The sequence below is a fragment of the Vulpes vulpes genome, chromosome 5 (assembly GCF_048418805.1).
Source record: "Vulpes vulpes isolate BD-2025 chromosome 5, VulVul3, whole genome shotgun sequence".
Classification (NCBI taxonomy): domain Eukaryota; kingdom Metazoa; phylum Chordata; class Mammalia; order Carnivora; family Canidae; genus Vulpes; species Vulpes vulpes.
Window position 1 is genome coordinate 45,717,412 of NC_132784.1, and position 72,089 is coordinate 45,789,500.

Sequence of the window (72,089 nt, forward strand, 5' to 3'; positions counted from 1 at the left end):
ATTTTTGACACATTCTAATGTTTAAAGCAAGTCAGAGAGGGAGAGACTACAGAAGGTATGGATATTGATAATTTCATTGAGGACAACTAATGTAAGAGATCACCACATTGGAGAAGTCATTCATACACATGAACTGTTAGAGAACCACCAGAGCCTTCTTCCGTTCATGCCCTAACTTTTATGGTATTAGTGAGGTCCTACAAGTCAATTTCTAGTGGAGGCAGAGGGAGGCTTTGTGGGATGAGACCCAAAAAGACTAGTGCCAGTGCTGAAAACATCTCCATGAAGAACTAGGATTTGCAGTGTATTTCCCAGGTGCTTTTTGATGTGTCAGGGCCACTAGGGTTTGGTGACTTTCTCCCGGTAAATTATGTCTGGAAGAGTATTATTTTAAAAATTAATTCTAAGCCTAACACCCTTTGGGGATATTTTAAACTAATCATTTTGAAGAGGAAAAATAAATAGGAGACCAGTATACTCTATTGCAAGATGTATTATATAGATAATCAAGATTGTGTGGTCTTGGCAGAGAAATCAGTCGCAAAGATCAGTGGAATAAGGACTGAGAACCCAGAAATAGACCCATACAAAGAGTGGCTCAGTAGATTCTTGACAAAGGTTCAAAAACAATTTAATGGAAAAAGGATAGCCTTTTCAACAAATGGTGATGGACAAATTGGACATCCATTGATTCCCCCCCACCTCCAAAAAATAAGGGAAAAAGGAAAGAATCTGAAATTCCACATATGAGTGAAATCACATGGTATTTGTCTTTCTCTGACTGACATTTTGCTTAGCATGATACCCTCTAGCTGCATCCACATTGTTGCAAATTTAAGAAACAGAGCAAAGGAACATAAGGGGGAGAAATAGGCAAACTGAGAAATAGACTCAACTATAGAGAACAAACTGAGGGTCACAGGGTGTGGGGGTAGGGGAATGGGTTAAACAGGTGATGAGAATTCAGGAGGGCACTTGTGATGAGCACCGTATGGTGTGAAATGGAGATGTTGAATCACTAAGTTCTTTACCTGAATATTACATTGTATGTTAACTAACTGGAATTTACATAAAAACTTGGAAGAAGAAAAAAGAAAAAAGCTTGACCTGAATCTCACACAAAAATTAACTCAAAATTAACTTTTAAATGTAAACGTAAAAATTATAAAACTGTTAAGAAAAAAATTGAACATATTTGGGATCTAGGGCTAGATAAAGAATTCAGACTTGACAACAAAAGCGTGTTCAATTAAAAAAAATCAATAAATTGGATTCATGAAACTAAAAACTTTCACTCTGTGAAAGAAGATGAAAAATCAAGGTATCTAACAAAGTGCTAGTTTCTAGAATATATGAAGGCCTCTCAAAGCTCAGTTTTAAAAACCAATCCCGTTAGAAAATGGGCAAAGACATGAAGAGACATTTCAAGGAAGAGCATAGTTAGATAGCAAATAAGCACATGAAAAGAAGTTCCATATCATTAACTGTTAGGGAAATGCAAATTGAAGCTACAGTTAGGTACCACTACACATTTGTTGGAACACCTAAAATAAGAAATAGCACTGGCGAGGATGTGGAGAGCTAGCTCACTTATACAGGCCGGTGGAATGCTAAATGGTATGGCCACTCTTGAAAAACAGTTTGGCAGTTTCTAACACACACATACACATGAAACCCCCTAAACTAACCATGAAATTGTGACCCTCAAATTAGGCACTAACCCAGGGAGATTAAAGACTTACATTCACATGAAAACTTGTCTGTAAATATTTACGGCAGCTGTTATTTGTAATATCTACAGACTGTAAACAGCCCAGATGTCCTCCTACCAGCGAATGGCTAAACATACTGTGGTATATCTATGCCATGGGAATTACTCAGAACTGGAAAGGAACAAACTATTGAGAAAGGCAACAATATGGCTTGGGCTCCAGAGTATTACTCTGATTGAAAAAAAAGGCAATCCCCAAAGCCTACATACTGCAGAATTCCATTTCTATGACATTATTGAAATGATAAAACAGATAATGGAGAACAGACTAGTGCTTACCAGGGCCTAAGGATGAGGCTAAGGTAGAAGGAGTATAGTTTTAAAAGGGCAACATGAGGAATTCCTGGGGTGGAAATGTTCTGTATCTTGACTTTATTAATGTCAGTATGCTGCTGTGACATACTAAGTAGTACCAAGGTGCTATCATTGAGAGAAACTGGGTGCAGTATACAGGGGAACTCTCTATATTATTTCTTAGCAACCACTGTGTGAGCGAGCCTACAATTTTTTCAAAATGCAAAGTTTAATTTAAAACAGGGCACTATTATTAGTGTATAATTTACACATAGTGCAGTGTTCAAAGCAGTCAGTTTTAATCAGTTCTGACTACTGAGTGCACTCAGGTGCATGCCCCTTTCCAGTTAACCCTGCCCCAAGAGGAATAATCACTGTTGTGGTTTTGATTTTTCTTACTCTCTGTGTTTACCATATGCACTTACCGTACGCCTGTGTTGTTTTTTTTTGTTCCCTTGGTCTGGTTTCTTTCACTTGGCATAATGCTTTTCAGATTGACCCAGCGTTACTGTATGTCTTGATAAATTGTTTCTTTTTAATGCTTTGTCGTGTTTTAGTGTACAGATTTGTTGACCTTCTAGTGTTTAGCCCTTATATTTAAAGGTACTGTCAACATTCTTGTAAAAGGTTTGTGGCGGAAACATGTTTTCATGTCCCTTGAATTAATACTCGGAGGAGAAGTTGTTAGATCATAGGGTAGATGCAAGTTTCACTTTTCAAGAATCTGGCCCCTTTCCCCAAGTGACCATACCATTTCATACCCAACCAGCCCTATAGGAGAGTTCTGATTGCTCCACGTCTTTTTCAACATTCGGCATAGGCAGTCTTTCTTATGCACTCATTCTAGTGGGTATGAAATGATACGTCTTTGTGCTTTAATTTGCATTTCTCTGATGACTAATGATATTGAACACTTTGTTCTGTGGTTCTTGGCCACTCATACACATTCTTCAGCGAAATGTTCAAAAAGCACTCTTCTTTTAAAAGAGTTGCTTTATGTCAGGGAATATTGGCCATTTATTTCTCTTTAGCTTTTTTTGTTTGTAGGTGTTTGTGTGTTTTATATACATACACTTTTTCAGGTGTATGCATTCTGAATATTTTCCCCCAATCTAGGACTTGCTGAGTTTCTCACTAGGGTCTTGTGATGAGACTTACAAGAGTTTTTAGACCAATTTTTTCTTAGTTTATGTTTCAAGTAGTGAATTCTTCTTGACTTACCTGAGGAAATATTGCAAGCATATAGATGAAAGTATCCAGAGATGAAGGATCCATCTTTCTAGTACTTAAAGTTGTCTTTTATAGTTGAAAGGCTCTTTCTGTGTCTACTGGAAAATAAAACAATAGGATTGTTGATTATTTTTCTTGGGTCTAGGCCTCATGCTCTTTCCATTTTGTTGCAACTAGGTCTTTGTCAAGAGCTAGGAAAGTGCCCTAGGTGTTGTTTTCACAACTCTTGATTTTCACATGACATGCCTTCTTTTGAAAGAGCTGCTTTATGTCCTGGAAAGTAAGAGTTCTAGTTTCATTGAAAAAGTCATGGTTTTTTGAAATGTCCTGTCAGAAACTGAAACTTTTGGAAAAAAAAAAAAAAAAAAAAAAGGAGATTGGTTGGATGATTACATTTCAAGGATTCAGGAAGCTTTAGAGTGGGAACTTACAAACCACAGCAAAATAGAATATCTGTTAGATATTACCTGTTAGAATATCAGTCTCATTTTATATTGCAAATCATGTGTGGTTCAAGCCTCACTGGGAGTCAGTGAGGAAGTCTTTTATGTCTTCTTGATCCACTTTTCCGGACCTTCATGTCTTGCCCCGTCTCAGTCTGAAACATACCCCTTTCCTCTCCACGCAATAAAAAGATGAGAGGTTTAGTTTAACAAATGGTTATTGAATACTTATCAAATTTCAGGCATTTAGCAAAAAAACATGGTCTCTGTCCATAAGGAACTAACATTCTAGACAAAACTTTTACATGCAAATTTATTTAAATATGTATTCATCCTTTTTTGCTGTACTCTTATGTTTGGGAAGGAGCATCCCTCATTTTGTGTAAAGTTGGTTCTTCTACCTGCATTGCATCTTGCCACCTTATATCTCCTTGGGTAGCTTTTTTTTAAATCAACTTTGCTTATCAACTTTTCTGTCTTTTCTTTAACAATAACCACTTGTCTATTTTTTTCCTTTATTCAGTACATACATTTAGTATCCAAATCTGCATCAGGCTGCCTTGTGGACCTTAATTCTGTGTCTAGTTCAAGTAAATGTCAATATATATATATAAATATATATAGTCAATATATATATATGTCATATATATATGCCATATATATGTCAAATGTATATATATATATATATACACACACACACACACACACACACACACACACACACATTTGAGCACTTTACATGCTCAATTCCACAGCAAGTAAAGTGGCTCACAACAGGTGTCCAACCCATCTAACCCATGACTTGCCCGTGGGCGGGTTTCAGAGAAGCTGCCAGGCTCCTCATGTGAGGAGGAGTATATATATATATACACACATATATATATACACACACACACACACACACAGGTAAATACAAAATACAGAAACCCAGTTAAATTTGAATTTCAGACAATGCTTTCTTTACTGGAAATATATGCTATACATAGTATAAATTTGTTCCATATACTTGAGATATACTGTAAAATTATTCATATAACTAGGAACCCTGTATTTTTACTTGCTAAATTTGGTTACCTTACAAAGTGGTATGAAAAAATGCAAATGAAAATTCCAGAAGTCAACATTCTCTATCCCTTTCTATCTCCCACATAGAGCAGGTGCTTCCAAAGTCCTCCACACCCTCTCTTCTATGCTAAGCTCCCAAGAACAATGAACTCAGTCTAAACAGGATCTACTTTGTCCAGTTCCTTTCTTTTTTTTTCCATCCCAGCAGAGCCTCTCAATTCCACCATAAATCTCTTGCTTCTTTGTTGTATACTCATATTCACCCTTCACTTGTTATCTCTGCTGAAACCAAAGAGCTGGTCCTGGCTCCACTGCTCTTGTGACTGCTCTTGTGACCTCCTTCCTCTGGGAAGGTTGTACTTATCATTCATTATTTTTTCCCTGGTTACAGTAGGCTAAAGTTGCAGGTAAAAAGTTCTGCAGCTTTGCTTCCTCTAGCATTCTTATGTCACAACTTCTCTTCAAGTGTGTGTTCTTTTCTAATAGGTTCTGCAATGTATTGCAGCCTAGATTCTTCCCTGGGAACACCATTAAAGCAACTTCTGTTAAGATTCTTATGCCCTCTTGGTTGCCTCTAGGTTAGTTCTTGAAATTTTCCTATAACTTCTGATAGAGGCCATCATCAGGATGGCCTGCCCATGGTGAGGGAAATCCAGCATGTACTCTGTTCTCCAGCCCATGCTAATGTCCTAGGCTATGAGATCCAATAAAGAGCACTCTTACCTCACCTCAGTCCTGAAAAATAGTGAGAGAAAGTTGAAGAACTCAGGCAGATGGAGGACACAATATTTATTACAGGTCAGGATATGTTGAATGACAGTATTAGGTATGAGCCAGCAGTAGTTTTTAATTCTAGTCTGCAGAATTAGACAGATGTACAACCTAGTCATAGAAATTACTGGACCCTCAATGTGGGGCACTGCACCAGGAAGAACCTTGGGAAGAGGAAAGGACCAGAGTGTGCTCTTCTCTTGGATAGCTAGCACTCACGTGAGGAGCCTGGCAGCTTCTCTCCGAAACCTGCCCACGGGCAATGTCATGGGTTAGATGTGTTGGACACTTGTTTAAGTGCTGTCCCACTTTTTTTTTTTTCCACTTTCTAATCTAGGGGCTAGTAAGGCTGTCAGTTCTGCACAGGCTTGAATGCCTTTGTACGTTGCAGCCTGATACCTCTGCTTACCTCTTGCTTCTATCTCCAGGGCTTTTCTGATGCTTTGGTGTGGAATATGCTTGCTTGACATGTGTACAAGTTCAACCTGCATTAATAGCCATGAGGTCACCTTTGATCAATGGGGATGAAAGCTGGTAGATAAATGATTCCCTCCTTTATCCTCTACGTGGACAGTTCTGAGATACATTTTAGAAGGTCCACAAGATCAGGTACCAGTGGTCAACTTACAACAACCCTTATATAAGCTTTCCCTCTTTTCCTGTACCACTGCTTTCTGTTCTATTCCCTGAGATCATTGCCTACATTAATTCCAGACACGCAAGACTTTGTCTAAGGCTCTGTTTTCCGAGAATCCAGGCTGGGACACTAGGGAAGGAGGAGTGGGTGAGAGAGTAAAGGGAGGCAAAGAGTATTATGTGAATGGATGGCCTTCTACGGGGGAGGAAAAATCAAATGGAGTACAATAACTTCTTCTTTAGTGGGGAAAATAACAGGCCTTCCATCTAAACTAAGGATGAAAAAGATCTTCTTTGATCACTTCAATTCTTAGATAGCAAGAAAGCTAAGAAAATAAGTCTTTTTCTTACTAGATCTGAAAGGAGATAAAAATGAGCCAAAGAGGTGGAGTATGGGCCCTAACCATGGATATGAGGCTTTCAAGAGATGGAAACCCCCAGTCAGAATGGGCTCACATAAAAAAAACCCTTGGCTCTGAGAAAAAAAAAAGCTGGAAAGATTTAGGATTCTTTTTAGCTCTGTGTGATTAGTTGTATATAATTATTTTTATGAGAATCTTATAGGCATAGTGGATATTAAGGCTGTAATTTTTTAATTTTTTATTTAAATATCATTTGCCAATGTATAATATAACACCTGGTGCTCACCTAATCATGAACCCTCCTTAATGCCTCTCACTCAGTTACCCTATCCCATCACCCACATCCCCTTCTGTAGCTCTGTTGGTTTCCCAAAGTTAGGTGTCTCTCATAGTTTGTCTTTCTTTCTAATTTTTCATAGGGATGTAATTTTAAACCTACTTCCTCTGGTTCTGTGTCTTTTATAATGGTTGAGGTTTTTTTTTTTTTATTAAAGATTTTAGTTTTTAAATGATCTCTACACCCAACGTGGGACTTGAACTCACAGCCTTGAGATCAAGAGTCTTGTGCTCTTCCAACTGCACCAGCCCAGGCATCCCTAGAATGGTTGAGTTGGACTAAAGGAGAACATATTGCATACATAGGATGTGCAAAAAAAATCACTGGCCATAAAGGATTTTCTGTTGTCATAAATATAGTGCAATCTGGCATCATAGTAAGTTTGGGCAATGGTGTCCTCCTGAGGAGGCTGGGCTGTGTATTACATGGGTAAGAATAGCCTCTGGGAAGCTAGGCTTGTCTCATAGTGCTGATTCTGGCTACTGCACAGCCCAAACAATTTTTGTCTTCAGCTTTGATCTCTACCCCTAATCTATAATCTTTCTTGCATGGGGCTGAATCATACCTCTGAACTCACTTTAGGTAAGGATGGCTTGTTGCTCTTACCAAGCTTTTAAACTGAAACCACAGAATAAATTCTGCTTGAGCTCATTGTTAAGTCCTTTTTATGGGATAGGAATTACCTGCCAGGAGAAGCTCCACACAAAAACATATACTCCGTGCAGGAGAGCTCGGGAAATCTTGGGATGATTGGGCTTCAGGCAAGGAAGCATCCATCATGGCTAGAATCTTTCTGTCACTGCTGGGATATTTCTTTTTGGATAACTGTGTACCATGCATACTGAAACAGAAATCTTTGGAATTTTGAATGTGGCACTGCCAACTTGAACGTGCCCCAGTTACTCTTTTTAGAAAGAGAGCTTATTTTCTTAAATAGAGATTAGACTGGCAGATGTTTCCTCATTAGCAGGGCATAAGGAGGTTAAGAACTAGGCACTTCTCCAGAAAGCACTGGCCATTCTGGGAGTCTCCTGGATGCACAGTGGCAGGCTCTGGGTAGCCTTTAGAGGGACTTCCTTCTCAGGGCTGTCCTTTCTGCCAGGCGGATGTAAAGCTGAATCACTAAGGACACAATGGAAAGGGAGGGGCAAAAAGTGAAGGCTTTAAATTTCCTCTCCAGGGACACAGCTCCCATCTCACCTGCCAGATTGTCCACTTCACCCTGGAAGGCAACAAAGGTAAAGAGAAGTATTTCTGTACTTCGTTATTTCAGCTGTGCTTATTGTCCGAGAGGAGCAAGATAAGAGCAGTAGAATATGGCAGTTGGACAGGTGTGTAATGAGCTAAATGAGGGTGAAGATTATTCTTTGATTGAGTGTGACTTTTGCTGATCTCTCGATGAATACATACTTGTTAATACATTCACAGTGAGGATATACATTTTTAAAATCCTTGAGGCAGGCTGACTTAATTTCAAACCTCTGATTGGTTTAGCAAAATAGATCTCTGTTGATATTTTCTCCTTACTAATAAACTTATTCAGATCAGAGTTACACATGATTCTGGTCTCTGCAGGATGAGCCGTTTCTTAGTTCCCTAGAAGATCTGAACTGCACTGGAGTGGCCTATGAATGACCTGACGTGTTGGGAAGAATGCCTACTGTGTTCTGTCCTCTCGCAAAACTTTAGTGACGGTATCCCCTTTAAGACATGTTTCTTCCTCACATTTCCTGACTGCTTTCTTTTTTCCAGAAATCCTTCTTAAACTAGAAGGGCTGCAGCTTTGGACATCTTTTTCCTATTTTTCTCCCATGACAGCTTCCAGATGGCATATTCCTTTTGCTTAGGAGGGATTTTTCTCCATCTAAAAACAGACAGGAAGGTGCACTAAAATTTTTTCTGCAATTCCTTCCTTCTCTGGGAGCTCACTTCAAAGTCCTTCTACTCCTGGGGGCACTTCAGCTTCCTCTCACTTCCTAGGTGGGGCTTTCTCTGGGGCCTGTGCACCTGCAGTAGGATTCTGAGTGTCTTGGGACTTCTGTCTTCATGGGATCCTCTTTTCTGAAACTGACTGCATAATATTAATTAGAATGGAAATTGTAAAATATTTATACTGCTGATTTATCTAATACACATCCATTGTTGGGTGATTGCGCAAGACATGGATGATTTCACGGTTAGGTTTTCCCTGCCCTCAAGGAGCGCTAAGTCTAGGGAGGAAGATTAACATATTCAGTGAATAAGAATCTGTAAATTCATCCACATATTTGTGTCTCAGTGTCTCACAGAGACAACTACTCAGATGTAGAGGAAATGGTCAATTAAGGTTGCTGCATAAAATCCGTTGAACACCAGAATAACATGGACACAGCCAGAGGGGTGGAATTTTGGAAAGTGAATGATGAAAGTAGGGCTCTGAAGAGCTAAGTTAATGATAGTGAAAACTCTGTCTTGCAAATAACCGTGCCAAATACCAAAGTTCATGCATTAATTCTAAGTATATATTCCCAATGATTTTTGAGAAAAATCTAAACTGAAAGCTTTTCTTCTTGGTTCTGTGAATTAAATGCATGAAGAGCTAGATCTTACTGTGAAGTGAGAAATAATACTATATTTAATAACCATTAATTATTAGCATAAGCCTATTAATGCCTTGTATATTGAACAAAATTTCTTAATTTTTCTAGTAAGATGCTATTCTTATAGGGATAATAATGGTAATGCCATAAAAATAAAGCCATTTTACCTCAAATAAAAGCTTATCTGAGTAGAATCCAGTGGCAAGTGGGAAGATCATGGGTTTCAGAACAGATGGACCTGTGTTCGAATCATGGCTCCACCACTTACAATATGTGAATTCCCAAACCCTCACTGCTATCTCTGGAAAACTTGGGTAATATGACCCATCCTGTAAGACTTAAACTCTGAATAATGTATGCAGTGCTTGGCACATACACGAACCCTGTGATTCAGTCATTTCCTTTACAGAGAAATCTCACACAGGTGTGTAAGGGGGTGTGTGTGTGTGTGTGTGTGTGCGTGTGAGGATGCTCATCATAGCTCTGTTGCTGATGGTGTGTAGAGGAGGCCATATGGGTGTCTGTCACTGGGGAATGGATAGGAAAAATGTGAAGGCATGAAAACACAGTTCTTACAAGTAACATAATGTTTCCCAAGTAACATGGATGAGTCTTAAAAATGTAGTACTCAGTGAAAAAAAAATTCAGCGTAAGCTCATTTATGAAAATGAAAAATGCATAAAATAAGGAAACAAATATTTTTAAGGACTCATGTAAATAAAAGAATACACTTTAAACAAATTGTAAGTGTTGTGTATGGGAGTGGAAGAGAAAGGAAATGAATTGGGTTGAAGTCAATAAGCAAAGAAGAGAATTGTGGCCCAGTGATCACTGTGCCAAGAACTGAGGGTGTGGTGACTCAGTCCTCTATGCTTATGGTTAAAAAACAGAAAAGAAACAAACATTAATATAAAAGTGCAGTGCTCACATAGGTGGCCAGTATATTTCACATTCTTTTCCTAGGTGCCCCCAAAACTGTAGGGCTACTGGAACTCTGACATGCAGGCAGGCTTTTTATAATGACAATGTGACATAGTTTTAAGAAGAATAAATTTACATGTACTTATAAGTCTGAAGTCTGAAATTGCATTCTAGAACCTGACTCCATTAGCTAACTCCATTAGAATCAGCATGAAGAGCGTATGGCTTGGACATGCTTTATTATTGAACCAAAATTGAAACCATTATTAAAGTAACTAAAGAGCTTTCAAGGATGTTGTTATTATTAGAGCTGTTACAGAGAGCTGTATTAAAATTGAAGAACAGTGTCCTCTTAAAGGCACATGTTAGTATTCTCATTAAATAAGATTAGCAAAACCTTTGTATTATACCTTTAAAAAAACTGTCAGAGAGAAAAGAAAAATACAGTCCAGGCTTGTTATAATATAACTCTTAGGCTCTATTATATTATGCTGGGTGGTCTGATGAATAGAATAGGTAGCATCTAGTCCTTAATGATTATTTTAGGACAACCAGTTTCAATTACAGGGATGTGTCATCACCATTTTTGCCATATAAATTTGGTAGGTCATTATTTTGAAAGTTCAGAAGTAACACGTTTCCTTTCAGTCTCTTGTTGCCTGAGAAATGCTGAGCTGTGCACTCTCCTCACCACCCCAGATCTGAGGCCTTCCTTCACCCTAGGCTTGGCTTTGTTTGGCTCTGCAGGCACAAAGCACTCTATTTTAGTGAGAGGTGTGACACTAATGCCTAAATCAGTAACCAACAGAGTCACACCCCAGAGAACACACTTCTAGCAAGCTCAGATCAGATATGTCCTGGCTGAAAACAAGGCAAGTTAGTAACTGAAATAAATATTCCCCAGGCAGGGATAATAGACTGGCTGTCTGTCATAATAGCCTGGAGAATATAGGTCTAGACTTGGATTTTACAAGAGTGCATAGCTGTAATCTAGAAGACGAGAGGAAGAAGAATGAAGTACTTCAGATTGCTGGGGGACTAAATGAGGGAAAAGATGTAGCTGTGCTAGAAATGTGTGAATGTGAGGTAGGTGGATAATCATTTCCTGGCAAACAAGGGTGTATAAAGAAATCCCTAAAGTAAGTTAGGATGCCTTTAGGTGCAAGTAACAAAAGACTCAACTAAAGTGAGTTAAAATATAAGGAAACCTCCTCTTACATGACAAGAAATCCCAAGGTAGGACAGATTTGGGGTAGGTTAATCTGTCTACTAAGTTGTGTGTCAACAAAGACTCTGGTTCTGTCCACCTTTCCTCTCCGACATCTGACTTAGCCTCTTGGGCTGGCACATCACACATGGTCACACAATAGCTGTTGTGATAGTAGTAACATGAAGACACAACAACCCTGAGAGGAAGAAGAGGGCTGGCCTGAGAGTCTTTTATCAAAGGAAGGCCTCTTCTAGAAGTCCTGCAGACTTTTTGTACTTACTGGCAAAAATCATGGCACCTTCCAATCCTTAAAATTCTACTTATTTCCCCAAAACTTGATTGAGGAATAATCGACAAATATATATTCAAAGGGTACAATGTGATGATATCATACACATAAACAGTGTGGAATGTTTCCCAAGATCATATCCATCACCCCATATAGTTAACTTTGTGTGTGTGTGTGTGTCTGTGTGTGTGTGTGTGAGAGAGAGAGAGAGAGACAATGCTTAAGAGCTACTCTCAGCAACTTTGAACTGTACATCATTTCCATATTTTTAACTTTAGTCAGCGTGCTGTACATTAGATCCTCAGAACTTATAACTTAAAATCTGTACCTAATTAGTCACTCATAAGGGATAGACAATTACCTCAATTGACTTAAGCCAATCAAGGCTTGCTCCTGGGGCCGGGGGAGCATGAAACCTTCTCTGAAGTACATGCCTAAGTGAAAGCTGCTTCATGAGATCTGTGTCGTCTTAGCACAGAAGGGAAGGGAAGGGAAAGGGCTGAACAGCAGGCAATCAGTTTTTTACTGTGCCATCTGGGGAGAATTTGAAGGTATCCGCAAAGAGAAAAGTGTTCTTCTCCTGTGAGGCCATGAAGATGGGCAGCCTAGTGGGGCAGCATCTCATTTGGCTGAACTTGTGTAGCTCAAGAATTTTTCTATACAAATTCCAGGACGAGGGAGGTCTAACAGCATAGTCAATGAGTGCACAAAGACCCGATTCCTTCTCATTGTTCACTGCAGAACAATGTTAAATGTACACAAATGGCACTGAGACAGCTTTGAATTACGGGTCGAAAGGAATAAGATCTTCCATTCATTAGAATTTGCAACTACTGTGAATTCCCGCCTCCAGCATTTACAGATCTCTCAAAAACTATGAATATGTAATTTTTCATGAAACAGTGTGCCCAGACTCTTATATTCATGAAATGTAGTAACTGAACTCTGTAGATTATCTGTACTTCCAAGTGATATTCTGAGATCTTTCCCCCAATCTGTTCTCAGGTAGTGTTGGGCATAAAATGGATACTCTCAGCACAGCAAACACTGAATTTTGCCTTGATGTGTTCAAAGAACTGAACAGTAACAACGTAGGAGATAACATCTTCTTTTCACCACTGAGCCTGCTCTATGCTCTAAGTATGGTCCTCCTTGGTGCCAGAGGAAACAGTGCAGAGCAGATGGAAAAGGTATGGAACACAGTGAAGATTTCCTCATGGCCTAGAGGTCATCCGTGCACCCCTCTGGGTCAGCCAAATAGTCACATCTCTAGAAATTCTTCCATCTTGTGAAAGAAGAAACATCTGGGAAAATCATATTTCTTTAAAATGAATAATGGCATAAATAATGTAATAATTATAATACAAATATCCTAATACATGCAACACAGTCTCTTCCTTGCCATCAGTGCTCTCACACCTACATTTCTGCAGTGTATGTTAGAGTTTATTTTTCCAGTGATTTAAATATTACAGAGAACACATGTGTGGTACTATTCTTGTCCTCTGGAATTGTAAACTGCACTAAAACTTAATGGGGACGCCTGAGTGGCTCAGCGGTTGAGCGCCTGCCTTTGGCTCAGGGGGTGGTCCCGGATTCCCGGGTTTGAGTCCCGCATAGGGCTCTTTGCATGGAGCCTGCTTCTCCCTCTGCCTGTGTCTCTGCCTCTCTCTCTCTGTGTCTGTCATGAATAAATAAATAAATAAAATCTTTAACCCCCCCCCAAAAAAAAACCCAAAACAACAAAAAACTTAATGATACTTTAAAAGCCCTCAAGTTTTAAAAATTATTCATCAGTACATTTGAAGTTCCTAAGAGTCCTGTGTGGCAGGTAGGGGTTGTTATCCTTATTTTACAGATGGGGAAACAGAGAGACTAGGAGAAAAGGGGTAAGTTTTCAGGTCACACAGGCAGATGTATAGTGATTGTTCCATTATATGTATTTTTTTATAATAAATTTATTTTTTATTGGTGTTCAATTTGCCAACATACAGAATAACACCCAGTGCTCATCCCGTCAAGTGCCCCCCTCAGTGCCCGTCACCCATTCACCCCCACCCCCCGCCCTCCTCCCCTTCCACCACCCCTAGTTCGTTTCCCAGAGCTAGGAGTTGTATTTTTAATTGCTGTGGAAAGTTAGATGAATTATCGCTTCACAGCCCTAGGATACTTACATATCGTACTGTCATTTGCCCTTTATTTCTTTACTCCATATTTTAATGCACTTTCATGATTTTCTTTCTCTCAAAATAGGTATTGTATAGGGACACCATGTAACGTTTTACTTGACCCTGGATGGGCACTGTCCTAGTGAGCGGCCTGAGGATGGTAGGAGGGAGCAGAAGAGCCTGTGATAAGAGCTCTGTCCCTGGAGATTGACAGAGGGTGGTGGAGGAATATCTCTCTTGTGCTCAGTTTCTCTAGCATGAAACAAGGATAATAGTATCCACTTGTAAAGCTGTTGAGAGTTCAGTAAGATACATGAAGGCTTAGTTCAGTACTTAGAATATGACATCACTTAATGTTAGCTGTTTTTGGTCTTTATCTGAAATGGAAAAAGAGATGCTTGTAAATACTCACTTTTATAGACTCTGTTGCTTTTGATGCCAGTCAATCCCTCTTTTTCTTTCCTAGGTACTTCACTTTAACCATATAACACAGTCACTAAAACCAGAGTTCAAGGACTCAGCTAAGGTATGATAATATTATTGCTGAGCTGTCAAATGTTCTAACAGAAGAGCACCAAGAAATTATAGTGCAGGGGTTAAGGAGCAGAGCCTCTCTTTAGTCCTTAAGGGAGCTAGCAGTGTCTCGCTTGGTCTGCTCCTTTGGTCTTCCTGATAATCACTATGGCCTATAGAGTTAACAGTGATAATAATGATGGTAACAATGATCAAGTCCCCCAGATTTTATCATATGATTTATTATCATCCTTGCTCAAACTTTATGTTCTTTTATGGACTGTGCCATAAATCTCAATATGGGATTGAGTCTGCCAGCCTCATCAAAAAGTGGTAGATTTTTGTTAGTGGGTGCACTAAGAAAGGACCCTGATGTCTGCCTATAATTAGACCCCCAGGAAAACAGGGCCTGAGGCTGTCCAGCCCATGTTGCCTGGGACCATGGTCCCTGCACTTTTCTAGAAGGAGAATTCCTTCTGACATGAAAATTACATAGAATTCGCACATGAAGACGGTTGTGTGTTTGATCATGATTGATTGAGAAAACACATAAATGCATATAGGTTCACAGAATAGTTGCTTCACAGAACCCTGCTTGTTGTGAGGAAATGAAAGCTCGTAATTTGGGAAACTTTGCTTTAGGAAATGTAGGCCTACCCCTATAATGTCCTTGAGTTCAGTTGCATCAAAACTGTAGGTCTAACAAAATTGCTCCCATGAGGGTCAGATGGGTGAGTGAGGTCAGGTCACTGAAATGCTGAAGTGTCTGGTTACATGGTTTCATAGAAAACTGAGACATTGAAAGTAGTGTGATAGAGAAGAGATGATTCGATAGGTACAGGGACAGCAATATAACTTGGATCATCATCCTGAAGACCCCACTGCGATCTCTTTATGAAAACTTGTGCTTCTGGACTAACCTATTTGGGCCAGCAAGCACTTGTGTGTTTTGCAATAGCTTACAGTTCTGCACACAATCTGTGGGCGTAAGGTCACAGAGTGTTGAGATTAGTGTGCTAGAGGAAATCTAGAGAAGGAACATGCTTTAAACTCTCCTACTCCTTGTTTGTTAGTATTCTCTACTCTTTTATTCAGAGGCAATCACCTTGCTCTCTCCTTATGTTTTCACACTATTTATAACCCTCTGATGGCAAGAAATCAAGCAACTTAATACTCCATTCTTTGTTTACTGATGCTTCAGTGCAGCCAAGCTGGAAGGATTCACTCAGAGTTTGGAGTCTTATTCTCTCAAATCAACCAGCCAGACTCTAACTATACCCTCAGCATGGCCAACAGACTCTACGGGACAAAGGCAATGGTGTTCCATCAGGTATGTTCATATGGAATGCTGGCCCACAGCTCTCTTGGCATCCTCTAAATTCCAGACCAAAAAATAAGTGAAGAATGAGAAGAGCTACATGAAATTCATCTCTAAGAGATTAAATTTGAGCTGACTTAGAGTTTCAGTGAAATGGTTTTGCCAAACTCCCATTTAAAGCTGTGAAATATCACATAAAAATTTTATTTCTGCAAAAACCACCGAAGTTGTCCAAGAAGCAAGGTCATGGATGAAGCACAAAACAAAGTAGTTAAGAATTCTCTTGTGGATCAGAAAAAAAATGAGTTACATCTCCTGTCCCTTTTTCAAAGGTCCTTGATGGCAGGGTACCAAGAATCAGTGGAGAGTGCACTGGACTGGGAGCCAAGAGATCTGAATTCTATTCCCTGTTAGACATATGACTTTGCACAGGTCACTTTTATGTTTAAAATGAGAGCATTAGACTTAAGTTCTTTCTAGCTTCCAAGATTCTAACACTATAACATTTCCCAACAGTATTGTAATATACAGTTTTATTGAGTGCTTACTGTATGGTGTTCACTGTACTTAATGCATTACAGGTATTATCACATTAACTGTCACATATATATATAAGTACAAAATTACCATTCTAGAGTTGTGAGGCAGATTCTGAAAAGTCCAGTTGACAAAGGTTACAGAGATAATTAAATGGCAAAGCATGAATCTGACCCTTGACCAAATCCATCATCCTGTTTTAATTGCTGTGTCATCCTGCTACGATTGAGGTGGAATGCTAGCTGGAGTGACATAATTTTTATTTGACCTGTTTTATTTACATCTGAGCTGAGGGGGAGCAGGATGGAGTCCTGAATGTCTCATGTTCTTCTCTGGTCTGGTAGCACATTCTGTGTCTTATAGTTGATTGTCAGAATTTTTGCAGCTTGGGGTAGCCCATCCTAAACTATAGGTATTTTGGAGTTATTTCCTTCTACTGTCCTAAAAGCATAGAGGGAATATTTTATGGGGTACCTGCTGCTGAAGTGGTAGGGATGGATAGTGATGGTGCCTGAAATTAGAACACTCCTCTCACCCCTCTGCCTCCCCAAAACAGTGATCTGGGTATAAATAACAGAGAAGTGTGGATTTGGAATAATGATGATCATATCTATTCCTGAAGCATGAAGCTCCTCATTAGTATCATGAGGATTGTCATGATCTGTTGCATGCATGAAATATTATTATTCCAGGATTCTCTCTGGAAAAACTTTCATCTCATGGGCTAAGGGCAGTCACTTCAGCATGTTCCACCCACAGTTGGACCAGCTGAGGACAACAGGCTCCGAGTTTGCTGTTATCAAGCTTTCTTTTTATTCTATACTGGATTTAGGGCCAAGAGAACCCAGTTAAACAAATGGCAAGCCAAACTCCAGGCAGCCACTTTCATACCTGCCATAGTTCTAAGTCTTATATCATCCTAATCAGTTCATGGTGGAGCTCTGGGTCCTGCTGGACTATAGGAGGTATGTCCCCAAGGTCTCAAGAATGGAATGGCAGGTAGTTTCATTTGTGTCCGTGTAAATTTGGCTGCTGCCTTGGCAGTGAGGCAGTGGAAAGTTGCCATATCTAGGAATTAAGGACCATGGGTGAATATCAGTGATAAGTCCAGAATATCATATGGGGGGGAGGGGGATTTGGGAACTTGGTTAAAAGGAGGGCTAGGCTTTAAAAAATTTTTTAAAAAGGAGGGCTAGGTTCTTTATACTAGATTTGCACACTATTTTTCTTTGGATGGTATAGGTGAATAAAATAGTTCTTTAAGATATTTTTGTTCACATTTTATATAAAGTTGAAAAAATGTCAATTACGTACAACAAAGAATATTATTATCATTTTATCTCTAGTGGCTTTTGGGGAGGTTGATACACCCCCCCCACACACACACACACCCCCACACCCACACACTGTGGGAAGACCTAACTCTCCGTTAGACCTTAAACAAGCAAAATGTAATCACTCTGATCCTTACTCAGGTAATCACTCTAGATCTCAGTTTTCCAATCTAGAACATAGGGCAGTAACTCCCATTGGTCTGCTTCGAGAGGACAGAGTAGTGAGAGTGAACTGCCACTTGCCATTTTGCTTTGAGCATTTTAGAATGAAGAATGCCAGTGATAAGATGGAAGAAGCAACCAGAATTTCTGAACATTCCTTTTGGAAAGCTTTATTTAAATCCATTTGTTTTATTATGAATAAGTACATATGGTTTCTGCTTCCTTCCAGACATATATACATGAGCTGCTTTTATCTCTGTTGTAGATTTTAGAACACAGAGAGCTGTAAGCTTTTGCTTCCCTTACACTATTTTTGTGTGATTATTCTTTCTTTTACAGCAATATTTAACTTGTTCTGAGAAACTGTATCAAGCTATGCCGCAAACTGTTGATTTTGAACAGTCTCCAGAAGAAACCCGGAAAACTATTAATGCTTGGGTTGAAAGTAAAACTAATGGTAAGAGTAAGTCCCACATGTGTCTCCCAACCTCATTCACACTGTTTTGATAAGCTCCCTGAGTCAGTGCTGACAAGGAAGCTGGGTGAAGTTCAGGACCCAACATAGGCAGGTCCAGGATGGAGGAAATGGGGGAGTATTTTGGAATATTTGTAAATGTCCTTTACAGTCATTTGTCCTGATTGGGAGCTAAGCCAAGTGACTCTGAGAATGAGAAGAATGCTCTTTCTATTTTATAGAAGTGTTGTACATTCTGCATTAAATTTAATGAAATTTATTTTATTTTATTTTATTTTTTTAAATTTTTTTATTTATTTATGATAGTCACAGAGAGAGAGAGAGAGAGGCAGACACACAGGCAGAGGGAGAAGCAGGCTCCATGCACCGGGAGCCTGATGTGGGATTCGATCCCGGGTCTCCAGGATCGCGCCCTGGGCCAAAGGCAGGCGCCAAACTGCTGCACCACCCAGGGATCCCCAAATTTAATGAAATTTAAATCTACCTTTCACGATTTTAAAATAAACCTTCTAATTGTCAAATATTTCTTTAAAGCAGGTTAAATATTTAATTTTAAAGATGTATTCATTTTATTATTTTAAAACATCTAGTTAAGATTTAAAGAAAAACAAATAGAATAATATAATGAATCTTTTCTGACCCCTCACTCAGCTGCAGGATTTATTACTCAAAGCCAATCTTATAGCTATACCTCGCCCTTCGCCCACTACCTCTTCCAGAACAAATCCCAGGTACCATCTTTTTTTGTCAGGTTGTTTCCTCTCAAAAATATTAGTTATTTAAAAGAAAATGCCACCACACGATTATTACATAGAGAAAATTAAAAATAATAATTTAATATTAACAAATAGTGAGTTTTTCTATTTCCCCAATTGTCTCTTCTATTTGAATCAGGACCCAAATAATATTTATACTTTGCAGTTGGTCAGTATGTCTCTTACATCTTGATTTTTATTTTGTATTTTTTTAATTTTTTAAAAGATTTTATTATTTATTTGAGAGAGAGCACATGCAAATGAGAGAGAGAGAGAGAGCGAGCACAAGGGGAAAGGAGGGACGGAGAGAGAATGAGAATAGACTCAATGAAAAAAAAAAAAAAAAGAATAGACTCAATGATGAGCAGGAAGCCCGATGTGGGGCTCGATCCCAGGACCCTGAGATCATGGCCTGAGCCCAAGGCAGATGCTTAACCAGTGGAACCACCCAGGACCCACATCTTGATTTTTAAAGTAAACTTTTTTTATTAAAATACATGTACTTATGGAAACGTTCATAATTGCTGTTCGATGAATTATCACAAAGCAGAAATTGTTACAAGAGTGAATGCCCTCAGGTAACCTCCTTCCACCTCTACCAGGTCAGAGAAATAAAACATCAGTTACTGAGAAGGGCACACTCCAAGGCCACTTTTGTGTCTCCTCCCAGAAACTAACCCACCCTATTCCCAAACATTAAGACTTCTCTGACTTCTTTTATTATATATTAGTTCTGGCTATTTAAAAATTTCATGTAATTGGAATCATAAAGTATATATTTAGGGTTTTTTAGGTTTTTTGTTTGTGAGATTCATTCATGTGACTACAGGATGGCATGATCTGCTCATTTTCATTGATGTCAGTTTTGTTCTCTTAAAATACCTAAATATGTTAATCCAGTCTACTGAGTCTTAATGAATGCTTGGGACATTTTTAGTTTGGGTCTATTATGAATAGTGTGCTGCTATAAGCATTATGATATATATCTTTTGGTACATATATTGTATGTGATTTTGTTGGATGGATACCTTGAAATGGAATTGCTGATAATACAAGGTATATATATACCATTTTGGTAAATATGTTTTCAAAAGTGGCTTGCTAATGTACTTGCCCAAGCAATTAATGAGAGTTTTATTTATTCCTCAACTTTGCCAACACCTGTTAAGTCCTATTAACTGTAGTCATTGTAGTTAGTTTAACTTAATTTAATTTTATTTTTTAAAGATTTATTTATTTATTCATGAGAGCCATAGACCGAGAGAGAGAGGCAGAGACACAGGCAGAGGGAGAAGCAGGCTCCTTGCAGGGAGCCTGATGCGGGACTTGATCCCAGATCCCAGGATCACGACCTGAGTCAAAGGCAGGTGCCCAACCACTGAGCCACCCAGGCGTCCCGTAGCTTGTTTAATTTTAATTTGCATTTCATTTATGAATGAAGACATTGGACATTTTTCATATACTTCATATCTTCCTTTATAAAGTGCCTATTTGAATCTTTTGCTCATATGTAAGGATGGTTTGTATGTTTTTCTCTTACACATTTTTAAAAAAGGATTTTATTTATTTAAGAGAGGGAGAATGATGAGGAGGGGTAAAAGGAGAAAGAGAGAGAAGCAGACTCCCTGCTAAAGCAGGAAGCCCGATGGGGGATTGGATCCCTAGACCCAGAGCTCATGACCTGAGCCAAAGGCAGAGGCTTAATCACCTGAGCCACCCAGGCACCCTGATTTTTTCTTATACATTTTTAGGAGTTCTTTGCATATACTGAATATATGTGCTGCAAGTAATTTCTACCATTTTGTATCTCCTCCTAATGGTGCCTTTGATGAATAGAAGTTCTTAATTTGAAAGAAAGAAGTAAAATTTATCAATATTTTCCTTTATCATCAGTACCTTGGCATACTTTTAAATAAATCTTTTGTGCACTCCTAGCTCATGAAAATATTTTTATAATTATCTACTAGAAACTATGTTTCACTCTAGTCAAGATTCATTAAAAAATTCATTCCACTCCACATGGACATCTAGTTGACATAGCACTATTTATTGGGAAGATGATCCTTTCACCACTACACTACAATGTAAACTTTATCATAAATCAGATGACCACATATGTGTGAATCTGTTTCTGGGTTCAGTGTGCTTCATTTGTCTATTTATTCTCATGAAAATACCACCATTATAGTGGCTTTGCAGTATGTTTTGATAGCTGGAAGTGTTAAGTCCAATGTTGATCCTCTTCTGGGGCTGCCTTGACTTTGCCTGAGTTTTTGCATTCCATATATATTTTGTTTATTTATTTATATTTAAGTAAGTTGGCACTCATTGTTACATTAGTTGCAAGTTTACAACATAATGACTCTAGTTTATACATTATGCTATGTTCACCATAGTTATAGCTACCATCTGTTCCAATACATAGCTATGAAAATACCATTGACTATATTCCTTATGCTGTGTTTTTTATTCCCTTGACTTACATTCATTCCATAACTGGAAGCCTCTATCTCCCTTTCTTCTTCACCCATTTTGCCCAGCCCTCAGCCTGTCTCTCCCCTGGCAACCATCAGTTTGTTCTCAGCATTTGTAGGTCTGATTCTGCTCTTTGTTTATTCATTTGTTGTTGTTTTATGCAGCTATAAAAAAGGAAGAGACCATGCCATTTGTGACAACGTGGAGGACCCAGAGGGTATTAATGCTGAGTGAAAAAAGTTAGACTGAGAAAGGCAAAATATATGATATCACATATGATATCACCATAAGTGATAAATCCATACACATTTTAAAATCAACTTGTCAATTTTTGTTAAATGTACTGGTTGAAATTTTAGCTGGAATGATATATATTGATCTACAGACTTGGAGAGAACCAGCATCTTTATAATATTTAGCTTACAATCCATTTCCATGAGTTTATCTCTGTTTAGGTCCTCTTAAATTTTTTTCAATAACATTTTGTGTATCTCCATGTTAATGTTTTGCATGTCTTTTGATAAATGGTTTTCAGATATTTGAAATGTTCATGGAATTTTACCTAGTACCAATTATTTTAAATTTTATTTGTTGTTCATGTAGAAATATATAATTGGCTTTCCTATGTTAATATTGCTGAATTCTCTTAATTCTAGTTTATTATTTTAGATTTTCTATAAATACAGTCATTTCCTCTTCAACCTTTCTTGCTTCTTTTCTTTTCTTATTGGCTAGTGACTGCAGTTGAATAGAAGTATTGATACTAGGGTGTCCTTATGTTGTCTTGTTTCTGGACTTCTAGCTTGTTTCCAAATGGTTTTAATAATATATATTTAGGTATAATGTTTGTTGCAGGTATTTTTATGAATACATTTTTTTCAGATTAAGGTTTCTTTCTACTTCTTATTTGTTAAGAATTTTTGACACAAATGACTAACCATATTGTATTTCAAAGCCTTTTCTGTATCTATTGAGGTATGATTTTTCTTCTTTATTATACTAATTTAGTGAATTACATTAATTGATTTTTAATGCCAAACCAAACTTTTAGTCCTAGAATAAACCAAACTTGTCATGGTATATTATACTTTTTGCTTTATACTTTATTATCTCTAGATTTGATTTCTTAATATTTTTCTTAAAGATTTTGCACCAATGCTCATGAAAGGATTTGACCTTAGTTTTTTATTTATGGAATTATTTTTGTCAGTTCAGGTATCAAAGTTATACTCACTTTATGAAACTAGTTGGTAAATGTTTCTCCTCTTTTTCTGATTTCCAAAAGAGAGTTTATGTAAGGTTAGTGTGCATTTGTCTTCTTTAAATATTTGGAAGAACACACTTGTGAGCCCTCTGTGCATGGTGTTTTCTATGTGGGAAAATTTTAATTAGAGATTTGATTTCTTTAATAAATAGAGTCCTATTTCTATTTTCTGTTTTCTTCTGTTTTTGCAAGGAATATGCCCATTTTATCTGAATTTTCAAATGTATTAGCATAAACTTCCTCATAATAGCCTAGTATTATCTTCTTAATGTCTTATGGATATATAGTATTGTCATTTTATTTCTGGAAATCTAAATTGTACATTTTTCTTTTTTTTAATTTTTCTTTTTTCTTAATTAGACTTACGGATTTGTAGTTTTTTAGTCTTTTCAAAAAATCAACTTGTATTTTCTCTAATAAAGATTTTTTATTACATTAATATTTATGATTATCATTTATTTCCTTTTTACTATGTTGGTATTGCTATTCTTTTTTGAGTTTCTTGAGATGAACAATTGATTTTCAGATCTTTTTTTAGTGTATGCATTTAAGACAGTGGCTTTGCTTCTAGGTGTCAATTTAAATGCATCTCATAATTTTCCATTTGTTTTATTTTCATTATAATTTAGTTCAAAATATTTTCTAATTTTCACTGAGAGTTCTTCTCTGAATCATGGGTTATTTAAAAATGTTCTATTTATTTCCAAAAATTTGGCTATTTTCTAGTTGTTTTTTAGTTATTGAGTTTTAGTTCTGTTATAACCAAAGAATATAATCGTTCAATTATTTGAAATTTATTGAGACTTTTTTTACAGTAAAACAAATGTTTTGATTTTGATAAAATTTTTATGTGCACTTAAAGATGTATATTCTTTAGACATTGGGTGAGATGTTTAATTTTATCAGGCCAATTTTGTTAATTTTGATGTCTATGTTTGCATATCCTTGCTTATTTTTATCCACTTTTTTTAATCATTTACTGAGAAAGCTGCATTAAAATCTTCCACTATGATTGTGGATCTTTCTCTTCCTCCTTTTAGTCATGTCCAGTTTTGCTGTGCATATTTTGAAGCTGTGTTATTAGATGCATAGATATTAAATTGCCATATCTTCTCAGTGGATTGGTTCTTTCTTTATTATGAAACACCTATACCACCTTGTCAGATACTGAACTTTAGTTATATTTTCTTTAGCACTGAGAGACCAAGAGTAGTTTTTAAATTCCTAGTTTTCACTCTCTTCTCCTTATCTAGCTTGGGGCAACTTTTGAAACTTCGTTATACCTTGAGGGAAAAATTGTTCAGAACTCTCTCTTGAGCTCATGTGTCCATGTTTCTCCCAATCGCTGGGATCTTTAGCCTTTCAGTGTTGGTTGCTTGCTTCTTTGAACTTTGTTTTTGGTCTTTCCAACCCTTTTATGATGTTGACAGTTTTACTCAGCTTCTCTGTCTCTTTTAGTCACTTTCTGTTCAGATTTTCACCTCTCCATTGCTTATGTTTAGCAGTTGCTTCAGAAACAACCCAGTGTAGAATTAAAAAAAAAAAAATTCAGCTTTCCTTATAGTTCTTGCCAGGGATATTGGTCTGTTATAAACTGCATTATCAAAGATATCTCTTTACATTTGTTTTTATACTTTAATAATTTCTCTTTTGAGCTTTTAGTTATTTCCTTTTCTTTTTTTCTTATAGAAAATTTGTTGAAGGAAACAAATACTTTCCTGCATTTTCTCATAGTCTAGATGATGATGACTACCTCTTGAAATGTCATTTAATAATGTTCTCTGTTTTTATATTTTTCATAAATTGACAGTTAGACTTAGAAGCTTGATAAGATTCTGGTGATTTTTGCTTGTTTGTTTGTTACTTTTGACAGATATTCTTCATTGGAGGTGTTGTGTTTCCATCAGGAAAGAAAGAATGTCTGGATACCTCCCCTCCTTTTTTTTTTTATGTTAGTGGCCTTTGATGATAATTGCTTACATCCATTATTTCATTAGGGATTTTAAAGTTACAGTATTCCAATATTTGCATTCTTTCTTTATAAGCTGGAATATTTCTACATGAGAAATTTCTCATATAGTGGTTGTTCTAAGTACAATGAAATTAATATTAGAAAAACTATAAAAAAGCTAGATTCTTTCTCTTCAATATCAGTTCCAAAACAAATTTTTTTCTTTCTAGTTAGCAAGTTTTATTTTTTTAAGATTTATTTATTTGAGAATGAGCTAGTGGCAGGTGGAGGTTGTTGCAGAGGGAGAAGGAGAGAGAGTCTTAAGCAGACTCTGCACTGAGCGTAGAGTCTGATGCAGAACTTGTTCTCATGACCCTGAGATCACTATCTAAGCTGAAACCAAGAGTCAGTTGCTCAACCAACCGCACCACCCAGGGGCCCCAGCCAATGAGTTTTCTTTTAAAAGTATCATTATGAATTCATAAATTTAAATATTTTGAGATATCTCAATTTACTGTCCCCTTTTAGTTATGGGAATATAAATTGGAGTCAAAAGTCCTTTTGACACTGCCCTTGGAAGAATTTGATATCTTCCTTGCTTTCCAATTTGACCAGATGTTCCAAGCTGATGTCCTACTCCTGACCTAGAATTTCATGCTTCTTGAGGGAATCCTGGATCATTTTAATGATACATGATACTTAGAGACTGTAATCTGGGTACAGGAGTACTCACTGATACCAGCTTGATTCTTTATTGGCCTTCTCAGTGAATACTTTTTTCAGATTAAATCCAGCTTAATTTCTCACTGATATGACCAGTTAAAATTAAGACTCATACGAGTTTTACCTAACACCCCCCCATACCTATTTTTCTTTTATCTTGTGTCAAAAATCCCAGATTCCAGTGTCACCAATATTATTGCAAAATCACATCATCCAACATAAACACGACCTCAAAATAACAATACTAATAAAATATAACAGTAGCTTAAGATATTTTTTACAGTTCTTTTTTGTCCTTAGAGTACATCTGTCCCACCAGAGATATACAAATTCCCATGTTGAAATAATCTCTCTCTGGGTGCTTGTGCCATCAACTCATTGTACCAGTAGTTTCTGAGGTTCATGAATGTAGACAGTCTTATTCCTTGATTCATTGAGAAATAAAATTAGGATGAAATAATATCAAAGTATTAAATTAGGGCTAATTGCATTTATGAAGAGCATGTCAGTAATATAAAATAAATACTTCTTTGAGCCTGAAGACCACATTTCTAACATATTTGTATCTTATTATTTCATTTACCAGTTATGAACTCTCAACAGTATTTTATTGATGACAGACTGATGGATGTTATTCAAGTTTAGTAATAGGTGACTAGATTGAAATATGTATTTATTCAATTCTTTGTATTATGTTAGAAAATGCTTGGAAAGGTCTACAATTTTTTCAGATCTGTTAATTTACTTAGAACAGTAGTGAAAAGATTTAAGTTTAGAGTCTGATGTTCCAGATATCCCTATGTTTCCTATTGATACATTATGTTCCAAAAAGGTTTTATAAATTGCAGTGCACCAGAGTGCACCAAGAGGGTTTGGTGTTCAATCTAATTGGTATATTTACAAAGTAAGATACACCTTGTATATTTTTATAAATTCTGATTATCAAATGTGTATTTACTTTAAGTCTTGGTATATACTTGTGATACACTAATTGCTAGTACATTGTAAGAATGAATCTTTTGAATGCTTAAAATATTTGGATGTAGTGAGATGCTGGAAAGTATAAAGCTTGATAAATATTAAAAGGAAGCCATAAGAAACTATTAAAATTAAAAAAATAAGCAGTAATGTATAGGAAAGCATTGGATATAACTAGGTATAAGACAAGTTGGTCATTAGCTACTATACTAACTACTTAGTATATTGGATGCCATCTTCTGATTAGAAATAACAAAGCATTCAATTCTTGGACATAAACTTCATTTGACAAGGACAGCCTCAATGGCCAGGAGATAAAGCAGTTCTACTGGCATCTCAAATTTATAACTAGTCTTAAAAAAGAAATGGTTCCAAAAAAATAAAAAATAAAAATAAAAAATAAAAAAATAATAAAAAAGAAATGGTTCCAAATTTCTAGTAACTTTTCAACTCTCTGTAATCAATAAACCCAAGTTCAAATCCAAATACATTAACTGTTTTTTGTTGTTGTTGTTTGTTTGTATTTATAAGGAAAAGTCACAAACCTCTTTGGAAAGGGAACAATTGACCCTTCTTGTGTAATGGTCCTGGTGAATGCCATATATTTCAAAGGACAATGGCAAAATAAGTTTCAGGAAAGAGAGACAGTTAAAATGCCTTTTCAGCTAAATGAGGTAAGTATTTTGTTTTCAGACTGATGATAAATTCTGAAGAATGCAATAATTATTAAAGGATGATTTAGAAAGTTTTAGTGAAAATACTGGTCTAGGTTTCCATAGGTTTCTGTAATTGTGTTCTCTCTGAATTTTATTTTCATTTTTCCTCGTGAGGTGACAGTAACCTTTCTCATAGGGCACCTAACTGGAGCCTTTGAGCATTGGGGCCGCCGTGGCAGAGAAGAGAGCCTGTTCTCTCCTCACTCTTCCCCTATCCATGCATGCTTTCCACACATGCTGTAGGCTGTTTTCTCAGCACAACAAAACTATACTATTTTTCTCCTAGACAGTCTCCAATTGGATTAAAAAGGAAAATGTTCCCATGATGTCATTTTTCCACATAAATCATTTTAAATGGTAATGTTGGCTTTGTTTTGGTGAAACATTATTATTATATTTATTACTATACATATGTATTTTATGTATAGGTGATGATATGTATTATTTGAACTAGTCAGGCTTTAACAGTGACTTATTTTAAAATAAAAAAATAACCTTCACAGAGAAAATTAATATGGGGGCACTTGTTTATATTCTATCCATGCCTTTAGTGTTAATGCAGAACTGCATGTTAGGCAAAAAAATCAGTGTACATACATGTACATGCACATATAGAACTAGTCTACCTAATTATAACCTTTGTTTTTAAATAGGGTAAAAGCATAATTGTGGAAATGATGTATCAAACTGGAACATATAAATTAGCCTTCATAAAGGAGCTGCAGATGCAAGTTCTTGAGCTGCCCTATGTTAACAACAAACTAAGCATGATTATTCTGCTTCCAGCAGGCACAGCCAGTCTAGAACAGGTAAAGAATACTAACACATGAGAAAGCATTTGTGCTTGTACCCGCTCTTCCCAACTATGTGTACCCCATGATGCTGATGTGCTCAGTTCCTAATTCAGTCACACTCTAGGTTCAGTGGTATTTATTAGCCCAGGAGCTGTGAGAGGGGATTAGGGACTCTGGTCCCTGCCTTCAGGACAGTGTATTTTGGGGGAATAATCCGTTCTTAAATAAAAGAGGGCACAAGGAGGCAAAAGTACCATCCTGTACTAATACCACATCTACGGTTTACTTGACATTTGGGAAGCATGTTTCTGTGGTAATGAGCCTGTAATGCTCGTTAGAGTCTTAGTCCACAGAAATCTTCTTAAGCCATCTTCCTCCCATTGAGTTTTTCCAGCATTTTATATAAATGCTTTCATGAGCTAACCATCCTTATTACCATTCTGGTTTTGTGGGAGAAAATGAGTGCCACAGCCATTGAGGACAGGTCATGAGGGTGGCAGGAGTTTGGGTCTAACACCCTCTTTCTGGTTGCAGCCAAGGCTGCCCAGCAGAGAAGCAGGCAAGCCACTAATATGGAGCGACTGCACTTCCTCCCTGGCCTTGCTAGGACTTCCCATGCTCTGCAGGAAGGAGAAACAGTTTCTTAAGAGACCAGCTGTGCTTCTGGGATCTTGAGGAAGCTGCCCTTGCCCACGGATGAGATGGCCACAGTCAGAGGTTTCTAAGTCAGGGAGTGCCTGCTTGAGGTGGCACAGTTGGGTGGGGGATAGGGAAGGCTTCTTGGAATACCTGGGTCGGGATGTATGCATTTGGACCTCTAGGAAGAGAGGCATGGCTGTGGCCATGAGAACAGGTGGGATACTGCTGTGGCCAATTCAGAGGGCCTTGGACCCCTGGGTGCCTGTGGTGGGCTGCCATGGGAAGATATTTGGAAGCAGAGATAGCATTTTAGGAGCAGTTTTTGTGATACATTCATTTGTTCATTTATTCATTCATATACCAAACATGTTTACTCTATGCTGAGAATTCTAGTGGGTGCCTGTGGTGGGCTGCCATGGGAAGATATTTGGAAGCAGAGATAGCATTTTAGGAGCAGTTTTTGTGATACATTCATTTGTTCGTTTATTCATTCATATACCAAACATGTTTACTCTATGCTGAGAATTCTAGTGGGTTCTGAAACACAGACAAACATGTGGTTCCAGCACAGAGTTATAAATATATAGTAAATACCATAATACACAGCAAAAAGTCCTGTGGCAGTAGAGAGAGTAGAGAATGAGGGGATTAAAGAAAGTTCCTCATAATCTTGATGTCACACACTGGAGGAGTAGAAGTTGAATAGGTGGAATGAGGGTGCCCCATTGTTCTAACCAGAGCGAAGAGCTCATGCAAATGCCTGAGACATATGAGATTGTGAAACAGATTTGCATCACAAAGTCATGGTAACTTGGATTAGGGTAGAGAGAGGCAAAAGGAAAAGATAGTTATGAAGAAAAACCACCTTTACTTTATGTCTGATTGTATATTGTCAGGATGGAGTGAAGGTGACAAAAAGTTTTCAGCTTTTATAGTTGAATGATGGGATTTGGCCTGCCAGAGGGCTGGCTGGAGGGTTTCAAATGCCCAAGGGGAGAGCTTACACATAATTGTGGCACTGGGTGGAGGGCAAGAAACCGGGTTGTGAGGCTGCATGGCTAGGTGGAGGCAGGAAGAGTGTGTAGAGCTGAGCTTCAGGGGTAGTGGAGTGGAGACAGTAGGGGGCAAAGGAGAGTAAAATGAAGCAGAATGAAATGAAGAGATGCTGGGCGTCACAACAGCCACAGGAGAAGCGAGTTCATGATGGGGGGTATGATTCACAGTTTCTGGTTTGAGAACCGAGAGAAGAAATGGTGAATTCATCCAGGAGACACAAGGGCTCCAGAGGCAAGAAAGGGATGTAGGTGAAGCCTACAGGGAGTTAAGGCAGTGGACTATAGGATACACATTTGAGGCATTGACTTATGAAACATGGATAAAAGGTAGATGATAGAACAGGGAAGATGTGGCTAAGTGCAAGATTCTTTTTCCTTTTTTTTTTTTCAGAGAGGACTTCAGTGCGTTTCAAAGTAGAAAAGAAAGCAATACATTGAATCATTCACACAAGGAATTATAAAACCAACATCATTTTATGCACGTTTGGCTCCTATGGGCTCATCTGTGTTTTGCCTTGTAGATAGAGAAGGAGCTGAACACGAAGACATTTAACGAGTGGACCAGCTCTGCTAACATGGTGGAAAAGGAAGTTGAAGTCCACATTCCCAGATTCAAACTTGAAATCAAGTATGAGCTAAAGTCCCTGCTAAATTCCCTGGGCATGACAGATGTCTTCAATGAGATCACAGCTGATCTTTCTGGAATATCACCAGTTGATGGCCTGTATTTATCAAAGGTCATCCACCAGTCATATGTGGATGTCAATGAAGAGGGCACAGAGGCGGCAGCAGCCACTGGGGACAGCTTTGTTGTGAAAAGACTCCCCATCCGGGCTCGGTTCCTGGCGAATCACCCCTTCCTTTTCTTCATAAGACTCAGCCATACCAACACGATCCTCTTCTGTGGCAAGCTTGCCTCTCCCTTAAACAAGCAGGCTTGAGCAAGGCTCAGAGTCACAGAGGAGGGGCAGGGACAAACTCATGACTAACAGCAGTTCATCCCTCACACACCTCTGTACCTCACTCTGCTCATCTGCAAAATGGGGCTAGGCTCTCTCTCAAATTAGACCTTGAATTGGTGGACCTTAAGATTATGGAAATCATGGAAGAAGGTACATTTATGAAAAAGCTTCTCTGGTTCTGTTATCTTTGGGGCCTCATGTAAAGGATATCTGGGTGACAATCAAGTCATGGAGTCTAAATTTAAAGGGTTAGATTTGTTTGACTTGTACGTCTCTATGATCTCTTGACCAAGAGGAAAATACCTTCAGAAAAGCAATTTGAGGGCTTCAACTTTGGTTCGATTTTTAAATATAATTTTCCTTGCATGTACAACATCATGAATTTTAGTTCAAAATTCTGTATTCACTGTAATAAATACACAAATTGCTTTCACTTCTTTAAAGATTTTTAATGTACCACAGCAGTTAAATGACTTACGAAAAGAGACTGAATAAGGAGAGGTCTAATTAAGTGAACATTTTCATGGAATTATTGGGCAGGTGTTTTCAGCCATAAATTGAAAAACAGATTTTTCTTTTTGCATCCCTCTCTCCCTTCCTTCCTCTCTCTTTTTTTCCCCCAATAATGCAATGAATAAAAGTTCAGAAATAGCAAAAAGCAAATCAATAAGAGTTCTATTTAAAAAGATTTTTATTTAAATTCTTTTTAAAAAGCTAATTCTTAAAAAGAAATCCTCCTTATTTTCTTTTCAAGATAACATGAGGTGATAATCAGATAATAATGGTTGTCATACATTTACTGCCTTCTCAGTGCCCTCTTGGTAAATGCTTCCTTCCAGACTTTCTCAGAGATGTGAGCAAAGCAGAGGGGCCCCTCAATTATCCCTTTCCTAACTCTGTCTTAGAAGAGACAGTCCAAAATCAGCCACAGCTTCCTCCTGAGGTGCTGGGACACCCTCTTTTACTATTGACAGTGGTGTCAGCTGTGATTGTTTTCCTTTCCCATCAGGGCACTGAAAGATGGGGCTGACTTTACTTTTAATAATAGAGATGTTATAAAGAAGCTGTCTTGCTGTACCTGCTACCCTACTGATCCTTTATAAGCCCACTTGTCACATGGCAGAAAGCCACGAAGCCACCTCGGCCTGCTTCACAGAATTACCTGGTAGTCCCTGGGCACAGTGGGTTAAGTGTAGTACAGTGAAGAGACTTGAGGCAACAGTGATGGGTGGGGGAAAATAAGAGTATCTTGGCATCTACTTCTCACTTTAAACATCGTGAAGAGACAATGAATAGTACTGGTCCAGTGAATGCTGGGTCCTTTGACATGAACCTGACGTGCTGCGCAAGAGCAGAGAGGTACCACGTAGACTGAGCACTTTGGGCATGACCATCGCAGAGCCACATGGCACTCACTTGGGCTGGCCTCCATCTGTTAAAAAGACTCAGAATGAGTGCCCACTCCCAGGCTGCTGTCCTAGAACCCCAAAGTCCTCTTGGAGGGATGGGAATTGAGCTGATGGTCATCATTAGAGTCACAGCAGGGCATGCTTCTCACAGAGGGGCCTTCAGAAGCACTATGTAGGTGCTGGGCTAGGAAAGGAGGATTCAGTGACTAAATCAGCTCCTGAGAAGCAGAGCTGGATTGATGCTGGAATCAGGATCTGGAGCCTCTTGGTGGATGGAGCCAAGAGCTTTTTAGGGCACCTGGGCTGGGATGGGGAGAACACAGCTATTTTCACTCTTCAAAGAGCTAATGTTATGTGTCAGTTATATCTCAGTAAAAAAAAAAAAAAATGGACAAAGGACCTGAATAGACATTTCTGCAAAGAAGACATCCACGTGGCCAACAGGTATATGAGGAGATGCTCGACATCACTAATCATCAGGGAAATGCAAATCAAAACCACAATGAGGTATCACCTCACATTGTTAGGATGGTGATGTCCAAAAGGAAAGAGAGAACAAGTGTTGGCAAGGATATAAATAAAAAGGAACCCTTATGCACTGTTGGTGGGACGGTGAATTGGTTTAACCATTACTGGCCACAGTAGAGAGATTCCTCAGAAAGTTAAAAATAGGACTACTGTATGATTCAGCAATCCCATTTCTGGGTACATATATAGTGAAAATGAAATCAGTATATGCAAGAGATAGCTGCACTCCGATGTTCATTGCAGCATTATTCACAATAGCCAAGACAGGAAAACAACCCAAGTGTCCATCACTTAGAGCCATGAAACTATTCAATATGATAGCACAGCACAAAGAGTGAACCCCAATGTAAACTATGGATTTTAGTTAATAACAATGTATTTAAGTAATTACCAATTTAACTAATAATAATAATAATAGTATTGGCTCATCAGTTTTAACAAATGTATGACACCAATGCCATATGTTAATAATGGGGAAATTGGGAGGGGCAGCAAAGGAGGTACATGGGAAGTCTTTTTGCTCAATTTTTCTATAAACTTAAAACCACTCCCCAAAAACTTAAAGACGAATAATTTTTTTATAAAAGGAAGTGGGGAAACGCTTGGGTGGCTCAGCGGTTGAGCATCTGCCTTCGGCTCAGGGCGTGATCCCACAGTCCTGAGATGAGTCCCACATCAGGCTCCATGCATGGAACCTGCTTCTCCCCCTGCCTGTGTCTTTGCCTGCCTCTGTCTCTGTGTCTCTCATGAATAAATAAATAAAATCTTAAAAAAAAAAAAAGGAAGTGGGGAGGAAGTTCTCCTTTACCTGGATTTCAAAAACAAAACAAAACAAAACAAAAAGCCTACTTTTTTCTTAGATGTTTTCTAAGAGTATTTTGTTTTATTTCTGTCAGTTTTATTCCCTTTCATGCTTTAAAGCTTTTTGAGTTTGTCAGTGGTCTTTTTCCCCTTCTTATTTTAAGAAACTGAGCCTCCGGATGAGTGTGGATATACAGTGTGACAGTGAGTCAGACAAAACTGCTGCTTTCCTAACCAAGTTCATATCCACACCTTAATGCCCCAGGAAGCCAGGTATTACCCCACGGCCAGTAAATAGCATCAAAACAATCGGAGTCATGGTGCATCAGTGGAGCATAGAACATCAAACTTTTCTTGGGTTTCTCTGATCCGAGTGGCCTCCTCCATGTGAAATAGTTCAAAATTAAAAGACCAAGTGAAAAAAAATCACCACCTGGATAGTGGTACAGAGAGAAATTTGTGTATTTACTGGTAAGTATAGCTTTTTCCCCTTTACTTCTAAATCTGTCATTTTTTTTCTCAGAAATTTTCAGGAGCATAATGTAATGGCAGGCATGAAGATTTAGTGGAGACAGACCATCTTGGGTGGGGGAATCCCCACTCAGATTTCTGCATTGAGGATTCTTGCTCTTCCCTGTGCTGTCCTTGAAGTCTTGGATTAATGGCGTGTCTATAATCCTGGTAGGACTGGCTCACGCCTGGCTTACCTCTACTGCCCTTGTGTAATAATCAATAGTTTCCTATTTCATGCTCTGAAGTGTCCTGGTTTGGATAATTAGTATATGGCTTTCCTACCTTAAAATTACTGGATATTAAGTCATGGTCTGAGGTTATCCTATTGAGTAGCCGTTAGTTACCTACGGCAACAGAGAAAGAGCTGCTGGTAGGAGGCTCCAGTTCTTCTGGTAACAATAACACTGATGCTAGACCAGCTCTCAATCTTTGCTTTAGTGTCCCATGTTCCTTTGATTCTCTTCCTGAGGGCACCATCCTTCTTCTTGCTGTAGGATCATTCTGCAGGGGTTTACTCCTTATTTGTCTTCTTCTGAGATAAGCTTCTCCTTTTATTTCTTTCCATTGGTGGCACTTGTTTCTTCTTTGTGGCGGCAGAGAAAGCAGAGCTCAATGAGGCACTGAGCCACCCTCAACCAGACCCAAATAGTCATGTATACCTCCAGCCAACACCAGATTTGCTGTCCAAGAGTGAATGGCTTTAAAAGATTCTTGTCATTTTCATTATTCATTGATACCCTGGCTCATTTCTTGAAGAAATATTTCTTGAGCACCTACTAAGTTCTAGGCCCCATGTTAAGCCATATCTATCTATCTATCTATCTATCTATCTATCTATCTATCTATCTATCTATCTACCTATCTAATATCAAAAAAGCCACAGTACTTGTCTTCATAAACAGAGAAGACAGACTTCAGAGGAGTAATGACACCTGGGTGTTAGGTAACTGTGAGAAGACTGTTACGAGGACAAGTGATGAGGATGGAGTGATGAGTTGGGGGCTCCAAGAGCCCTATAGCCATTTCAGGCAATGAGGACTTTCTTCTGAGGAAAATGACTTGCTCAGTTTTGCATTCTGGAAGCATCACTTGGGCTTCCACAAGGCCATCTTGATAATGGGACAGACAGATTATAAGCTACGTAAAATACATCACAAAGGAAACTTTTCCATGTTAATAATCATTTTGGCAGAACTAGCAGAGTTTAGAGGTGCAGACACAATGACTGCTCATGGTTTATTTTGGTTTTATGTAGATAGCATCTTTGACAATTTAGGTATGACAGCGAAGGTGTCATTAAGATGCTTAATTGGGTGATGGAATTGTCCAGTAATGTGGACATGAGTCAGAGTCACCCACAATAGCTCTGATATGTCTATGCCAAGAATCCCCCAGCCATCAAGAATTCCCCAAGTATCAATGTGGGGAAAGACTGTGTGTTAAGAGGCAATAAGGCTGTTGGCTGACATTCACCAGCCTGGGATTTGGCAGGATTCTAGGTTCTACATGTGGTCTACAATTTTTTTTAAATATTGCTTTCTGTTAATTAAATCTTTGTAAGGTCTTGTAGAGCATACATCAGACTAACACACTCTTTCTGCACTTGATCTCACTGGTTATTGTGGATCCTCGAGTTCCACCTCTTACTTCCATAATGCTCCAAATGCTTTCTGGGATTCCCCACTATTCCCTTCCTTGTGGTTGACTCAGTATGGAATCTGCTTCCCTCTCCAGTGCCATAGAAGCCACCTGTGATGTTGCCAGTAGATCCACAGAAGTGCCGTCCTCTGTTGGTGCTGTGTCCAGAACTGCAATGGATTAAGTATACTTGGGTTCCTGGACCTCTGCTCCTGTCCAGTGTCCTCCTACAGGAAACGAAGCACGTTTTCAAAATCATCACCAAAGAAGACTGCCTGAAAGTTATCCCCAAGCTAAACTGCGTGTTCACAGTGGAAATCGATGGCTTCGTTTCCTACATTTATGGAAGCAAATTCCAGGTTCGGTCAAGTGAACGTTCGGCAAAGAAATTCAAAGCAAAGGGAACAGTGGACCTGTGAGGTCTTTGCTGCGGAGGCGACTGTGTGTGCCCTGAGGACTGAGACCGCCTGCGTGTCCTCCTTGCACGAAGAGGTGGCTGTGGTTCTCGACCACTGCGACGCGTCACCACCAGAGTTAGGAACCATTCATCAGGGGGTCCCTGGGTGGCTCAGCGGTTTGGCACTGGCCTTTGGTCCAGGCATGATCCTGGAGTCCTGGGATCGAGTCCCACATCGGGCTCCAGGCATGGAGCCTGCTTCTCCCTCTGCCTCTCTCTGTGTGTGTCTATCATGAATAAATAAAATCTTAAAAAAAAAAAAAGTGAGATAGTGAGATTTGGTGTGAGGAGGCAATGCAGTGCTCATAGTGGAAGCTGGGGCTGGAAAACTCACTATCTGCCATGTCCCATGCCACTATTCCCAAACAGAATTGTGTTGCTCCCCCAGTCTTGTTGAAGGATGATGCAGAGGCTATTTGGACTCTCCCATCAGACGTTTTTTGCCCTGGGACTCAGGCTCTAGTGTGGGAGGAACACGACCTGTGCATACAGGAGGGCTGCTTGCACAATTGCCCTTTATCTCTAAACCTGGTCCTTGAGTCAGGGATACCCCAACTGTCCTCCTGAATATGAATTCTTTCCAGGGTGCTCTTTGGGTCCTCATGCAAAGAGGCTCCAGCGGGCTCCCTCATCACTTCTTCATACATGCCTATACCACCCAGATTCCTGTGAGGGCCGCAGGTCCTTCTGGGACCCTGGGCATTCTCCTAATCTTCACTTACAGATATCAGCCTTCAGACTTGCAACCTCATTACACACTCACAATCCCTCTTCTCTCTTTTGCTTTTCTCATTAGCATTTATCACTCTTGTTTATATTTTATTTATTTGTTTATTGACATTCTTTCTCCACTAGTATATGCACTTTATAAGGGCTGTTTTTTAAAAAATCTTTTTTTTGTTGTTGTCTCAATGTCAGTAATACCTAGAGCATAATATTTGCTCAATAAATGTCAGTTGAATCAATTAAGGAATTAATTCCTTAAGTACTTCAATGTTCTTGTGTTTACTCTGTTCTTGATTTGGAAAGTGAAGAACATTCATTGATCTGAGTGATATATGCTGAATGGGGGCTAATGCAGTGAACTTGGCCCACAGCAGAGCACATCTGACAATTCTAATAGGATTGTTCTATACTTAAATTAAGGTGACTTCAAGCAACAATGTGGAAAAAATGTTTTATTTCTGCATACAAAGTCTCTTCTGATAAAGAGGGTGAAGATAAAAGAACCTGTATACTCCCACATGAGATGGTTTAAGATACACCTTGTTTTGTTTTTTTTTTAAGATTTTATTTATTTATGAGGGACATAGAGATAGACAGAGACACAGGCAGAGGGAGAAGCAGGCTGCCTGAAGGAGCCTAATGTGGGATTTGATCCCAGGATCCTGGGATCATGCCCTGAGCTGAAGGCAGATGCTCAACCACTGAGCCACCCAGGCACCCCAAGATACACCTTGTGTTGAGCTGGGTTCACCAGAACATCTAAGCCACAGTTTAGGAGACTTGTGACCACTGAAGTCAGCTGACCCATTGCAAAGTGGGAGGGAAAGAAGGAGGGAAAGTCCAACCTGTCTAATTGAGTACAAGGTGTTGATAATAGAGCTGAACAGTTTACTGGCTGCCAGTTTGTTAGGACACTATTCAAATTAAGTAAAATTGTTAAAAATGGTAAAGAGTCTTCTGGGATCTCTAAAACAAAGTTTCATAGTGTTATTTAATGTAACTAGATTTTCCAATTACAGCTAAATTTTATTCAGCTTTTACACTAAGGTACCTCTCTTACACTAAGGTACAATATTAGTGTGTCTTGGGCTCCTCCTGGTGGGTGACACAATAACATGAGATGCATATAAAACATAATGTGTGCTTGTGGGAGACCATGATGACAACAATGATGAGAACTAATATTTATTGAGATATTACTATATGCCAGGCACCATTTAAAATATTTTACCAATTTGATCCCCACAACTATATGTGATGACACTTGGTCACTTGGACTGAGACTTAGAGAATGTCAGGAACTTGCCTAAGGGTCCCATGGTTGGTGACAGAGCCAAGAATCGAGGCCAAGCCGATTGACTTCAGAGTCTATGTCTTGTCCTCTGTGCCACTATTATAATGCTACTTGGTACATTTGTGAAAGTTGGGGGGAGGGTTACATTGGCAATTTAGAGGCCTGGGTTCTAACTCTGCTTCTGCCCTAGCTCCTCTGTAGACTGAGCCAACTGACACTTGCTTAAGGACCTTAGATGTGTTGCTGCAGTTCCCTTCGTATCACTAGGTGGCAGACTTGGCGGTGGGAGGGAGCTGGATGTACAGTATTTAATTTGTAAATCTCATCTTGTATCCTACCGGTAAAATAGTTTATGGGCTATTTCATTTAGGCATCATAAATATTTATTAAGTTTCTATTCCTTAAATTTCTTTCAATTTGTATTTATTTACTTATTTATTTAAAGGTATTTATTTGGCACACGGAGAGAGAGCACAAGCAGGGGGAGCTTCAGGCAGAGGGAAAGGGAGAAACAGACTCCCCGCTGAGCAGGGAGCCCAACCTGGGGCTTGATTCTAGGGCCCTGGGATCATGACCTGAACTGAGGCAGGTGTTTAAGTGACTGAGCCGCTCAGGCACTCCTCAATTTGTATATAATAGTTCCATTTGTTCTATTTGTTCAATGTCTACAGTATCTACAAAAAGTATATAAATCAGCCGGGCATTTGGCTGCCTCATTCATGACAATGACTAGGACAGTATCTGGCTAATAGCTAGGACTCAAAAATATTTGAGTTTTTTTTCTTTTTTTTTTAAATTAATTTTTATTGGTGTTCAATTTACCAACATACAGAAAAACACCCAGTGCTCATCCCGTCAGGTGTCCGCCTCAGTGCCCGTCACCCATTCCCCTCCACCCCCCGCCCTCCTCCCCTTCCACCACCCTTAGTTCGTTTCCCAGAGTTACGAGTCTTTATGTTCTGTCTCCCTTCCTGATATTTCCCAACATTTCTTTTCCCTTCCTTTATATTCCCTTTCACTATTATTTATATTCCCCAAATGAATGAGAACATGCACTGTTTGTCCTTCTCCGATTGACTTATTTCACTCAGCATAATACCCTCCAGTTCCATCCACGTTGAAGCAAATGGTGGGTATTTGTCGTTTCTAATGGCTGAGTAATATTCCATTGTATACATAGACCACATCTTCTTTATCCATTCATCTTTCGATGGACACCGAGGCTCCTTCCACAGTTTGGCTATTGTGGCCATTGCTGCTAGAAACATCGGGGTGCAGGTGTCCCGGCATTTCATTGCATCTGAATCTTGGGGTAAATCCCCAGCAGGGCAATTGCTGGGTCGTAGGGCAGGTCTATTTTTAACTCTTTGAGGAACCTCCAGACAGTTTTCCAGAGTGGCTGCACCAGTTCACATTCCCACCAACAGTGTAAGAGGGTTCCCTTTTCTTCGCATCCTCTCCAACATTTGTGGTTTCCTGCCTTGTTAATTTTCCCTATTCTCACTGGTGTGAGGTGGTATCTCATTGTGGTTTTGATTTCTATTTCCCTGATGGCAAGTGATGCAGAGCATTTTCTCATGTGCATGTTGGCCATGTCCATGTCTTGCTCTGTGAGATTTCTCTTCATGTCTTTTGCCCATTTCATGATTGGATTGTTTGTTTCTTTGGTGTTGAGTTTAATAAGTTCTTTATAGATCTTGGGAACTAGCCCTTTATCTGATATGTCATTTGCAAATATCTTCTCCCATTCTGTAGGTTGTCTTTGAGTTTTGTTGACTGTATCCTTTGCTGTGCAAAAGCTTTTTATCTTAATGAAGTCCCAATAGTTCATTTTTGCTTTTGTTTGTTTCTTTTGCCTTTGTGGATGTATCTTGCAAGAAGTTACTGTGGCCAAGTTCAAAAAGGGTTTGCCTGTGTTCTCTTCTATGATTTTGATGGACTCTTGTCTCACATTTAGATCTCTCATCCATTTTGAGTTTATCTTTGTGTATGGTGAAAGAGAGTGGTCCAGTTTCATTCTTCTGCATGTGGATGTCTAATTTTCCCAACACCATTTATTGAAGAGACTTTCTTCCAATGGATAGTCTTTCCTCCTTTATCGAATATTAGTTGACCATACATTTCAGGGTCCACTTCTGGGTTCTCTATTCTGTTCCATTGATCTATGTGTCTGTTTTTGTGCCAGTACCACACTGTCTTGGTGACCACAGCTTTGTAGTACAACCTGGCATTGTGATGCCCCCAGATATGGTTTTCTTTTTTAAAATTCCCCTGGCTATTCGGGGTCTTTTCTGATTCCACACAAATCTTAAAATAATTTGTTCTAACTCTCTGAAGAAAGTCCATGGTATTTTGATAGGGATTGCATTAAACGTGTAAATTGCCCTGGGTAACATTGACATTTTTACAATATTAATTCTGCCAATCCATTAGCATGGAATATTTTTCCATCTCTTTGTGTCATCCTCAATTTCTTTCAGAAGTGTTCTATAGTTTTTAGGGTATAGATCCCTTACCTCTTTGGTTAGGTTTATTCCTAGGTATCTTATGCTTTTGGGTGCAATCGTAAATGGGATTGACTCCTTCATTTCTCTTTCTTCAGTCTCATTGTTAGTGTATAGAAATGCCATTGATTTCTGGGCATTGATTTTGTATCCTGCCACGCTACCAAATTGCTGTATGAATTCTAGCAATCTTGGGGTGGAGGCTTTTGGGTTTTCTATGTAGAGTATCATGTCATCGGCGAAGAGGGAGAGTTTGACTTCTTCTTTGCCAATTTGAATGCCTTTAATGTCTTTTTGTTGTCTGATTGCTGAGGCGAGGACTTCCAGAACTATGTTGAACAGCAGTGGTGAGAGTGGACATCCCTGTCTTGTTCCTGATCTTAGGGGAAAGGCTCCCAGTGCTTCCCCATTGAGAATGATATTTGCTGTGGGCTTTTCGTAGATGGCTTTTAAGATGATGAGGAAAGTTCCCTCTATCCCAACACTCTGAAGAGTTTTGATCAGGAATGGATGCTGTATTTTGTCAAATGCTTTCTCTGCATCTAATGAGAGGATCATATGGTTCTTGGTTTTTCTCTTGCTGATATGATGAATCACATTGATGGTTTTATGAGTGTTGAACCAGCCTTGTGTCCCGGGGATAAATCCTACTTGGTCATGGTGAATAATTTTCTTAATGTGTTGTTGGATCCTATTGGCTAGTATCTTGTTGAGATATTTTGCATCCATGTTCATCAGGGATATTGGTCTGTAATTCTCCTTTTTGGTGGGATCTTTGGTTTCCAAATTAAGGTGATGCTGGCCTCATAGAATGAATTTGGAAGTACTCCATCTCTTTCTACCTTTCCAAACAGCTTTAGTAGAATAGGTATGATTTCTTCTTTAAACGTTTGATAGAATTCCCCTGGGAAGCCATCTGGCCCTGGACTCTTGTGTCTTGGGAGGTTTTTGATGACTGCTTCAATTTCCTCCCTGGTTATTGCCTGTTCAGGTTTTCTATTTCTTCCTGCTCCAGTTTTGGTAGTTTGTGGCTTTCCAGGAATGCATCCATTTCTTCTAGATTTCCTAATTTATTGGCGTAGAGCTGTTAGTAATATGTTTTTAAAATCGTTTGTATTTCCTTGGTGTTGGTAGTGATCTCTCCTTTCTCATTCATGATTTTATTAATTTGAGTCTTTTCTCTCTTCTTTTTAATAAGGTTGGCTAATGGTTTATCTATCTTATTAATTCTTTCAAAGAATCAACTCCTGGTTCTGTTGATCTGTTCCACAGTTCTTTTGGTCTCGATTTCATTTAGTTCTGCTCGAATTTTAATTAACTGTCTTCTTCTGCTGGGGGTGGGGTCCATTTGTTGCTTTTTCTCTAGTTCCTTTATGTGTAAGGTTAGCTTTTGTATTTGAGTTCTTTCCAGTTTTTGAATGGATGCTTGTATTGCGATGTATTTCCCCCTCAGGACTGCTTTTGCTGCATCCCAAAGATTTTGAACGGGTGTATCTTCATTCTCATTAGTTTCCATGAATCTTTTTAATTCTTCCTTAATTTCCTGGTTGACCCTTTCATCTTTTAGCAGGATGGTCCTTAACCTCCACGTGTTTGTGGTCCTTCCAAACTTCTTGTTGTGATTAAGTTCTAATTTCAAGGCATTATGGTCTGAGAATATACAGGGGACTATCCCGATCTTTTGGTATCGGTTCAGACCCGATTTGTGACCCAGTATGTGGTCTATTCTGGAGAAAGTTCCATGTGCACTTGAGAAGAATGTGTATTTAGTTGAGTTTGGATGTAAAGTTCTGTAGATATCTGTGAAATCCATCTGGTCCAGTGTATCATTTAAAGCTCTTGTTTCTTTGGAGATGTTGTGCTTAGAAGACCTATCTAGTATAGAAAGAGCTAGATTGAAGTCACCAAGTATAAGTGTATTATTATCAAAGTATTTCTTCAGTTTGGTTATTAATTGATTTAAATATTTGGCAGCTCCCACATTCGGGGCATATATATTGAGGATTGTTAAGTCCTCTTGTTGGATAGATCCTTTGAGTATGAGATAGTGTCCCTCTTCATCTCTCACTATAGTCTTCAGGGTAAATTTTAATTTATCTGATATAAGGATGGCTACCCCTGCTTTCTTTTGAGGACCATTTGAATGGTAAATGGTTCTCCAACCTTTTATTTTCAGGTTGTAGGTGTCCTTCTGTCTAAAATGAGTCTCTTGTAGACAGCAAATAGATGGGTCCTGCTTTTTTATCCAGTCTGAAACCCTGCGCCTTTTGATGGGGTCATTAAGCCCGTTCACGTTCAGAGTTACTATTGACAGATATGAGTTTAGTGTCATCATATCTATTCAGTCCTTGTTTTTGTGCATTGTTCCACTGAACTTCGTCTTAAAGGGGAATTTTAAGAGTCCCCCTTAAAATTTCTTGCAGAGCTGGTTTGGATGTCACATATTCTTTCAGTTCCGGCCTGTCTTGGAAGCTCTTTCTCTCTCCTTCCATTTTGAATGAGAGCCTTGCTGGATAAAGTATTCTTGGTTGCATGTTCTTCTCAATTAGGACCCTGAATATATCTTGCCAGCCCTTTCTGGCCTGCCAGGTCTCTGTGGAGAGGTCTGCTGTTACCCTAATATTCCTCCCCATGAAAGTCAGGGACTTTTTTTCTCTTGCTGCTTTAAGGATCTTCTCCTTATCTTTGGAATTTGCAAGCTTCACTATTAAATGTCGAGGTGTTGAATGGTTTTTGTTGATTTTAGGGGGGGATATCTCTATTTCCTGGATCTGAATGCCTGTTTCCCTTCCCAGATTAGGAAAGTTTTCAGCTCGGATTTGTTCAAATACATATTCTGGCCCTCTCTCCCTTTCGGCGCCCTCGGGAACCCCAATTGAACGTAGGTTTTTCTTCCTCAGGCTGTCATTTATTTCCCTTAATCTATCCTCATGGTCTTTTAATTGCCTGTCTCTTTTTTCCTCAGTTTCCCTCTTTGCCATCAACTTGTCTTCTATGTCACTCACTCGTTCTTCCACCTCGTTAAGCCTCGTCGTTAGGACTTCTAGCTTGGATTGCATCTCATTTAATTGATTTTTAATTTCTGCCTGATTGGATCTAAATTCTGCAGTCATGATGTCTCTTGAGTCCTTTATGGTTTTTTCTAGAGCCACCAGTAGCTCTATAATAGTGCTTCTGAATTGGCTTTCTGACATTGAATTGTAATCCAGATTTTGTAACTCTGTGGGAGAGAGGGCTGTTTCTGATTCTTTTTTTTTGAGGTGAGGTTTTCCTTCTAGTCATTTTGCTCAGTGCAGAGTGGCCAAAAACAAGTTGTATTGGGAAAAGGAGAAAAAGAGAGAGAAGGAAAGAAAAGAGAAAAAGAAAAAAGAGAAGGAAAAAAGGGGAAAAAGAGAAGAAAAAGAAAAAGAGAAAGAAAAAAAAAGGAGAAAAAAAAAGGAGGTGGGGTGGGGGAAGCAATCAGAAATCAAGAAGAAAAAAAGAAAAAAAGCACAAAACAAAACAAAAACAAAAAAACAAAAACAAAAAAACACGGGGGAGTATCTTCCGATTCTGTGTACTTTAAGTCCCTTGACTTCCCCTGGAACTGGTCCGTGTCGCTGGTCTCCTGGGGGAGGGGCCTGCTGTGCTGATTCTCAGGTGTTAGCACTTGGGGGAGCTGCTCTGCCCCTGCCTGGTGCAGGGCTCAGTGGGGGGTGTTCACCCCGTGAGGCCCCGGGAGGAAGCCACAGTGGCGGGGGCAGCTCTGGGACCCTGGAGTCAGCCCCCGCAGTAGCTCCGGGGCTCTCCGTCTGCAGGGCCTGGGGGCTCCCGGGCGGGGCCGCTGATCTGCTCAGTTCCAGGCAGGAGCGTCCTCGCTGTCCTGGGCCCTCCCGGCCTCTGCCTGTCCCGGGGGAGGCCGGATCCTGGGCTGTGTCCCCGCGCCCTGTGCTCCGGGGCCTGCGCTGTTGGATTCGCGCTCCCGCCCCGCAGCCCCCTCCGCGGAGCCGCCGCCCGAGCCCCTCCAAGCTGCTCCGGGTCCCGCCTTGCGCGCTGCAGCCCTTAGGGAGCTCGGCGCATCTCCCCGGGCGCAGGTGCCTGTTAGTGTCCCCGGGATCCCGAGGGCATCCCCGCCCTCCTGGGTCCTGCTCCAACTCCCTGCGAGCCCCTTTCCCCCGGGAAGGTTGGTGCAGCTCCTGCTCCTCCGGGACGGGGCTCTCCTGTCCTGGGGACACTCGCCCCGGCCTCAGCCCGGCTCCTCGCGGGGCCCCTCCCCCTTGGTGCCTTTTGTTCCTTTATTTCTTTTTCCCCCCGTCTTCCTACCTTGATAGAAGCGTGAACTCTTCTCACTGTAGCATTCCAGCTGGTCTCTCTTTAAATCTCAGGCTGAATTCGTAGATTTTCAGGATGATTTGAAGGTTTTCTAGGTAATTTGTTGGGGACAGGTGATTTGGAGACCCTACTCTTCAGCCATCGTGCCCCTCCCCTCTCTTTTTTTCATGTTGTAAGGATTTCATTTTTCTTTTTGTTTTGAAAAAATTATAGTGTTACAGAAAAGTTGCAAACACAGTACAAAGAGTTGCTTTATATCCCTCACTCATTTTTCCTTAATGTTAACATCTTCCATTACCTTACCAGAGATATCAGGAATAAGAAATTGACCTTGGCACAGTCTTACTAATTAGACTACAAACCTTATTTGAATTTTACCCATTTTTCCCACTGATCCCCTCTTTCTGTTCTAGAGCCGTACTCAGGGTTTTGCAATTTTTTCTTAGTCTTCTCCATTCTGTAAATGTTCCTTAATTTTCCTGCTGCTTCATGACCTTGGCAGTTTTTGTTGATCCATCATTTTACAGAATGTCCATTAGTTTGGATCTGTCCAATGTATTCTAGTTGGAGTCAGATAATGTATTTTTGGTAAGAAAATCAAAATTGATGTTGTATCCTTGTCTGTGCGCCACATCTGGGTGTTCAGGATGTTGATATGTTTTATTGCTGGTTACGTTTACCTTGGTCACTTGGAGAATGTGATGGTTACAAGGTTTCTCCACTGTAGTTACTTCTTTATACCTTTGTAGTTAATAAATACCTTTGGGGAGAGTTTTTGGAGACAATGTAAATCTTCTATATCCTCAAACTTTGCTCACCAACTTTAGCATCTCCTTCTGCTCTACATTACGCTATTACCCATTTGGCCCAATCACTATACTTTTGGCCTTATTTTTCATTATTAAGACTCCATAGCACTTACAATGGAGTGTGGTTAAGAGACAGTGGAATGTGAATATACTGTACATCCGCTACCTATTAACTGTTTCAGATAAAGATTTAACTGGTTCAGATAAAAATTTTTTTTACTGATGTATAATTAAATTCCCCAACTGGACTCTCTGGCCCTCACTTTGGATATTTTTAAAGTGAGAAACTGTGCTCTCAAAAAAATGGGAGCAAATTTTAACAGTAATTAATGGAATAGGATCTCCCCTCTTAAATCCATTGAAGATGTAGACATTACATTTACCAAAATTTACTCAGTGGTATAAACATTAGAAATTATAGGTAATCATAAAGAAAAAATTCATTAATTCTTCCCTTAACTCTAATCTTTGTTAAGATTATGCCAATATTCTTCAGGATTTTCCTATGTATATATACACATATATATACACATGTATTTTAATTTGTATTTTAAAATGGATCATATTACACATGTCATGTTAGACTTGATTTGTATACTTAATATACATTGAATAATTCTTAAGAACAGTCCAGTATTCATTTACAGGATATAGCAGGATTTGTATAAATAATTCCTTATTGTATATTTTCAGTTGGCTTACTTTATAAGTTTTAAGTGTGTCAGATGATAATTGGAGATAATATCTGAGGGTTATATGTCCCCTTGATGTCTAATATCCACTTTCTAGGCTTTCTCTGTACACTGCCTTCATGAAGAAAGAGTATGCTATCGAACAGTGCTGAGGTTCCTCAATGGATTTTCTATACAATAGCCTTAAAAGTCAAGCTTTTGTTTGCATATACTTGAATTTGAGAGACTGGACTCTTTGGATCTCCAAGATTTGGCACTAAAAATATAGGGTGCAAAGCATGAGAGAAGCAGAATATGCAGTTAATTTGACACATGTGTGTACACATTTCTGCTGAGTACGTGTACAGGGCTGAAACAGCTTGTGAATAGACTTAATCAGTTTTATTTTTATTTTTTAATATAAATTCATTTTTATTGGTGTTCAATTTGCCAACATATAGAACGACACCCAGTAGGGGATCCCTGGGTGGCTCAGCGGTTTGGCTCCGGCCTTTGGGCTCAGGGTGCGATCCTGGAGTCCCGAGATCAAGTCCCGCATATGGGCTCCTGGCATGGAATCTGCTTCTCTCTCTGCCAGGGTCTCTGCCTCTCTCTCCCTCTGTATCTATCATGAATAAATAAATAAAATCTTTAAAAAAAAAAAAAAAGAACGACACCCAGTGCTCATCCCATCAAGCGCCCCCCTCAGTGCTCGTCACCCAGTCACCCCCACCTCCCCTTTCACCCCCCCTAGTTCGTTTCCCAGAGTTACGAGTCTCTCATGTTCTGTCTCCCTTTCTGATATTTCCCACTCATTTTTCTCCTTTCCCCTTTATTCCCTTTCACTAATTTTTATATTCCCCAAACGAATGAGACCATATAATGTTTGTCCTTCTCCGATTGACTTATTTCATTCAGCACAATACCCTCCAGTTCCATCCACGGCGAAGCAAATGGTGGGTATTTGTCGTTTCTAATGGCTGAGGAATATTCCATTGTGTACATACACCACATCTTCTTTATCCATTCGTCTTTCGATGGACACTGAGGCTCCTTCCACAGTTTGGCTCCTGTGGACATTGCTGCTAGAAACATCAGATCACAGGTGTTCCGGCGTTTCACTGCATCTGTATCTTTGCAGTAAATCCCCAGCAGTGCAATTGCTGGGTCGTAGGGCAGGTCTATTTTTAGCTCTTTGAGGAACCTCCACACACTTTTCCAGAGTGGCTGCACCAGTTCACATTCCCACCAACAGTGCAGGAGGGTTCCCCTTTCTCCACATCCTCTCCAACATTTGTGGTTTCCTGCCTTGTTTTTTTTCCCCATTCTCACTGGTGTGAGGTGGATCTCATTGTGTTTTTTTTTAAATTTGTATTTGTTTATGATAGTCACATACAGGGGATCCCTGGGTGGTGCAGTGGTTTGGCGCCTGCCTTTGGCCCGGGGTGTGGTCCTGGGTACCCAGGATCGAATCCCACGTCGGACTCCTGGTGCATGGAGCCTGCTTCTCCCTCTGCCTGTGTCTCTGCCTCTCTCTCTCTCTCTCTCTGTGTGACTATCATAAAAAAAAAAAAAAACATTAAAAAAAGTTTGATAGTCACATACAGGGAGAGAAAGAGGCAGAGACATAGGCAGAGGGAGAAGCAGGCTCCATGCACCGGGAGCCTGACGTGGGATTCGATCCCGGGTCTCCAGGATCGCGCCCTGGGTCAAAGGCAGGCACTAAACCTCTGCGCCACCCAGGGATCCCCCTCATGGTTTTGATTCGTAGTTCCCTGATGGCAAGTGATGCGGAGCATTTTCTCATGGCCGCACAACAATTTGCCTAAGTCCTTATTGACGTGCATCAAGGTTGTCTCGCATATTTCTCTAACTCTAATAAAAATTCTCACCATGAACAGTCTTACAGGTATTGAGAATCATGGGTATTATTTTGTATCTTCCTCGTTGTATGACATTTTTTTCAGCAGCATTCGCCAACATCAGAATGTCAAATTGTTGGAATCTGTCATTCTGGGGACTTTCTGCCCAAGAAAGCAGAATAAAAAGATATGGCAAGAGAGCACAGACTATGGTAAGAAATTCATTGAAATTAGGAATCCTAGATTCTGAAGTAGGTGAGGAGAGAAATCAAGATAACAGGAATCAGAATCCATAAGAGGAAAGGAAGAGTCAGTGGTTGTAGGCCCCATGAGGTAGGAACAATTCAGTGATTACATTGTAAGCCCAGGAAGTAGTAGTCAGAAAATGCAATGTATGAGTACATGGTTTCAGAAGTGGGATAATTCTTGGGTACTGGAAAACACCAGGTATGGCCATAAGCAGCTGAGGTAGAATGGATGGGTGGATATTATTGATAAAGAAATCAAAGGAGAAGCCAAAGCATTGAATCTACATGGACACTGTAGATTCAACGGGATCATCTAGATGGACACTGACGTCACTCAAGATGATGGACTCAAGGGGTGCCAGGGTTGCTCAGTGCGTTGAGCATCTGCCTCTGCTCCAGATCATGACCCTGGGGTCCTGGGATCAAGTCCGATGTCAGACTCCACACTGAGTGGGAAATCTCCTTCTACTTCTCCCTCTGCCCCTCCCCAGCTTGTTCTCTCACACTCTCTCTCTCTTCCTCTTCCTCTCTCTCTCTCTCTCTCTGGCTTACTCTCTCTAATAAATAGATATTTTTTAATAAAAAAAGATGATGGTCTCAAGACTAAGACTTTTAGAGAAGCGCAAGTTTTTCATAGAAAAAAACGGGTATCTAGATCTGGAGTGCCAGGGAAATGGTGAGTAGCAAAGTTTCTATAGCACAAGAGATTTCCTAATGAGGAAGAGGAATAATAGCTTGAAGGTGTCAGAAGAAACAAGGAAAATACTCTACATCCCCACCTCGAAGAACTGTAGAGTTTGGGAGGAAGGGTCCCTATCTAAGACATATGCAAAGGAAGCAGTATTTTCATGGAAAATCCAGGTTACAATGAAAGCCAGGAGATTCAAGAAACAGGAAATCAAGAACCCGTCTAAGGAAACAGGAAGTTTTCCAGGTATTCACCTGGACTTCTTAATAATATCACTGATATTCATGGAGTGACCTAAGTGATGTACGAGGGCTTTGGAGAAGGGAGTAACTTAACTAGCTGGAGGCATGTGCTTCCCACTTTGAGCACACCTGCTTCCCATGCATCCTCTCGTGCCCAGCCCCTGAGTGCAGCACAGCCCTTTGATGGATCTTTGCCAAGTGAGGGGCAAAACTACATGTTCTCCCAAGGCCTAGGGACTCCTATGGCATGCTATTTCCTGGGATCACTCTCCAACCTCCCACCCGGGGCCATGTCCCTAGCTGGTGAGCCTGCTGAGGGGCCCAGAGGGAGGGGCACACACATGTCATAATGGGCATTGAGCCAGGGGATGATGCGAGGGCTGGCGTGGGACATAAATAATGGGGTAAGTCTGACCTTTGTCCAGTTACTCATTTGGTCAAGATGAGTAACTAGCCAAATGCCATTTCCATTTTGAGGAAATGACAAAAAAGCTGCCTCGGATTTCTTCTTCTCGACCCCAGGCTCCACCTACGCACTCTATTCCTTCCTCCTCTAGACCCCGGGCTCCACCTACCCACTTGATTCCTTCCTCCTCTCGATCCCAGGCTCCACCTACCTACTCCATTCCTTCCTCCTCTAGACCCCAGGCTACACCTACCCACTCCATTACTTCTTCCTCTCGACCCCAGGCTACACCTACCCACTCTATTACTTCTTCCTCTCGACCCCGGGGTCCACCTACCCACTCTATTACTTCTTCCTCTAGGCCCCAGGCTCCACCTACCCACTCTATTACTTCTTCCTCTAGACCCGGGGCTCCACCTACCCACTCTATTACTTCTTCCTCTAGACCCCGGGCTCCACCTACCCACTCTATTACTTCTTCCTCTAGACCCCGGGCTCCACCTACCCACTCTATTACTTCTTCCTCTAGACCCCGGGCTCCACCTACCCACTCTATTACTTCTTCCTCTCGACCCCGGGCTCCACCTACCCACTCCATTCCTCCCTCCTCTCAACCCCAGGCTCCACCTACCCACTCCATTCCTCCCTCCTCTCAACCCCAGGCTCCACCTACCCACTCCATTCCTACCTCCTCCCAACCCCAGGCTCCACCTACCCACTCCATTCCTTCCTCATCTCAAGCCTGGGCTTCCTCTGTCTACACTATTCCTTTCTCCTGTCATTGTTCAATCCTGTTTCCTCTTTTGCGTAACTCTTTTCGTCCACAGAACCCCAGATTCAGCCAGCTTTGGCCACCTTTCTCAACTCAAAAGCCTATCTCTTTCCCTCCTGTTCATAGTGCTGTCCCTCCCTGCCGCCCTAACCTACAGGTTTCCCCACCCAAATCTGGCTCTATTCCTTCCAAAACGTCCAACCCCCGCTCTTTTTTTCTCGATCCTGTTCCCCTTTATTCCAGTTCCTTCATTGCTCCTACTTCCCCTTCCAACCATTCATAGACTTGAAAGTCTTATCCTCCCCAACATTCCAGCCAACTCCAACCAGACCTCCGTGATTCACAAATCCTATTCTGGAGAGATGATTTCCCTGTGAGTGGGACGGTTCTGATATCATCCAGAATTGCCAGAACAATCGATCCCCAGGAGCTTGACTTGGTGAATGTTGGGAACTCAAGACAATGCCAATCAACATTTAGCTTGGAGGGTAAGCCTTGTCCATGATGGCGTTTTCACCCACAACATGGTTACCGTACTATTCTCTGTATGTTACCTTCCTCCTTGTAAATCGCCTTCAGAACCAGAGATACCTTTAGCAAGATCATCTTTACCAGAAAACCACTTTCTTTCCTCTCTTTCCTAATTAGCCGGCCTAAATGAGTTCTACCTTTATAACTGGTTTCTCCATGGAATTTGGTCTGTGACCACAGAGCAAACAGCAAGACGAGGGACACAAGGTAGAGAAGAGTGAGTGGAAATCATGTCATCTGATCTCTACACGGGTGAGTCCTATTGATCTGCCCTGGATGAAAGTGAATGTGAGAACGGGTGACCTCTAAGAACTCACACACAGAGCACAAGACCCCTATTATAGACATAGAAGGATTCAAGGTTCTTTGGTCTGGTTACTCCAAGACTCTATTGTTCTGCACCCTAGGATTTGTGGAAATGGACTAGGGACTTTCTGCCTTTGAGAAATGCCTCCTGCAAAAAGAAGCCCCCCCCCCCCCCATTATGTTGTCATTGAAGCTCTGACCCTTGAACCTCTGAATCCCAGAAAATGGCAGGCACCAAAGCCTAGAAGGAAAGTATACATCCATATCCTTTCCAGATGATAGCATCAAATAAACAGATGATATATATATATATTAAATATATATTTATTTATATATATATTAAAATCCTCTTCATAAACCAATATATAGATTCAGTGGAATCTCATTCAAAATTCTAACACATAATTTTAGGAAATGTGAGAAGCTGATGATACTTTGCCAGGACAGGCAAAAGAGCCAAGAATACCCATGACTCCTTTAAGAACTGGTAGGAACAGTTTTCCTAGAAAATACCAGACTTACCACAAGATCCCACTTCCCATAGTTCTTGCCTTTCTACCTTTCTACTGTGAGACATGGCCTTCTCACCCCCTTGTACAACTCTAGTCTGGGCAGGTGGCTCTGCCACAGGGCTGCCGCAGAGGGATTGGAGTAAATAGCTCAGTTCTAAGAAAGCAAGGGAGGGAGGGAGATGTGGACGGAAGGCAAGAGAAAGGAAGGGAGGAAGGAAGGAGGGACGGAAAGAAGGAAGGAGGGAGGGGGAAGGAAGGAAGGAAGGAAGGAAGGAAGGAAGGAAGGAAGGAGGGAAAGGAGGAAGGAGGCAGGGAAGGAAGGAGAGAGGGATGGAGGGAGAGCTTAGTAAAAAACTCCTCATTTACTGGAGCTTCTCTTCGCCTGTGGGGCCTCACCCCGGGGAGAGCAGACTGGGAGACCAAAGGGTCCAGCGGGGATGCCCCACCTCCACAAGGGGAGCTGAGCCTGAGAGAGCTCCATCAGCCCCAATGTAACTTAGGGCCCCCTGCCCCCCACTCCAATAGCAGAGCTCCCCCCCCCCACCCCGGACATGAGACCACGCCACTCGCAATGTGGGGACACTGGGGAAGCCACACTCAAATACCTCCAACTTCTGCCCTCCTGGTAAATTTGAGGACAGTGTATCCATTCAGTTATTTGTGTAAGTTAATCTTACAGCTTCTCTAGGATGGACGTGTCAGAGCGCTTGCTGTTGCTTCTCGGTGTAACCATGTCCACAACATCCATTCTTTCATCCGACGAACGTGTGCTGAGCCCCTGGGGGGTGCTGGCCCAGGCCCCGCGGACTTTGAACCCAGGTCGCCCTCCCTCCCTGGGGGCTTCCTTCTGATGCCCACGATCTCCTCTCTGGGTCAGCCCGGACCGTGATGACCGCAGGCTGAACCACGTCAGGGTGCACAGCGATATCGCGCTCCACGATGCTCAAGTGCGGAGCTTGGGAGAAGATGATTTCCACACCGAGTGTTCAGCGCCCACCTCAGCCTCCTTCCTGAAACCCAGCCTGTGTACTGCGTGGATAAATAAAGATGACTTTCAAGCGTCAGTCGGACCTTTCCTTTGTGGAGTCTCACATTTTTCTGCCCGCATGCACTGGTTCAGATCCTTCATCTTGGGGAACCCTGGGTAGCCCAGCGGTTTAGCACCTGCCTTTGGCGCAGGGTGTGATCCTGGAGTCCCGGGATCGAGCCCCACATCGGGCTCCCTGCCTGGAGCCTGCTTCTCCCCCTGCCCGTGTCACTTTTTTTTTTTTTTTAAGATTTATTTATTTATTTATGATAGAGAGAGTGAGAGGCAGAGACACAGGAGGAGGGAGAAGCAGGCTCCATGCCGGGAGCCCGACATGGGACTCGATCCCGGGAATCCAGGATCGTGCCCTGGGCCAAAGGCAGGCGCTAAATCGCTGGGTTACCCAGGGATCCCTCTGCCCATGTCTCTACCTGTCTCTCTCTGTGTCTCTCGTGATTAAATATATACAATCTTTAAAAAGCACGTAGTGTCCATTAGCTGTTTGGTTAGGTTTATTCCTAGGTATCTTATGCTTTTGGGTGCAATCGTAAATGGGATTGACTCCTTCATTTCTCTTTCTTCAGTCTCATTGTTAGTGTTTAGAAATGCCATTGATTTCTGGGCATTGATTTTGTATCCTGCCACGCTGCCAAATTGCTGTATGAGTTCTAGCAATCTTGGGGTGGAGGGAGGCTTTTGGGTTTTCTATGTAGAGTATCATGTCATCGGCGAAGAGGGAGAGTTTGACTTCTTCTTTGCCAATTTGAATGCCTTTAATGTCTTTTTGTTGTCTGATTGCTGAGGCGAGGACTTCCAGAACTATGTTGAACAGCAGTGGTGAGAGTGGACATCCCTGTCTTGTTCCTGATTTTAGGGGAAAGGCTCCCAGTGCTTCCCCATTGAGAATGATATTTGCTGTGGGCTTTTCGTAGATGGCTTTTAAGATGTTGAGGGAAGTTCCCTCTATCCCAACACTCTGAAGGGTTTTGATCAGGAATGGATGCTGTATTTTGTCAAATGCTTTCTCTGCATCTAATGAGAGGATCATATGGTTCTTGGTTTTTCTCTTGCTGATATGATGAATCACATTGATGGTTTTACGAGTGTTGAACCAGCCTTGTGTCCCGGGGATAAATCCTACTTGGTCATGGTGAATAATTTTCTTAATGTGTTGTTGGATCCTATTGGCTAGTATCTTGTTGAGATATTTTGCATCCATGTTCATCAGGGATATTGGTCTGTAATTCTCCTTTTTGGTGGGATCTTTGGTTTCCAAATTAAGGTGATGCTGGCCTCATAGAACGAATTTGGAAGTACTCCATCTCTTTCTATCTTTCCGAACAGCTTTAGTAGAATAGGTATGATTTCTTCTTTAAACGTTTGATAGAATTCCCCTGGGAAGCCATCTGGCCCTGGACTTTTGTGTCTTGGGAGGTTTTTGATGACTGCTTCAATTTCCTCCCTGGTTATTGGCCTGTTCAGGTTTTTTATTTCTTCCTGTTCCAGTTTTGGTAGTTTGTGGCTTTCCAGGAATGCATCTATTTCTTCTAGATTGCTTAATTTATTGGCGCATAGCTGTTCATAATATGTTTTTAAAATCGTTTGTATTTCCTTGGTGTTGGTAGTGATCTCTCCTTTCTCATTCATGATTTTATTAATTTGAGTCTTTTCTCTCCTTTTTAATAAGGTTGGCTAATGGTTTATCTATCTTATTAATTCTTTCAAAGAACCAACTCCTGGTTCTGTTGATCTGTTCCACAGTTCTTCTGGTCTCGATTTCATTGAGTTCTGCTCGAATCTTTATTAACTCTCTTCTTCTGCTGGGTGTAGGATCTATTTGCTGTTTTTTCTCTAGTTCCTTTATGTGTAAGGTTAGCTTTTGTATTTGAGTTCTTTCCAGTTTTTGAATGGATGCTTGTATTGCAATGTATTTCCCCCTTAGGACTGCTTTTGCTGCATCCCAAAGATTTTGAATGGTTTTATCTTCATTCTCATTAGTTTCCATGAATCTTTTAAATTCTTCCTTAATTTCCTGGTTGACCCTTTCATCTTTTAGCAGGATGATCCTTAACCTCCACATGTTTGAAGTCCTTCCAAACTTCTTGTTGTGATTTAGTTCTAATTTGAAGGCATTTTGTTTTGAGAATACACAGGGGACGATCCCAATCTTTTGGTATCAGTTCAGACCCGATCTGTGACCCAGTATGTGGTCTATTCTGGAGAAAGTTCCATGTGCACTTGAGAAGAATGTGTATTCAGTTGAGTTTGTAAAGTTCTGTAGATATCTGTGAAATCCATGTGGTCCTGTGTATCATTTAAAGCTCTCATTTCTTTGGAGATGTTGTGTTTAGAAGAGCTATTGAGTGTAGAAAGCGCTAGATTGAAGTCACCAAGTATAAGTGTATTATTATCTAAGTATGTCTTAACATTGGTTATTACTTGATGATATATTTGGCAGCTCCCACATTCGGGGCATATGTATTGAGGATTGTTAAGTCCTCTTGTTGGATAGATCCTTTGAGTATGAGATAGTGTCCCTCTTCATCTCTCACTGCAGTCTTCGGGGTAAATTTTAGTTTATCTGATATAAGGATGGCTACCCCTGCTTTCTTTTCAGGACCATTTGAATGGTAAATTGTTCTCCAACCTTTTATTTTCAGGCTGTAGGTGTCCTTCTGTCTAAAATGAGTCTCTTGTAGACAGCAAATAGTCCCACATCAGGCTCCTTGCAAGGAGCCTGCTTCTCCCTCTTTTTGTGTCTCTGCCCCTCTCTCTGTCTCTCATGAATAAATAAATAAATCTTAAAAAAAAAAAACAGGGATACCAGAAGTTATATTAAGATATTATTGGCAAAAACGCTGAAGAGTGAATTCCCAGGTGGCTTTGTTATGAATCAGTGAATAAGATTCCTCTGCCCAAAAATGTATTGGATATCCGACCACAGAGGATCCTGCACCTACCTCAAGGCTTTGAAAAACAGTAACCATCACAAGAAAAAAGCAAAACAAACCAAAACAGAGACATGACAGCACAGAAATGAGTCCTCTCTAGCAGGCTTGTCCATGACTGAATTTCATCTTCTGCCCTGACATTTGCATTGCTGAATTAACAAATATAAATATTAGTGACACTTATAAAGCTATCCAAAAGTTAAAGAATGACCAAGACCTCCTCACAGAGCATAAAAGAATGTAATTGAGAGAAATAAAAGAAAATAAAAGTGGCAGAGCATACATTATGGATTACAAAACTAAATGTTGGAAATATGTAAATTTCCTAAGATTTTTCCATAGGTTGGTTGTTTTTGTTTTGTGTTTTTTTTTCTATTCTAAACAAAATCCAGCAATGTCTTAGGTTATATACTTGTAAATTGATTAGCTAATTCTAAAACTTATATAAAAATAAAGAGGGTCAAGAAGACAACGTTGAAATGTAAAAACAAAGTTGGAGCTTTACATTAGCAGGGGGCAAACTATAACTAGGGAAATGCAAAGAGGTATTAGCGCAGGGATAGACTGACAGGAGAATAGAATACAGAAGACAAAACAGATCAGCCAATTTGATCTTGATTTAAAACAAAGACACCAGTAAGTGAGGGAGGAAGAGGGAGGGAGTATGCATATTCATACTTCTTTTAAACAAATATCTTCTCACATCAAGAAATCCCCTTCTAGGGGCCTTCTGCCCTTGTCTCCTTGTTCAGCCACTCTGCTTTTCAATTCCACCAGTCCCAGGAACAAAAGAGGATCCATGTGAAGTCATTCTGTGTTGGTCATGTCACCTGATCATCTTCTTTCACTTATTTCTTCTATTTTCATGTTCAGGAGGAGAGTGCAGGGCCATATAAACTTATTCCCTTTGAGTCACTGCTCCTCATCATGGTGATTTGCAAGTGAACCCTGGCTATCTTTCCTTGATATTTCTGGTACTTAAATAACTCTCTTCCCTACCATCAATGATGTACTTTTTCCTGTTAATTTTTTGAATGTAATGTAATTTCCATTAACATTATATTGGGGATGGGATGAGGGGTGGGAATTAAATGTTTTCAAATCTCATCTTTCCCCAGAGCTTTAAAACTGTTTTACTAGTCAGTACATTAGAATATAGTGAGCCATGTCTTCAAAACTCTTCCACCTACTTCTTTTTTTTTTTTAAGATTTTATTTATTTATTCATAGACACACACACAGAGAGAGAGAGAGAGAGAGAGAGAGAGAGAGAGAGGCAGAGACACAGGCAGAGGGAGAAGCAGGTTCCATGCAGGGAGCCCGATGTGGGACTCGATCCCGGGTCCCCAGGATCATGCCTCCGGCTCCAGGCGGCGCTAAACCGGCTGCCCTTCCACCTACTTCTGATGTTGGAATCCCTTAAGGAGAGACAAACCCTTTTCTCCAAAATTGGATGTCCAAGTACAAGTTTCTCCGGAAAAGTGATGCTAATAAACCGATTGAGATTTAAAAGAAATGGCAAATATCACTGCTTTTGTGCTAAGAACAGCTTTTGTTAGTGGGGAAGGAGTCAAAACAAAAGGGAGATTTAGAGGGGCATTGGGCATTTGCATGGGAAGGGATGAGGCAAAGGGATATACTTATACCCTAAGTCTAGCCTTGACAATGTATATGACTTTTCCTGTATCCGTAGATAGGTGTGCGTGTGTGTGTGGTGAGGGGGTGCATGAGATGTTGTTTCTATAAAGGACTAGTGACCTTCAGATAGCTTATTATGCCGTGCTGCCTGAGGTTCTTGCCCTTCCCCACCTGGCAGTTAATCCATGGGTCAGGGCATCCAGTAAGATGGAGACTGAGTATCCCCAACGCAGATAAATGGAAATAGAGAATAGAAGTGGTTCTATAAATCCTGATGGTGGCTGACTGTATTTACCATGAACAGGGAAGTCTCCTTATTTCAGGACACAGATTCTGCATCTCTATGCTCCACCGTCACAGGGCCATGGCTATATTTAACAACAAAGGCAAAGCGACTGTAATTTTGTGACATAAATAGGATTTTCATTTTCCATACAGATCATGGTGAAACGCAAATATGAAAAGACTTTTTCCAAAAGATAATTTAGGAAATGTCCACGTGCATATGAAGGATATTTATAGTCATGGCCAACCCAAAATCCCACTTGGACCACAATTAACTTAGCATATATTTCTCAAGTGCTTACCAGGTTTTTTTACAGTGTACTACATCTTTGGGATTTTAAGGCAGCATGGCTTGTTTTCTTGCTCAGGAAAAGGTCTTGTAGGAGTGACTTAGAAGTGACAATATAAAGTTATGTATAAAAAGTGGAGAGAATCCAGTAAAATATATGATGAAAGCATATTATTGAGAAGGAAAAAAATCAATATGGGCTTGTGATAATATGAAAGACGGTGAAAATGGGAAGATTTTGAGGTGGACCTTGAGTAACAGGTAATATGTAAATAAAAGAATCGTATACGTACAGTTCTCATACATCCTGGATTTTCCCAGGGCTGCCTCAATCAGTTATTACAATAATAACTGCATTTATTAAGTGACCACTATATACTAAGTACTTTGCATATGTTACCTAGAATCCTCCCAACTATACATTTCCTAAAATTCTCCCTATTTTTCAAACAAACAAATAGGACATATAGAGCTTGCCAAAGGTCACGTGGGTACAAGGAGCTGGAATTTCCAGTACACCACACCCTTCTATGGTCTGTCATCCAAAGTGCACTTCACAGAAGACATACCCTGCTGTTTGGTTCAGACTATATGGTCTCTGCTGTGTAGTGGATTGTCAGCTTTTCTTCAAAGTTGCCCATTGCCATCTGTTATTGGCAAAAACCATTCATGCGTTGCAAGCTTATCATGAGATCTGGGACTTGAGTCACTTCATCTTTCAGGACACCATTTGAACTCTAGATAATGACTGTCATGAGAATTGCTAAAGCCCAGGCATTTGGTCAGTCCTGGGCAGAGGACAGGATTGTCTAAGTTTTGCACCTGGTGCTTGGCCCCTCTTGGCTCTGGCTTGCCCTCATATTTAACCCCTCCCTATGTTCTATTCTTCTGGCTCCAGCTCTTGGCTCTCAGCTGATCACCTGCCCTACATCCAGGCACATAGAGTTTAGATGGGAATGTGGAAGGAGAGTCCTTAGAATGTTTTCTTTCTGTGTTTGGTGTGGTTGACGTGCTCATGATAAAATGGTAGGATGAATAACAGATGCCAAGGCACTGCTCTAGGCTTCCTGCTGAGCAGGGGGATGCCGTGTGCCTTCCTGAGCTGGACAGGTGTGCCTCCTGGGTGTCCCTTCCATGATTTTCTTTGTAGAGCAGCCTGGGAGAGGGGAGGGACTTCTGTGCATTGCTGTCACTACTGCGATGATTGTCGCCAGCCTCTCCTTCAAGGGTTGAGCCAGTGGGAATTCTGGGGAACTTTCCCTGGATCCTGGCAGAGATGAGGTGGGAGGAGTGAGGACTCAGGAGGGGAGGAGGCAGAAAGAACCTGAGCCCAGCAGAGCAGGTGGCAGCACTGCAGTGGGAGGAGGTAAGTGGTATTCTTATACGTGCTGGGTTATTCTAGAGTATTCTCAGACACTCTAAAAAGGATCCACAACCCCAAGGGCTGTCTGTGTGAGCATTCATCTGCCTTCAAAATAAGAGCTTTACCTCCAGCATCTGGGCTTCTGGCAGTTGGACAATGCCTTGCTTGGTGAAATCCTGTCTCCTGTGCTTCCCTGAAGGCATCATAAACTCCCCTATCCATTCTCTACTCTCATCAGGGTTGTAGAGTGATTTTAAGATTAGAATGACAGTGGATGGCAATTTCTATCACATTGGCCAACATATCAGATAAAAGAAAATCAGCTTTGTTCTTTACCATATGTGAAAAATGCCTACCAACTGCTGAATAAATCCAAGCTTCTGAGAGATAATAACTTATACACTGAATATACTTAACGCTTGCATCTGGACTTCCCATCCCCTGGGTGTAACAATAGTACTGAGTAAAGGTGTGAATGAATGAATGGATATTTACCAGCCAGTCTTTTCTACCTTTTTTTTAAAGATTTTATTTATTTATTCATGAGAGACACAGAGAGGCAGGCATAGGCAGAGGGAGAAGCAGGCTTTCTGCGGGGAGCTTGATGCGGGACTTGATCTGAGGAGTCAGAGATCACACCCTGAGCTGAAGGCAGAGGCTCAACCACTGAGTCAACCAGGTGTCCCCTACCTTTTTTCTTTTTAACAGCAAATGATCTAAACCTGTTCCGATGACTAGTTGCCTATCAGCTCCCAGATCCAAAACAAAAGCTAGAAACAATAATACTTGATAAAAATTCCCCCCAAAAGTCTGCTAGGTATTAGACACTCCCCATTGATGATATTTTCATTATTTTCAGTGATACTTGGCAACTTCAGCAACAATGGGGAAAGACTTGAGCTTGATGTTGGTTTTAGGAATGTTAGGTGCTTTTGAGTACTTGATAAACTTATTCAGAATCAAAAGTTCTCAAAAAAAAAAAAAAAAAAGTCCAAAGCTGGGTACAGCTGAGCTTTAGAATATCTCTGTGCTCTAAATTTTGTCTTCTTTAGTAATTTATAGTCTGGACATCTCTGCTCGTATTTTTGCACTCAGTAAAGATGAACTAGCCAGTGGGCATCTCATGGGGCCCCCTATAAGGCATGAGACAGAGGAGAGGAAGGAAAAGGACTATTTGTATTTGTGAGGCCCCAACATCTGTGATGAGAACAGAAATAGTAACAGCAAGAAACCTTGCATTTAATCACAGTTGTAGCTGGAAGATTTTGATCCAAAGTCTGATAGGGTTTTCAATGCTTATATTTATACTGGTAAATAACATTTTTCAAAAGATTTTATTTATTCATGAGAGACAAAGAGAGTGGCAGAGACATAGGCAAAGGGAGAAACAGGCTCACCATAGGGAGCCCAGTCTGGGACTCAATCCCAGGACTCCGGGATCATGACGCTTAATCACTGAGCCACCCAGGTGCCCCAATAAATAAAATAACATTGATTCCTCAACAGGGATGAAGTAAAACTATTCTGGAAGTTTTTCTTAAAAAAGAGGTAGTAAGTCTCCCATTTGTCTGAAAAATGCTTAGAGATCTACATGGGGTGGAATTAAACCTAAATTTCAGACTAGGCAAATGTGCTTTTTTATTCATGTTTCATGAATGAAATGGAGTCTGGGTTTGCTCCAAAGCAAACACAGATTTCCTCTTTTATTCTTTGAGAATTAAAGAAATGATGTTTTCCTGCCTGAGCTGGGTTATGTTGCCATGAGTGATGCTCCCTGGAACACCTGCAAAGAGATAAAAGTTCCAGGATCATGTTTGGTAGGGACAAGCCCTGTGGTCTTTGAATGTTCCCCAGAGGAGCAAAGACAGGGATAAGGCTGGTCCTCCAGGCTGTCCAGAGAGAGAGGCTGGAGCCACAAGGACAGTGACTGTCTGCACCTGAGCCCTTCCCTCCAGCTCAGTCGACCTCACTGGCTTCTTTCCTTCTGCCAGAAGGAGGTTGAGCATCTCTCCCAGAAAGCCTCCTGCAGCCGTGCCCTCTCCCCCAAAGCTCTTTCCAAGTATCTCCAGCCATCACAAAGCATGGACTACTAGGGAGAGGCAGGGATAATATCTTAGGAACTTCCTTCCACCCACAGTGTTTACACTGAAGTGTGGCACTGAGGTGGCATTTCAGGCCATAGTTAGAGGCTTCCTGGGTTTTTTCCCTACTTCTGAAATGATCAAAAACACTTTTTTCTTTACTGCTTCTTATTTCTCCCCTTTTAAAAGTTTTTCTTTCCTTTTGAGAATTCAGAAAATTTTGGGGTGGGAGGAGGCATGAATAGGAACAAAAATAAGGGATAAGATGAGAAGGATCCGAGTTCCTTTGTACTGGTCCCCTTGGTATATAATTAGCCTGTTTTAATGGCAGACACTGGAGTTTGTGGGTTGACTGAATGAAATTCACTGGCCAGAGTATCATTTTGAAGGGGAGTTAGTGAGGCAAGTGGTGCTTAATAGATGGTCGCTTTGAAGAATTTTCAAAATCTTTATTCGATGATAGACAAGAATTGTCACATCACATTGTGGTCTATGTATACAATGGAATATTCCTCAGCCTTAGAAATGACAAATACCCACCATTTGCTTCAACGTGGATGGAACTGGAGGGTATTATGCTGAGTGAAGTAAGTCAATCGGAGAAGGACAAACATTATATGGTCTCATTCATTTGGGGAATATAAATGATAGTGAAAGGGAATATAAGGGAAGGGAGAAGAAATGTGTGGGAAATATCAGAAAGGGAGACAGAACATAAAGACTCCTAACTCTGGGAAACGAACTAGGGGTGGTGGAAGGGGAGGAGGGCGGGGGATGGGGGTGACTGGGTGGCGGGCACTGAGGGGGGCACTTGACAGGATGAGCACTGGGTGTTATTCTGTATGTGGGCAAATTGAACACCAATAAAAAATAAATTTATTATTAAAAAAAGAATTGTCACATCACTAATAAAAAGTATACAGTTCTGTATAAAGGCCATTGTAGTGGTTGACCAATACCTTATTACCCATCACCAAAGGTGGAAACAAATGGGGACAGCATTCATTGGGATGAATATTTATGCACGAACCTTTGCAGTGTACAAGTAGGAGGATTCTCTTGTCTGTGCACGAGATGTTATGTAATGAGAGCATGCCTCAGGGGATGCAAAGTAAAGGCCAGAGCTGTTTTCTCAACATGTTGCTGCCTGTTAAGGTTCCAATTATGAACTAACGTTCATAATGTGTGTCAGGTCCCATAAAATCATTATGTGGGGCAAGTGTATGAAATGTTTCAGCAAAGTGGTTGGGGTGATGGCCATCTCTCTTCATGGGGGACAGAGAACCGACTTATGAGTGGCGTGCTCCCAGCCACACCTGGGGGACCTGTAGAGGGATCCAGTGACAACATCACAGTCTTAAAAGAATCCCAACTTGGTCTCCTGTTAAAGGTTGTGAAAGCCATGCCGATGTTCATTTCATATGACAAGGTGGGTCTGGGCTTCCACTGCTTTCCAGTTGAAATCTGGGTGGAGGATAAACAGAGGTTCCTGCTTCCATGGTCAGTATTTTTTTTGAGAAGCTGGTGAAGAAGATTCTGAGAGATTAGAAGGCATTAGTTCCTTCTGGGTGCTGGGCCTGGCATTGTGGCTTCCTCCTACATTTTAGATTTTTCTATTTCCAGAATCTTAGGTGAACTCAGTGTGTGTGTGTGTGTGTGTGTGTGTGTGTGTGTGTTTGTGTGATGTGAGGAAACTGAAAAACTTACAAGGACTCTTAGTTCTTTATAGTTGGCATTACAATGAACTCAAAGTCTTTCTCAAATTCTCTACCTCTTCCCATAGTGGTCTCCATTATCATTTTGAAAGTTTCTGATCAACGTTAAGAGTTAGAAACATAGTAAGTTCATCTTTTTCATCTAGGAAATTAGCTGCAAGGCAACAATTTAGATTTTGGATTTCCTGATTTTTATTGAGCCAAATGATTGTGTATAAATTCTATCTAATACAGCATGTGTGCCCTTGGAAACGTAACTGAATAGCCTGAGATTAATTTTCAGCTGAAAAATAGGGATAACAATAAAATAGTGGTATCAGTGCTTGTGAAGATCAAAAGATGGCCTCATTTGTTATTATCTTTTAATAGATTTAGTTGGTATAATAGTGTTAAGTTATAAAGTTGCATAGAGGTCTGTTAAGAATCAATTGTGTGGTTTGCCAAAGTCCTTAGTCTTATGTTTGATTCCAGAGGGCCATTTAAAGCTTTAGGGTAGGAGTTGGCAAACTTTAACTCTCAGTCCAAAACAGGCTCGCCACCTGATTTTGTAAATAAAGTTTTATTGGAACACAGCCATGTCCATTTGCTTACTTATTTTCTATGTCTGCTTTCATGCTACAACCAAAAAATTGAGTTGTATTTACTCTCCGGTCCCGTACAGAAGAACTTTGCCAACCTCTGCTCCCAGGAGTTCCTGATCAGTCTCCAAACTTCTAAAGTGCAATGCTTAATCCTTCACATAATTGTAAATCCTAGGCACCACACTTAGCAAATATTGCTCCCTTCAAGTTCACAGGCTATTTGCCTTTCTGGCAGGTTTTAGATTCTGAGGGATCCTTTCTTGTTTGTTGTTCATCCCTCAACCACAGGTGGCTCTACCAGGAGGGTATGTTGCCCACATGTTCTAGTAACTGCTTCTTCAAGCCTGGTGTCAGTGTCACACCGCCACATTCTCATAGCACCTGCCCCAACCCTGTCATACGCAACGCTTTGTACAACTCCGATTGCTAACTTTGTGGTCCACATAGCAAGCAACAAATGGCACGATTGGTGTGACTTTAAAATGTTCACAGATAAAGATTCCTGGAAAATTTAATAGTATCAGGCCTAGGAATGGTCCTTACTGCCTGACCACACCCAGAGCCAGACACCATCCACAGAGATTAATTCTTTTTCCTCTGATATTTGTGCATTTCCTGGCTGGTGAAAAGTGGCACACGGGGCTTAAATTGTATAGTGAACACATTTTTACTGTCTAGAAGAGATTAGTTAATATAAAGGGAGCAAAAAATCATGATCTCCTTTCTTAAAGATGCTACCTGCTTCACTGAAGCACTCAGAAATATAACCAGTGTTTAGAAACTGGCTCTAAATAACAAGGACTTGGCCATTATCCTCTGGTCTCAAATGCTCTGCATCTGGCTCCTGGAGAGATTGTGGTTGACTGTGGAGAGGTGTTTTAGGGGCAGTTACAGGGAAATACTTCTTTATGGCCTGGGCCCCTTTTCATGAACAGAGAGATACTCATATCATCTGGATTTTTGGTATATGTGACATAGAGAAGACTCTCATGGAAATCCTGGTGCCTGGGTGTGATAGGCCCACTCCCTTCTAGCACCTTACCCTCTCATCAAGATGAACAGCCACTGTGAGGCTCCCACTCTCCGCTTTGGCACCAAGCCCAGCTCTTCTTCAAAGGCCACCTCACAGTGTGCAAATTCGCTCAACAGCAAAGAGCAAGAACTTTGCATTGTGGCTAGGGTCCAAGAGTTTTAGTATTAAGCCCTAAATATTTAAGAAAGCTCTCATGTCAAGACTTGATTAGAGTCATCATGAGTGTGGACCCACTTCTCGGTCAGTGGCTATCGAGCAATTGTTACTGATCACATGCATGTGTGCACACACAAAATAATTCTTGCTCTTATTGTGAGCAGTGCTCTGTGATCTATTTTATTCTATTTGTCTGTTCTCATGTGTCCTATCTTATTCCATCGTATCATATACTACTGCCTTTCATTTTAAAAAGATTTTATTTATTTTGAGAGAGAGAGGAGGGAAAGAGAGGAAGGCAGGGAGGAGCTGAGGGAGAGGGAGAAAGAGAATCTCAAGCAGACTCCTTGCTGAGCCCAGTCTCAGGACCCTGAAATCATGACCTGAGCCATAATCAAGAGTCGAATGCTTAACTGACTGAGCTACCCAGGCACCCTTCTTCTTTTTCTTTTTCTTTTTTTTTTTTTAATGCTGATGTCTATCCCCTAAATGTATTTCATCTCCCACAGTGGATTGTAATCAGCAGGTTGAAAAGCAATGTTCTAGGGTGTATGAACATTACTGACTCTTGCTTACTAAAATTGATGCCTGGGAAACAATATGATATTTTCCTTCTCACAGAAACATGACCCAAAGAGCTCTGTATCATCTTTTTCCTTTCACAGCTGGATGGATTATTTTAAAATCTTGATTTCCTTTTTATTTCATTCCCTAGCTTTTCTCTTCCTTCTCCCCCCATGCCTGCCACCCCAGGTCCATTTTCTTTCTGCCTTTGACCGCTAGCTCCGTGGGTGCCTTGAGGGCCTGCCATGTTCTCTGTTGTCCCTGAACCCTTGTGGGTGTGACTCTGGCTTCCTTTCCGCACCCCGCCCCCAGAGACCTGATCAGTTCCAGTTTATCTCTGCTAAGTTTCTCTGCTCCCTCTAGTTCTCAATGAACTTTCCTGGTTGTTCAGACAGTACTCCCATGTGGCACTTTTCGTGGTGCCTTATAATTGCTCATAAAGGTTCTCCTTCTCAAACTTTGGGCTCATTGAAGGCAAAGACAGGATTTTAAAAAAATTAACCTACCACAGTATTCCCACTGTATGGCATAAGGCCCAGCATCTAGTAGGTTGTTGATGCAAATTTGTCACATGAATGAATAGATGAATGAACTACTGACTGGAAGGGGAAAAAAGCCACTAGATGAAGGACTTGAATGGGCAACCTTATTAAAATAAGTTATATTATCATTAATATTCTTTGGTTTTGTGTACAATGTGGAAATGTCCCTGGAATTTCCTCCTGAAACAAGATTGTGATGTTTTTCTCTTATCTCTGGTGGTATAGTCTTTGTATTTGGTTTCACATCATACCTGCCCAAGATACTACACCGTTCCTGAATCTGACTTATAGATTGTTATGTGCATTAGTATGTGTATCAAGTGGCAGGAGACACAGTGGCCTCCTAGACACATTTATGGGCTGAAAGGAAATGGGACACAATTGTATATATTAAGGATCCTAGCTTCAGGCACATTCATGAAAAGCTGCATGTGCCAAGGATCCGATTTGCATGGTTTTCATTGTCATGGTTTTGAATTGTGTATGTTGGCTGTCTCAGCCAGTACACCTGGTGGTTGGTGCATGCAGGCAATTCGGCTTGTTCTCCAGCAGATCAAATATTGAAGATGAAGTCTTTTCCCTTGTAATGGCATTTTCATCTCAAATATTATATTGATTTAATTTAATCCTATATTTATGGAATTCATTTTATCAGTATTCAGTTAACATTTAACTTTAATATGGTTGGTGGATTTCAACTGACTCAATGTGGGAAGAGCCACTTCTCAGAATACTCATCAACAAAAGGAGATTGTTTAGTCCTCTTTTATTTCTGTAATTTATTGAAGGACTATCTTTAGTGTCTGCTAAGATAGAGGTTATTGTGGTGATACAACAGACACAGACATTGCCTTCATGGAGCATAAAGTGTAAATGAAAAACAGACATTCAACAAATACATAGGTACATTGTCACAAGTTTTTTTTTTATTAATTTTTATTTATTTATGATAGTCACAGAGGGAGAGAGAGAGAGAGGCAGAGACACAGGCAGAGGGGGAAGCAGGCTCCATGCACCGGGAGCCCGACGTGGGACTCGATCCCGGGTCTCCAAGATCGCGCCCTGGGCCAAAGGCAGGCGCCAAACCGCTGCGCCACCCAGGGATCCCACAAGTTCTTATAAATACTATAGGGAAGGTCTCTGAGTATAGGAGGGAGGGCCTGATTCAGATTACGTTTTGAGGAATCCTCTTTGGAAAGGTGATATGTATGCCAGATATTTCTTCGTGGTGATAGAGAGCAGTAAGAAATCTTTGAGAAGGAAAAAGCTTACTCTTTTAAATAACTGAAATATCACTGTTTTGGAGCTTAGGGAGTGCATCAGGTCCCTAGGGCTGCTGTAACAAACCACCACAAACTTTGTGGCTTAATGAAAGCAATATAAATGTATTCTCTTACAGTTCTGAGGATGAGAATTAGAAATCAGAGTCAGCAAGGCCAACACTTGCTCTGAAGACTCTAGGGAAAATCCTGGCTTGCCTATTTTAGCTTCATCTGGATTTTTGTGGCTCTAGACTTCTTTGCCTTGTAGATGCATCATTCCTGTCTCTCCACATGCCATCTCCCCCTGAGTCTCTGTGGCTGAAATATCCCCCTCCTTTGTCTTATAAGGGCACTAGTCATTGGATTAGCACATACCTGGGTAATTCAGGATGATTTCATCTCGAGAGTCTTAATCAAATCTACAAAAATTCTATTTCCAATTAAGGTCATATTCACCTCTACTGGGGGTTAAGAATTAGGTATATCTTTTGGGGGAAAGAATACTACAGGAGTGAGGAGGAGAGTATTAGAGAAGAGGTGGACAGTGGACATGGCCAGATCATGGCAAGATCAAGAATACAGGAACGTTTTTGAAGGGCTCTCAGCAGGGAAGTAACATGATCTACCTTATGTCTGAAGACAGTTGTCCTGGATGATGTTAGAGATCATATTGGAGAGGCAAGAGTGGAAGAGGTGAAGGCAGCAAGGAACTATATTGCCAGAGTTCAGATGAGAAATGATGGTGATTTGCATGAAGGTAGTCCATGAAGAAATGATGAGAAGCAGACAGACCTGAGATATATTTTGGAGGAGGAAGCAGTAGCACTTGGGAATGGATTGTATAAGTATGAGGGAGATGGAGAAATCAAAGATTACCCTCAAAATTTTGTAGTGAACCACTAGGCTGAGAGAGCTTCCATTTATTGAGATGGGGAAGGCTGGAAAGGAAGAACAGGTTTGGAAAAAGATCATGAGGGCAGATTTGTAGGTGAGAGGTTTGAGATGCTTGTGTGATGTCTAGTAGACATTGGAATATAGGAATTAAAGGTGCTCTTTCATCTGGAGATGCAACTTTGGGAGTCCCCAGTGGTGGGTGACCATGGAAGTAATGGGAGTGGGCGAGATCTTCTGGAGAGAGTGGAAAAAGAGGGACCAGAATTTAGAGCCCAAAGCAAATAGAAGGAGCCAGCCAAGGATACTGAGGGTGTTGTATAGGCCCCACTAGACTTCTACCCACCTCTGAAGAAGATGGCTGTGGAGCAGGGAAAAGTGTAGGAGATTTAGAGGCCTGAGTTTTGTTGATACACTTGACACTCATTTTTTCTGTGTTGAGCATCTGTTCTCTTTACAACCAAGTGCTATGAACACTATTACTTTTTAAAATGGATATGTAAAGTAAGGATGTTACTAATCTTTGCCTCTCCATGTATGAATATTTAGGAAGAGAAGAGTCATTTAATATGATGACATATTTCACTACATTCAGTGGCACGTTCTATATTAATTTTATTTCTCAATCATCACATATTTGATCATAAGACAAGAACTATATTAATATAATAACAGAACATTTAAAAATAAATATTGAATGACTCTCATGCCTATAATATCAGAAGATAATTGTGAATTAAGAAGTTGATGATATTTGTTTGAAGTTAGGTCATATCCTTATTTTTAGATTCCATCAGAAAAAAAGGGGAGGGGGCCCAACTATTGTGGTCCAGCCACAACTTTGGGGATATGGTTGGTTAGTCACAGACTCGCTTTGTAATTATGGAAAGGAGCTGAAGAATGGATGAAAATCCAGCTCTATAAGGGGACTGATCATCCTAATGAATGTCACACAAATCTCTGCTTTTTATTATCAAAATGTTGATGTGATTTTTCTGAACTGCTATAGGGAGTTCTTGAAATCTTTGTCTTCTCCATGCAACTTTGTGCTTCAAACTCTCCTAGTGCTTATTTTATTTGAATAAGCATAAATAATATGCTAACAAGTAGAAACAACTAAGATAGCTTCCAGAAAGTAATCTGGTCACTAGAATAAACAGAACTACAGGCTTTCTGTTATGTTATTAAATATTTAAAAATTTTCAACCTGAAATGATTTTATGTTTGAGGTGGTCTAATTTTTACTGCTTTAAGAATTGGTAAACAGTTCACTTTAAATTTATGAGTAGATCTAAAAAAGGCTTATTGTATTTTAAAATAATCCTGGGGAAGTCACAAGCAGAACTAAATATGGTAATGTTCAAAATCATCAGATGCTTGACATAAAGGATGATTACTTGTCCAAATTTTAAGGTGTTATGGGAATATAAAGCATTTATGTAGAGCACATTTTAAAAGAGAATCAGAGAGGGATCCCTGGGTGGCGCAGCGGTTTGGCGCCTGCCTTTGGCCCGGGGCGCGATCCTGGAGACCCGGGATCGAATCCCACGTCGGGCTCCCGGTGCATGGAGCCTGCTTCTCCCTCTGCCTATATCTCTGCTTCTCTCTCTCTCACTGTGTGCCTATCATAAATAAATAAAATTTTAAAAAAAATTAAAAAAAAAAGAGAATCAGAGAAAGAGATTTGGGGTTAAAGAATCATAATGTAGGTGAGTTGCAGGTTGTAGTGATACCTTTGATTTGGGTTCATGAGGAGAAATCGGTGGCCATTGGGCAGAGCACACTATCTGTTTTCCTTTGTTAAAGATCATTTTCTTTGAACATGCACTAAATTATTTTACTAAAAGAAGGACTAATTTTTGGTGACTTAAATGCTGTCATTTCACCATGCCACGCTTTGAGAATTCCATGACTTGGGAACATATTCCAGGTCAAGGAACCCAGTAATGAACAAGTTTGACCTGTGTTTCTAAATAGGTCACTATAAAGAATTGCATGACAATACGATTACAGTTGTGTAGTATTTCCCAAGTTATGAAAACAGAAACTGCATGCCATTTACGTGGTATGAACTGAATTGAAGGCAAGCCCAAGAGTGAAACTTAACCAACCTTCAGGGTAAAAGAAAATTCTCCCAAGACATGGACTCTGATGAGTGATGGATGATCTGATACATTTGGATGAATTTTTCTCAATGACCTACAGCCTTGGTCCCAATGTCTGAAGTAGAGTAATGTGAAGGCAGATGGGATTTGGTTAGTTCATCTGAGGAGATGCTGCCTCTATTCTTCTGTAGCTTGTACCCCAATGACGCTGAGTTTGGAGCTTTCACAAAGCCACGTTTGTTATCTGTCTGATTCATATTCAAATAAATATGGAGTGATTGAATAGTTTGGCCTTTGAAGGAAGTCAGGTCTCTGCTTGTTTGGAGTTCTGACTGTCCCCACCTCTTTCTACATCTCATGTATGCTCTTTTCCTGCTTCTCCCGAGATGCTGATGGAAGTGTCCTGAGGAACTCTTACACTAGTCTTCCAGGAGTGGCTGTATCCGAGAACCAAGGCTATTGTCCTTTTTTTTTTTTTTTTGAAGATTTTATTTATTCATGAGAGACACAGAGAGGGAGAGAGAGAGACAGAGACACTCTCACAGAGGAAGAAGCAGGCTCCATGCAGGGAGCCTGATGTGGGATTTGATCCTGGGACTCCAGGATCATGCCCTGGGCCAAAGGCAGGTGCTAAACCACTGAGCCACCCAGAGATCCCAAGGCTTTTCTCCTTATGGGACATGCAACTCATATTTTTAAAATGAGAGAAATTAGTTTCACTGTACTCTGTCGTGGGGTGTTTTTCTTGGAAAATAATTCCAAAATTCGTAGAAAATTCAGGTGAATGAAAATGGTCAAGAATTTTTTGAAAGTGAAGAGCGATTTGAAGAACTTGCCTTAACAAATACTAAAATACACTTTTGTTAAATAGTTTTAATTGACAAAAAAATAGACAAATAAATGACATGGAATTGAACTCAGAAATAGACTGTTACATACTTGAAATTAGCTTGTGCTGGATGAGAACCATACAAGCAAGAGAGATTAAAGAGATACTACTAATAGGATAATTGGTTATTATTATTAAATATGTAGATCTTCATTTTATAAAAAAGAATGATTGAGGGAAACAAATTAGCAGGAGACACGGGTAGTTAGGTATTGGATCTCAGAGCAAAGAGCGAGTTTCTAAACTTAAGAGCAGTAGAAAAAAATCACATATTTTTAATTGCATAAAAATTTTTAAAAGGAGTAGAGAGGAGAGGAGGGATGAGTAGGCACAGCACAGGGGACTTTTTAGGGCGGTGAAACTACTCTGCGTAATTCTATGTAATGGTGGCTAAATGTCATCATACTTTTGTCCAAACCCATAGAACATAAAACAGCAAGAGTGAACTCTAATATACACTATAAACATTGGGTGATAATGATGTGTCATTGTAGGTTCATCTGTTGTAACAAATGTACCACTCAGGTGGCAGATGTTGATTCCGTGGGAGACTAGATCCAAATGGAGGCAGAGCACATGTGGGGAATCTCGACCTTCCACTCAGTTTTGCTGTAAAGCCAAAACTGCTCTAAAAAATAGTCTATTAAAAAATAACATTTTTTTCTATGTGTATATTGTCTGAAAAAAATAAATTGTTTATGTCTTTTCTACATTTTTCTACCAAGTTTTTGGTCCTTTGCCCTTCACATTTAAGAGTTCTTTA

At 40.3% G+C, this 72,089-nt stretch overlaps 1 protein-coding gene across 1 annotated transcript; it reads left to right on the forward strand.

Annotated features, from left to right (window-relative positions):
- Nucleotides 1-8,079: 8,079 nt before the first annotated feature.
- SERPINB11 (serpin family B member 11) lies at nucleotides 8,080-32,524 on the forward strand. Its single transcript, XM_025997559.2, has 8 exons — nucleotides 8,080-8,147; nucleotides 12,914-13,098; nucleotides 14,543-14,602; nucleotides 15,791-15,919; nucleotides 18,280-18,397; nucleotides 27,093-27,235; nucleotides 27,931-28,086; nucleotides 30,287-32,524. Exons 2-8 carry the CDS (start codon nucleotides 12,931-12,933, stop codon nucleotides 30,704-30,706), a joined length of 1,194 nt encoding a protein of 397 aa, XP_025853344.2. The 5' UTR covers nucleotides 8,080-8,147; nucleotides 12,914-12,930; the 3' UTR covers nucleotides 30,707-32,524.
- Nucleotides 32,525-72,089: the final 39,565 nt, after the last annotated feature.

What these genes read in the sequence shown, in the direction of transcription:
- SERPINB11 (XM_025997559.2), top strand. Translation starts at nt 12,931, where the DNA reads ATGGATACTCTCAGCACAGCAAACACTGAATTTTGCCTTGATGTGTTC. An exon ending in AGTTCAAGGACTCAGCTAAG is followed by an intron (nt 14,603 to 15,790) that starts GTATGATAATAT and finishes CTGATGCTTCAG; the next exon opens with TGCAGCCAAGCTGGAAGGAT. An exon ending in GCACAGCCAGTCTAGAACAG is followed by an intron (nt 28,087 to 30,286) that starts GTAAAGAATACT and finishes TTTGCCTTGTAG; the next exon opens with ATAGAGAAGGAGCTGAACAC.